The 70,679-nt window shown below is 44.5% G+C and overlaps 4 protein-coding genes and 1 pseudogene across 4 annotated transcripts; 3 read left to right on the top strand and 2 right to left on the bottom strand.

The window, feature by feature from the left end:
* Nucleotides 1-22,904: 22,904 nt before the first annotated feature.
* Nucleotides 22,905-25,000, bottom strand: LOC133897768 (nuclear pore complex protein NUP62-like). Its single transcript, XM_062338589.1, has one exon. The coding sequence runs from the start codon at nucleotides 24,505-24,507 to the stop codon at nucleotides 23,227-23,229; it is 1,281 nt and encodes a 426-aa protein (XP_062194573.1). The 5' UTR covers nucleotides 24,508-25,000; the 3' UTR covers nucleotides 22,905-23,226.
* A 3,019-nt stretch (nucleotides 25,001-28,019) lies between these two features.
* LOC133896930 (succinate dehydrogenase [ubiquinone] iron-sulfur subunit 2, mitochondrial-like) lies at nucleotides 28,020-37,401 on the top strand (annotated as a pseudogene).
* A 7,417-nt stretch (nucleotides 37,402-44,818) lies between these two features.
* On the top strand, nucleotides 44,819-46,253 carry LOC133897591 (uncharacterized). The gene has a single exon (XM_062338379.1). It carries the CDS (start codon nucleotides 44,995-44,997, stop codon nucleotides 46,066-46,068), a length of 1,074 nt encoding a protein of 357 aa, XP_062194363.1. The 5' UTR covers nucleotides 44,819-44,994; the 3' UTR covers nucleotides 46,069-46,253.
* A 1,175-nt stretch (nucleotides 46,254-47,428) lies between these two features.
* On the bottom strand, nucleotides 47,429-52,258 carry LOC133897800 (protein SCO1 homolog 2, mitochondrial-like). Its single transcript, XM_062338629.1, has 8 exons — nucleotides 52,050-52,258; nucleotides 50,979-51,108; nucleotides 50,651-50,726; nucleotides 49,953-50,165; nucleotides 49,344-49,433; nucleotides 49,124-49,256; nucleotides 48,922-49,047; nucleotides 47,429-47,650 (listed from the first exon to the last, which is right to left on the bottom strand). Exons 1-7 carry the CDS (start codon nucleotides 52,130-52,132, stop codon nucleotides 48,927-48,929), a joined length of 846 nt encoding a protein of 281 aa, XP_062194613.1. The 5' UTR covers nucleotides 52,133-52,258; the 3' UTR covers nucleotides 47,429-47,650; nucleotides 48,922-48,926.
* Nucleotides 52,259-67,917: 15,659 nt separating this feature from the next.
* On the top strand, nucleotides 67,918-69,083 carry LOC133896929 (uncharacterized). The gene is made up of 2 exons (XM_062337560.1): nucleotides 67,918-68,374; nucleotides 68,482-69,083. The coding sequence occupies exons 1-2, from the start codon at nucleotides 67,933-67,935 to the stop codon at nucleotides 69,081-69,083; spliced, it is 1,044 nt and encodes a 347-aa protein (XP_062193544.1). The 5' UTR covers nucleotides 67,918-67,932.
* Nucleotides 69,084-70,679: the final 1,596 nt, after the last annotated feature.

Genomic DNA, 70,679 nt, shown 5'->3' with positions numbered 1-70,679 from the left:
GTAGCAACGCCAGGTCAGGGCGCCAGGCATGTTTGCGTCCCATGCAAGTCACGTCGAGTCACATCGGTGTAGTAACATGAACGCGCCGCGACGGTAAAATTCCAGCTTATTTGCCCACGTGCGCTGCAGAGACGATGAGCTTTGAGCTCTCGTGCACTCGCAGACTTTTGAAACCCCAGCGTCTGCCACAGCGAGACGTGGAGGTGTAATCAGCCCTCTGTCTGCTCGTACCCGATTGCCACCCTCTAGCACTGTACGCACCCCTGCAGCCCTGCGATGCAATTGCAAGCATTGTTCGCACTACGTCTGACTAACTTGAGCCCGTACTGCTCGTCGATCCTTTTCATGCAAATCCCATCTTTGACTAGACGAGACGAGAGAGTGTGTGTTGTGTGCGTGGAGCGGCTTCTGTTAGTCTGTAATGTTACGTTAGGCGTTGGCGTTTGCTGCTCGATCTCTCCTCTCGCGTTAGCTCAGCCCCTCTCTCTCTCTCTCTGTGTGTCTTAGCGTGTGTGTCACTAATTTTTTTTCTATGCGTGATTTGATAACTGGACGATAGGACTAGCACTGGCACTGTGCTACGGTGCGCCAAAGATGGCATATCGCTAGCTGCCACAAGGAGAGCCTCAACAAATGGAAACGGCAAAAGAAAAAGGTGGCGCAAGTAGTTAAGCCATCTCGTGTATTCGACATGCATGACATCGTCATGCTTTCTTTTTCTCTCGTTTGACTAGAAACAGTAGCAAAAGGTCCTTCACGCATCAGTCAATGCTCATGAAGTCTGCCAGACCGATGGAGAGAGAGGGAGAGGGAGAGAGAAGGGGGGAGAGGAGGGGATCGATTTGGTGAGGCTGTTGAGGAAGAGATAAGACTCGTTCTATGGATGTAACTGTGAGGAAATAGACAAGACTTCTGGATGTGAGAATCGAGTCGACAGAGCCAAAATTGGATTGGAGACCAAATTCGAGTTCGCATACATTTGTGTTGATTGGTGGCTCAGTGCTGGTTCTAGTCACGAACCGACACTGATGATCATTTTTACTGCCAGTTCTTAGTGGCTGGGACGTGGAGTTCGGGTCGTGCCGGTGCTTGGCGTGACCTAAAGGGACTCGGCGTGCCATTGGGCCGTGCCTAGGCCTCACGGGAGACGGGTCATGCTAGCCCGACACGACACTACATGCTGATCGTGCTAGGGAAGCGCAGCCCGACATGGCCCGAGACATGACCAGGCCAGCTTGGCCCGGCCTAGCCTAAGTCCCACCTCTAGTCGGCACCAGCCATCCAGATGCCGGACGAAGATCCCCTGACATCGCTGACGCGTGGAGCCAGACCCACGCGTCAGAGATGAAGTCACCGTGTCGTCGACGTCAGGGGATCCAGCCCCACGCATTAGCAATAAAGTCACCGTGACGTCAACGTCAGGGGATCAGATGCCATGCAAGGACCCATGATGTGAGGTCACAATGTAGGCTACTTCGCAAGTGCAACTCGGCACAACGTTTTAGGCTGATTATCCAAGCCCACTATGGTAATCTGCTGCCACATCAGCCCGCGTAGGCTTGACCTTTTATTTTTATTATTTTTAAATCCAAAAAAATGTAAATATATGTGGTTTCCAAATTTTGTAATTCTATACTCCTTACCGCATATTGCATGTTAAAAGAGCGACAAGTAGCTTGTCAGGCTACAGGCTATCTCTGGAGGGTGACAAGGGCGGATCCAGCATGAAATCTGAGTGGGGGCACTGCACATACCACTAGTTTCATATAAGTGACGGTGCTCATGCGTACACACACTGCTACACATACACTCCATACTCACACACGTATCTCGAAACTCACATAAAATGGGCCACACGTTTTACCTCCGCAAGTGCTCGCGCGGTAAAAAAAAAAAAGCTGACCATTAATAACCCATTTATCATCATTCTAGATAAATAGGAAGTTACAATTTTACAAGCTCGGAATGCTGGATCAAACATTAGTCAAAGCGTGTTTTTAAGTTCACAACCATAATAATTAGCAAAAAACTTCTCGTCATTCTATAGGGAATTCACACCCGCACGCGTGTCTAGAAACTCACATAAAATGGCCCACAAGTTTTACCACCAAAAGTGCATGCGTGGTAAAAAAAAAAAAAGGTTAACTATTAGGACGTTACAATTGTGCAAGTTTGGAATGCTCAATTAAACATTAGTCAAAGCGTGTTTTTAACTTCATAATCATAATAATTAGCCAAAACTTTCTTGTCATTCTATAGGAAATTTACATTGTAGATATAGTTGAATAAAAAATATGCTTAGAACATCTTTTTTTTGGCAAAATTGGAAATTTAGATAACATACTGTGGCGTATTTGCATAATTAGTAACTTTAGCTCAACAGGATATCATAAAATTTTATATTTTATCAGGGCATGGTCTATGGACGAAAGGTACATGATACGTCTTAAAAGCAAAGAAGAATTATATTCAAAAGAATTGATATGACATTATGCATGTCCCATCGCAAACAACTGCAGTTCATGAACAATTAGAAATTTGAATTTACTTGTTTCAAAAAAAGATTTTTGAATTTACAAAAGGAAAGCTAATGCTAGAACATTATTGCTGGGCTCTTCTGTGAGTAAATGATGTTCTTTGCAAACAAATTACACTACTTTAGGCCGACATGCTTATTCTACTACTACCTTGGTTTTCAAATAATTGATACCGTTGATCATATTATTGCAACTTTGACCAATAATAACTTTAAAATATTGAAGTAAGGTGAAAATAACATTGTTAGATTTGCCATCAAAAGTAATTTAAAGATGTCGTATACTTAGAATGTTTTGCGTGTGTATTTGCACAAATTTAATGATCAAATATTGATGCTTGAAGTCAACTATGAAAGATATTTTAAAACAGAGAGTACCTAGTTTAGGATGCCAAGTCACACACCTATCTAGGCATGTCTTTGGTTTTCATCGGTACTGACATGCATTTGGTCTCAATGAGGGGGGGGGGGGGCACTTAAAGAAAAGAGCTTCACCAAACCAATTCGCCAACACAAAGAAGGGGTTTTAAAAATCCGATCTTCTTATTCGGGTCTATATTAGAGATTAAATCAGGGGTATACGACACCCAGAAATCAAACTCGGGTGAGCACAGTCCCACCGTTTTACCGTCGCTCTACGCAGCACCTAATTTTTTTGACTGGCCAGGGAAACTAACGGTGGTTACTTGCCTTAATAGGCTGACCGCTGGACATGAGCGAGGGCCCGGCCCCTACTCACCTTTCACAAACTGTATTTTTTATACCGTCCATACGAACTAAAGTAAAATACCATATAAATTCTCAGAGTACATTATTCACTCACGCGTGGGCGGTAGGCGGTAGGCGGAGGAGACATGGAGTGGGGCATTTGCACTGATTGACCGGAGGCCAACTGACAAACACTAAGGTGCAATAACTGAAAAAAAGAATTGACCGGAGCACAACGTGCATCCGCCCTGCAACTGACAGTCTATCGGTCGCTCTTCTAACCAGCGACAAGAGTATAAAATTATAAATTTTAAAAATAAATATATGTATTTGTATTTTTTTAATTTAAAAAATATAAAAAGTATAAAATTTTTTGGCGTCACTCACTCTCCAGACCCACTCAGGCGTAGGCCCAGACCACGAAGCCTTTTAATCGAGCACTTCGGTTTTTTTCTGCTGAAATTTAAGATAGCACTTCAATAAGCAACCTTGTGGATAAGGCAAGGTGCCATGAGCCCATGACTCATCATGGAACATCCGGTCTGCACCCAGGGCCCCACGGCGTTTGGTGCGCTGGCGGGCCAGTAGGGCAGAGTAGGGCCGGCAGGGCCCGGTCCAAGGCTTTGGATCTTCCTAGGCCACTGCAAGGGTAGGATAGAACTGTCGTGTGCTTTTGGACCTCGAGGGGCCCAAAGCCCCAACGAGAATCGTTTTCGGATCGTGGACTCCAAAGCTTTTTGCGAGCCGAGAAAAAGTGCTAATTGATAGGTCCGAGGAAAGATCCGCCACAACGCGAGAAAAGCTCCCCGCGAAATTGCAGAAAATCCCAAGATTGGTAAGGACTTGACATGTAATGTAAGAATTTTGAATTTTACAGCAAGCAAACCAACTCACGTCCCGCATCTGAAAACGGGTCTAGAATTTGGATGAGTTTATCAAAAAAATTATGAGACCCGTTTATTATATATTTAATTTTTTTAAAAAAAATAATCATGCTAGATCTTATTTTTTTTAATTTAATTATAATAAATATAATAGTACAATAGGATTGCAAATTAGATAAATGATTTATAAGATAATATTATTTAAAACCTGCTAACAATAAAATATATTTACTCTAAACAACAGGATATGTCACATCAGTAAGAATAAAGCTAATTCAAAATACGAATGGCTCTATCCAGCAATTTTAGCAAATATGCTCATTCAACATCCGAGAAAATTATTCTCTTTAGATGATCATCCCTTCCCGTTTACTTCCAATCAAATATCTAAAAAAAACTGGATGGGTACCCATATGAAATATCAAATTTTTAATTGGATGCATGGGAGTTGTTATTCTGCATTGACGATATATTTGTAGCAAAGTAATTTCATAAAAAAGTACTAGAACATAAAGAATATACTAGTTAAATACTTGTACGTTGCAATGGGAGATGACAATTTTTACGAGGTAATATAATTGATTAAGTGCCACATGATAAGGTGCAATGGAAGTCTACCTTGCATAACTCAAGACAAGTTGTCATAAGCTTGTGACACAAATAGATTGTGCCATCTCCCGTCGAGCTGCCTACAATTGTTGTTGGTTGTCCAATCCATACGATACCAGTAGGCACATCGCATCAAACAGCTTGGAGACAGTAGGCAATAGCATCATCTTGCACTCGCTGGCCATTGCGGCGCTGCGTTCACACCTGCATTAATGCTTTGCCGTTGTCGCTCCACTTAGCCATTTCATCGAATAGGTGACACGCGCTAGTGCTTGGGAGCAAGTCATGGAGCTTGGTGGCATCCAACCGTCTATGGCTCTCACCCACCTCTCTGATGATCCAATGGTTTGGTTGGCGCAGACAAACTAATATGCGCACAACTAAACTAAGATTGAATCCTTGCATCAATTCGGGGGGAGAAATAGAGGACTACGAACCAGTTTAGAGTAGAGAACGTAGAGCAGAATGATAGTCACTGCAGCTCAAGACGAAAGTGGTGGTGCACGGGAGGCGGGCACATACCGGTTGTGACGTCGGCACGGTGGTGGTGGATTGGGGTGGCGGCGGACTGGGTTTGGTGCACGGAGACTGAGGTTTTGGTGCATGGGCGGTAGGCGCATATCGATCTCCTGGCTATAGTTGGAGCTGGTGACAATCTGCTCCCACAACTTGCACCTCCTGGATTGACTTGGGAGCATGGACATGGCGCAGAAGGCAAGGCAAGTGAGGCGATTAATGCAAGGTGAGGGGAGGGCGGCAGCGCAGACGAAGAGTAAAGGGAGGGAACGGGATCAGGAATGACGATTGGAACGGTTGTGTTTGCGTGTCGTGGGGAAGCAGGGAGGAGCAACGAAGGAGGGAGGAGCAGCGGTTTTGCGCGATGGGGGACAGGAGGGCGACATCGGGGAGGGAGAGACGGAGTTTATATTAGTAGAGGTTTCTGGCTACGTGCATGTCTTCTTGGAATCATGCTTTACGGCTGCCTAAAATATTGCATTTTTAGCACGTGCTAGTGCATTTCATCACCACTAGCATAGCACCCAATCTAAAGAACAATTCGCCCATGATGCTGGGCCTATGGTAGCCAGGTCAAGGTTCGTGGTAAGGACGGTGGGCGGGACAACCAGTAATGCGCCGTGCGCCGGCCAACCTCCTCCAGTCCCTCCCAGCCAGTCTCCTGACTCCTCTGACCGCTGCTAGCTAGAGTCGCCTTTTTTTTTTCTTTCTTTTCTCTTTTGTGTTCCCTCCGTTCCTCAGCCTACATCACATCTCTACGGGAGTAGAGTCATTGTGGTCACATCCAACTTGGAATAGGGAAACTGATGGGGCTCAGCTTAGGGTGGTGACCACAGAGCGTGGCATGCTCCTTTCCATCGTAATCCTCGCCGCTGCCCAGGGGAACCAGCCCGGCAAAGGGGAGGAAGAAGAAGAACACCGGATGAAGCGCAAGTGGCCAAGTCCACATGTCTGGAGCCGTGGCAGTCGCCACCGGTTTTTATATTCATTCCTCCTCACTGTTGGGTTAGGTTTCAGCTTCACTCGTCACACTCACACCACCTTGATGCCAACCATCAGCAGCTAGGTGCAGTCGTATGCTCATGTATCCATTCCACAAGTTTGTGTCCTCGACGCAGTTAACCGTGGTCCATATCATGCCGAACTGAACATTCGCAATAAGCATATGGCCAACCACTCTACGGCATTCTAAAAAAACGGTATACTTTATATATTTGGAAGCTGACAGCGAGAGATATAAGTGAGTATCTAATGTTAGTTTTTTTAATAATGGAAAAGAGTAGTTTTTTAATAATGGAAAAGAGTTTCCTGCCTCTGCACTATTTGATACATACAACCTAGTTCTTTATTACAAAAGTATTGCAAACTTCGAGCATTCCGAATGGGACCAAAATATAGTTCACAAACTCTATAAAAACCAATCAACTACCAGCATGTCTATTACTAAAGCGCAACCCATTCTTGGCGAAGATATCTATTGTCACGATCTCTAAAGCTTGACACACCTTGTAGACGACACCCTTGTCCTCCTTCTGCAACAGATTCTAGTGTCTTAGCCAATATGTGTTTCTAAAAAGTGCATGCATGAAAGTTGTGGTTGGTTTTTTCTCAAAAGTAATCTCATTACAACATACCCAAATAACCCAACATAAGGATGCTACACCGACAAAGATCTTGTTGTTATTAATTTGCCCAACACCTCTAACCCATCCATCTAGCATATGACTGATGTTTCTTGATGTGTCACTCCCAAGGGCAATTTTAATAACACGCCAAATTGATTTAGCAAAATGACAACCAAAGAATAAATACTTGTATTTTGATTACAAAAGCTACACTTAAAATCCCATTCTAGTTGTGTTTTGCTAATTTATTTTGTGTCAATATGACCCCTCGCCCTACATACCACATGAAGATCTTTATCTTCAAATGGAGTTTTAAACACCACAAAAAATTATTGGAGAAGAAAAGGTTTCTGTTTGCCATATGCCTGTACATGGACTGGACAGTAAATTATCCGTTTTTATCAAGGTTTCATGTAAAAGTATCTCTTTCCCGTGTCAATTGTATGTTAACTAGTTTGAGCCCTAAATTATGCCAAACTGTTAATCTGTCTCCAATAATTGGTATGCGGAATGATATATTGAGCGGTATATGAAAGTGCATCTAGGCCCCTAAGTGGGTTTTGGTGATAATGACAAAACAATTAAAGAACTAATGAGTTTTATGAGTTATGGACATGTGTTAATTCCATCAAGTAAGAAATGTGACGCATTGTGAACCCCCCAAAAATTGATAAAGGAAAGCGACTTGGCTCCTATGCTTTTTAAATTCTTTATGCTTTATAATTGAGTTTAGGATGCTGTACTATAAAGGGGACATGAAATCTACTTGGTTGTATAGAAACAATGCTCAAAAGTTCAAACAAACCCATAAGAATCATAGAAAGTTAACCCTAAAACTTTTGTTTCAGAAAAATGCGGAAGGTCCGCACTTTTCTGCGGAGTATCCGCACTTGTGCGGAAGGTCCGCACTTTTGTGCGGAGGGTCCGCACTTTAGTGAGTTCTCGGCTAACTGCGGATGGTCCGCACTTTTCTGCGAAGGGTCCGCACAAGTGCGGAGGGTCCGCATATTTTCAGAACATAACGGCTAGTTTTTGAGTGTGGAGTATAAATACCCCACACCCTTCAATGCAACAGTCTCTGACCTCTTTAATTCCGACCAGCTTTGAGACAAAAGGCTTCTAGCACATTAAAAGTTCATTTCCACTCCCCTTTTGTGATTCTTGTTGAGATCTTTGCTAGGGTTGAGTGAATTTAAGCAAGAGTGCTAGTGAAGTACAAAGCCATCTTTGAACACTCGTTTCTTTGTCAAAGCCGGTGGTTTCAAGTTCTTTACTCTTGGTGGTTTGTCCACTTAGATAGTAAGGCGTTGCCCGCTGAGCTCCCAAGTTTGTGGTGAGTCTCGAGAAGTTTGTATCACCATGACAAGTTGAGTAAGAAACCCGAAGCTCGATCTTTGTGGTCGTTTTGGTGAGGATAGGGTTGGAAAAGACCCGGCTCTTTGTGAGCACCTCAACGGAGACGTAGGCACTTCTTTGTGGAGTGGCCGAACTCCGGTAAACAAATTCTTGTGTCAGCTTTGTTCAATTTCTAGCATTTGTTTATAATCTTTCGTTTGAATAGAATTCTAGGGTTTATACCCGATCTCTCTTGTTGCAAAGTTTGAGCTGCAGGTATTTGGTCTTATAAGTTGTTATACATCTACTGATGCTTGGTAACCCATAAACTTGTCACTCATTATCTCAGATTTAGCTCCAGTTCAAACTTCCTCAAAAGTCCAGAGTATCCGTACTTTTCTTCGGAACCTCCGGACAAGTGTGGAGGTTCCGAACAGAAGTGCGGAAGGTCCGAACTTTTTTAACCCATTGTTTTAAGTTTGCAGAATTTTTAGATTTCGCCTATTCACCCCCCTCTAGGCGACATTTCAGTATAGTACTCATCACCTCCTCCGCTGTAGCATTTCTATGCCTCATGATACTAAAGAGCGACGGATGTTGTTCACTAAGAAATGTCTTACCTAGCCACCTATCTTTCCAAAATCTTACCTAGGTATCGCCCTGTATATTGAATGTGTCCCATTTGAGAAATTCCTATTTGACTTTCATTAGTCCATTCCAAAAATGTGAATCCCCAGGTTTTCTACAACCTGTGTGAGTGCTTTACTCCCAAAGTATTCATTTTTGAGCAACTATTGCCATACTCCATCCTCACTCAAAAGCTTAAATAACCATTTACTGAGGAGGCATTTATTTTGGATTGAAAGGCTCAAAATCTCTAACCCTCCTTGATCTCTAGGTTGACACAAGATTTTTCACTTGGCAAGTTTATATTTTCTTTTGTTACTATCATATTGCCAAAAGAATTTGGATCATAAATAATCCAGTCTTTTGAGTACGAGTACACCTCATGGAATTTTAAAGGAAGACATCATGAACATTAACAGACTAGAGAGAACCGAATTAATCAATATTAATCGGGCTCCCACTGACAAGTGTTTGCCCTTCCAACTACTAAGTCGTCGCTCAAATCTGTCCTCAACCTTTCTCCAATCACTATTGCAAAGCTTTCGATGATGCATGGGAGTGCCAAGATATCTAAAAGAATATGATCCAATATAACATCCAAATAGTTGTGTATACTGATCTTCCATCTCCATTGCCCTCCCATAACAAAATATTTCACTTTTATGAAAGTTGATCTTAAGTCCAGATAGTTGTTCAAAAATGCATAACAAAAGCTTCGTATTGCGGGCTTGCTCCAAATTGTGTTCCATGAAGATGATGGTGTCATCCGCATATTGAAGTACTGACAACCCGTCATCCATCAAATGTGGTACAACTCCTAAGATCTATCCATCCTCTTTGGCTCTTGCTATCATAATTACAAGCATATCTGACACAATATTAAAGAGGATGAGAGAAAGGGGGTCTCCTTGTTGTAAACATTTGTGGGTTTGAGAGTAAGGTCCAATTTCATCATTGACATTGATACCTACACTCCTTCCAGATACAAGATTTTGGATCTATTGGCACCACTTATCTGAAAATCCTTTCATTCTTAGAGTCTGTTGCAGAAATGGTCATTTGACTTTGTCATAGGTCTTCTCAAAGTCAATCTTCAATATTACTCTGTTTAGATGTTTCTTATGTAACTCATGGATGGTCTCGTGTAGGATTATAACTCCTTCCATAATATATCGACCAGACGTGAATGCATTCTGTGTTGGATGGATCACATGCTTTACTACCCCACTTATCTTGTTAGTGCCAACTTTAGTAAATAATTTAAAGCTAACATTAAGCAAACATATTGGACGATATTCTTGTATTTTTGAGGTGGTGCCCGACTTTGAAAGTAATGTAATTACTCCAAAGTTAAGACTGAATAGCGGTACAGAGACATGATGGAAATCAGCAAACAAAGCCATTAAATCGACCTTGATCACCTCCCAAAATACTTGATAAAATTCAGTGGGAAAACCATCTGGCCCAGAGGCTTTGTTATGTTCCATTTGGAAAATAGTCCGTCAGACTTCATCCTCTGAAAAAGGAGTTATCAATAATTCATTTTCTTGTGTGTTCACTTGAGGAATGTCATCACGTCGTGCCGCAACCATTGAGAAGTTGTTTTTCTCAAGAGGTCCAAAGAACATTTTTGTAGTATTTGGTGATATACTTCTTGAGTTAAGTCTCCCCAAATATCGTACCATCTTCTTGTTCTAGCTTGTATATTCGTTTTTTTCCCTATGTCTCACATTAGCTACTAGTTGAAAATATTTAGTATTATTATCTACTTCTAGTAAATCCTTTACTTTAGCTCTTTGGAACCATTTGAGTTCTTCCTCTCTTAAGAGATGGTCCAACCTCTCATTAAGGTAATGCTTGAACCCAATTTCATATGCTGATAAATGTGTGTGTTCAGCTTTTTTGTCCATGGTATCAATTTTGAATATTAGCATCTTCGTTTTCTTTCTCGCATTCTGCTAACATGCTTGGCCCAGCCCCTTAAATATTGTCGCAAGGCACATATTTTATTCTGCCATTTTTGCAAGGCATTAGTGCCTTGCTGCTCCTTTTGCCATATGTCAGCAACCAATTCATAGAAACCATCGCGGATAAGCCAACCTAATTTGAATTTGAATAAAGGTTGTTTAATAAAAAGAGGAAGATGAGCTAGTGTCAAATAAGAGATGGGTGTGGTCAGATCTTGACCTATCCAAATCCTGAACTGATGCCTTAGGGTATTTTAACTCCTACTCTGTACTTATCAAAACTCTATCTAGTTTTTCAAACGTTGGTGGATCTCTTTCATTTGCCTAGGTATATTGACGTCTAGATAACTCTAGTTCTTAAAAGCCTAATGTTTCGATAACAGTATTGAACAATCAAGACCATCTGTAATCAAAGGACCCACTACTTTATCCTCAGATTTTCTCATAATATTGAAGTCTCCCCCCATTAGTATCGGGTTCTCTTCTTTGCTACACACATTGGCCATTTCAATCAAGAAAGCTGCTTTATATTCATCTTGGGTAGGCCCATAAACAGCATATAATGCCCACATAAAGCTATCTTATTTATTCTTAAGAAGGAATTTTATATAATAATCCCCTTCTAAAATTGATCCAATATGGAAAACTGTCATATTCACACCAAGGATAATTCCTCCAGACCTACCATGGGGCAGCATAATGTGCCACATGAAATTTAAGCCATTGCATAGGTGTCTTAGAAGCGAATCAGGACATGTGCTTCTTCTTGTTTCAATGAGGGCTATAAAATCCAACTGTCTTTCCTTCATTAGATCCGAAATATAGTTGTGTTTAGCCAAGTCCCCCAGACCTTTGCTATTCCAAAAGATCCCTTTCATTAGAGAATAATTTTGGATGGTGTATTTGATTTCTTAGGTGGGTGTTTATCCCTACCTCTAAAACTGGACTTTTTCCTTCTCGGGACAGCATTAAGATCACAACATATTTGATCAAAATCCTCATCTTCATTGAGGATCTCAGTTAAATCATGACATATGTGACTGAGGTGCTTGTTAATCCCATCCATATCTTCCTCATCTTCATGCATATTTGACTCAGAAGATCTGTTACTAAGTTTCTTGCTAATATTATTATTAAGAGACTTAGGGGTAATGGTTAACCTATCAATATCAATATTCTTAATAGAAATAATAGAATTATTTATATCTCTATCATCTCTACTCACAACAACACCTAAGCTCTTGATATTAGAAGAAACTTCCATGTTGGAAAAAGAAATAAATGATGCATTATTCATGCCTTGTTCCAAGTTGTTCTTTGCTGCCATACGCTTCACCTTCGTCATCGTATCCTCGTCGGAGCATGCAGAAAGCTTGTTACTTGTGCGCTGAACTCCCGCCACACCCCTAGGCACAGTGAAGATTTCATCTATGGGTAACTGTTGCGGAACATCATCCAAGCCAATAATTGTTTCATAGGACGATAGTAATTCTAGCATGGCCGCATTTGATATATTTTCTTTGAAGCCATTCCTTCTGCACAACATCTGTAGCTCCCGCCTATGAAGTGTGTGCAACCGTTGGTTCTGAGCATCGGCCACAACATCTTGTATCTTCACCACGGGCACAACAATCGGACTCACCATGGGCAGAGCAGCGAAGTAATGGGCATCAGTTCCCTGCCCAAAGTCCATGACATCGTCAGGCGGCAGAACATTATTAGGTCTGGTCCCCTCCGCCGACACATCGATGACCTCGTCAGCATCGGGGTTAGCAGCAACACCGCCTCGGGTCTGGCCCCCTCTGCCGGCATGCCGACGACCATGTAAGAATCGGGAATAGGAGCAACTGCAAGACCATATTGGTTGTTGTCAGGCGAGTGAGTTTTTGCTAACTCCGGATCATCCCTCATTCACAGCTCATCTTCAAATACCACATTAGTTGTGCCACGCACAACAGCATGCTTTCCACCCACATCCGGCTCAGCAACTAGACCAACCATGGCCTCTGAATAGTTGTTGAGGTTGTAGACGACATCACTAGCATCAAGTATAACAACCATGGTACAAGCAGCATTGACAGACATCACCGCGGAAGCTGAACTATGAGGCCTGCACAGCAGCGTCGCAAGGAGGAAACACGCCACAACAACCTGAAAAAGACTTGTAAGCAGCACACCTGTCACACCCATAGCATCGGCTAGCATACGTCCAGCTTCTTTTAGAGAGGCACACCTCCTTGAAAAGGAAGGATGCCGCAAAGTTGATATCAAACCCACTGGAGTACCTACAGTCAACTCGAGCATTGTGTCTAGCACCATCCCATTGACCTCCCTTGCGAGCAAGTCCAGAGGCAAAGCAGCATCTTCATCCTCGCCTGCCTAGACAATTTCATTTCTTCCAACATCATCTTCCCGTGCAACCTTGTCAGCAATTTCAGAGAGCAACTGATCAACTGCCATGTCAATAGCCTGATCTACCACTACATGTTGGTGCTCCCATCCCAAACTTAGATTTGTAAGTCCCTTGTTCACAGCATCAACTTCCCCATTCATTTGAGGCTACTCAACCTCCTCCTGCATCTCATCTGCACCACCCGTATTCTCATTAGACATGTCTGGCTACTATTTGGATGGTTCTCCTTTTCCTCTCCTAGTCTCATAATAATTTAAATCTTCATCACCCTCCCTCTTGTGATGGTCTGCATCTTAATCAGTCCCCACATTGGTGGCTTTGCTTGAAGAAACGGAATCACCAAGAACTTTGAAAAATATTTCATAAATCCCATCGCCCACTACTATATCCATAGCATTCGTAATTCTCTTGACATCCGTGACACCAACATGGAGCCGAACTACACTCGAGTTCCTTGTCGTAACCATATCCACCTTTTGTGTAGGGTCAAGGATGGAGCTAACAGCCCACAAAGGTAAATAAGATTGAATTTCATAAGGAACGCCATATACATCCACCCATATATTCTGAAGGTATTCCTTTGGTTTAATATGTTGATCCCACTCCTCGAACACCATCACACCCTCTCCCTTGTCGGTCTTGATATCCTTTATAGCGATCATCCGTTGGAGCTGCACCTTGCACGGAAACGGAACAATGAATTTATTGGTTACTTGATCCTGAACTTGCCACTGCCACTTGACTGGGATTAACCTCACAAGATCCGATTTAATTAGTTCTGAACAATGAATTTATTGGTTCCTTGATCCTGAACTTGCCACTGCCACTTGACTGGGATTAACCTCACAAGATCCGATTTAATTAGTTCTGCTGATACATGACCCTTCGTGATACTAATCAAAGCTATTGCAACCTCCTGCTTCGGAGCCTTGGCAGTACGAGAGAAGGAATATAAAAAACCTCAGTTTTTCACTAGCAAAACCACAAAAGATAGCAGTTGGTTTGGGCCTCTCAGAAGTGGACATGCAGGAGTAAGATGATCCTCCTCGCAGATCTCACAACACAAACCCGTTGTCTTCCGCTTCTTTCCGTGGCAAATCCCACAACATCCTAGTTTTTTTCATCAACAAAAACACCAGAGGACTCACCATTCACCTGCGCGGCATTTGGGTATTGTTGGCCTTTATCTTGATTAGCTATTGTGTTCGCAAGTGTGCTGTCCTAAGATGTGCCCTGTTGATTACCTTGACTGACGCCATGTGTTTTGCTATCATTATGGACATGATCCCCATGGCCCCTCCCACGGCCATGGCCGCCATAGCCACCAACGTGAGAAAGCCTGTAGTCCCATCGCGGAGGGTTGAACTGATCCCTGCCTCCACCGCGACCACCATCAAAGTGGTGGTGATATCCTAGATAGTTGTTGAACCACGGATGCCGGTGACTCGTGACCTTCCGATCTGAGCTCCTACCGACACCATCACCTATGACATTGCCTGCTCCCCCACTGCCATCGCCCTTTCTACCCACACTATCCCTAATCCCGTCGCTCGCCATTAGGACCGCAGTGAAAGAACGCTGATCTCTAGAGACAGTGCCATGCCAGCTTGGGCTCCAGTGACGTGAGATAAGCCAGCCGATCTCAGGATTTCACCTTCGCCACGCAGACTTCATGTCCAACTCCTCGGGTCTAGGGCCCATCGAGCCTAGCCTAGATGAGGATTTTGAATTTTGAACGAGCGTGGTTTTTGGATCAGCATTCAATGCTCTCGAAATGCCCTCACCGGAATCTCGATGCCAGTGTGGTGAACCAAGGTGCTGGAACTTGTCACCCAGAACATGCTCAAGGGTGATCCTTGGCGAGGTGCGTGGCATCAGGAGAGGACCCTGCCACGGCTTGTCAGCCGAACACCAAGGGCATTTGCGCCAAGCCGCTGCCTCCTCGATTATACGAGTCACCGTCGATGAGCCTTTGCCTGCAGACGCAGCCTTTCTGTGGGCAGGATCAGTCGTAGGGACAAGCTCCACATCCGCGAACGAATGTATCCCAGGAGACCTCTCCGAGTATCCCGCCATTAGTGCAACACCGCTCGGCAGGGAAACAGACAGCCTCTTAGAGTTGGAGCCGGAAGGCGTAGCTATCTCCGGCCAAATCTGAGTAGCTCCCGACACCTCCGAAGGCCGGAAGTCGACCATCCATGCCTCGACCACTCGAGAAAGAGCTGCCCGGCCCCTCGTCATCACAAACGCATCACCATTCCTCCCCGCCGACTAGGTGACGGATTGCCTTCGACGAGTCACGCGAATCGCCTCCGACCACACGAACCTCAGCCTCATGATCATCTTCTTGATGTGTTATGGACACATGCAATTAAGAAGCCTGAGTAGGGATATATGTAGTTGATGGCTGTTTCTGAAAACACCTTCCTCGAAGATTCTGCGTGTTTTCAAAGTTGTTATTTATTTTATTTTTTTCTTACCTTAGTTAAGTGAAAGTGAATATTTAGTTTATTTTTTTTAGTTTTAAGTTGACTTAATCATTTAAAAAATACAAAACATGCATGCATACAAATATGCTAATGGTGCTTGATAGGTTGCACAAGCAGTTTGCACTTTTAGAGAACAAAATAACAGAAGAAAAGCTAGGCTTCCACAACCTCATAACAGAAGAAAATGTATCCGTTTCCCAGGTCGATCGCCCTCGTTGCTCAAGAGCCTTTCAGAAAGTAACAAAAGCTGCTTTCTTTTCACCCCCTTTTTTCTCTTATGATGTCAGCTCGTGTGCGTTCCTCCTCTCTCTCTTTCCTTTCCCAGACAAAACGTCTTTCAGGATCACATCGCGAACCCCTCTTTTCACTATCGCGTGATAGCCTTCTTGCCGGGCGAAAGAAACGCGGCCTGATGATGGCCGCAATATGGGCTGGTGTGATTGGGCATCATCGAAAGGGTAAGAGTGCCCGTCTGCTGGCCGGCCTCTTCGTGTGCAAAGGAGATCGATCGCGTCGCATCCTTGTCTGGTGTTGGTGTGTCTTTCTGGTTCCTCGAATACGGATGTAAGTAAGTGCTCAACATCATGCCCCCTTGTTTTGAGAAGGAAAAATAGTTGATCTGCAGCAGTATAACGATCCGTGTATGATGCATCGGTGCCTTTTCCTTTGGAAATTTTAGCATTTATGAACTTGTATTGTGGCATAATTTCTTTTTGTCAGATCTAGCAAAAGATATCTGCTCCCCAACCTCTTGGCAGGACTACTGCTCCCACACGCTTAGCAGCAACATACCGCTCCTACCAGAAATGACAGGGGCAGGCTTTGGCGCTGCACGCGCATCTCAGCTGGCGATCTACCCAGCCGTCCGCCCACCTGCGGGCAGCGAGACGGGAGGGTTTCTTTCTCTTGTGCTGGTGCTGTCACCCGCAACCGTGCCCTGCGTCTAAGACCAATCTCTAATCATATTTTTTTCATTTTATTTCTTTTTTAATTTTATTCTTTTTATTTTCTCTCATCTCCAACAACTTTCATTCGAGGAAAATCGTGAAAGAAAATGAGAGAAAATCCCGTTCTGAGAGGAATGACTTGAGAATCCTTTCGTGACAAAAATCGTGAAAGGAAACTATTAGAACGCTAAAGTGAACGAAAATTCCTTCACGATGAAATTTTCACCCCCAATGGAAATCACTTGGCATAGTCTTACAAGCATTAGACCATCTCCAACGGTTTCCCTTCAGGGGTCAAAATCCCTTCACGACGGGATTTTCGTTCCCTTCAGCGCTCCAACGGTTTCCCTTCACGGTTCCCGTCACGACGGGATTCTCAGGGTCATTCCCTTCAGAACGGGATTCTCTCTCCATTCCCTTCGCGATTCCCCTCGAGGGGAAGCTGTTGGAGATGAGAGGAAATAAAGGGAATGAGAACGAGGAAGAGAATCGGAAAGGGAACGAAATGAAGGGAATATGATTGGAGATGGTCTTACGCACGGGCGGATCTACAGGATCCTACCGGCTGAAACTTGATTGAAGATTAGACAAGGAGGGAGTAGAAAAAAAGATAAAGATAAGGTGAAGGTAGAGGGGAAAAAAAGAGCAGTTTTACCCACTGGTCTGCATCTGCCACTGACCGTACTTACATGTAAGTCTTGGTGGTCACTTTGAGGTGAACCAACACCGTTCGTCCGTTCCTTTGTTTCAAAAAAGAAGAAAAAAAGACACCGTGCCGGTATGAATTCGTTCGAGCTGAGAGATTTGGGTCACGAGTTCAAGTTAGAAGCGGTTCTGCCTCTACTTCGGACCGGCTGTGAACGACCATGCTTCGGGTTGCAGTGGCCACTGGGCGTACTAACCCAGATCGATCTCCCATCTACGGTGACGTCGCGCCTATATCATGGTTCGCGGTCTTCGAGGCAGTGGCTGGAGCTAAAAGATGGCAGGCAGGGATAGCATTCCTGCACCGGTCACTTGCACTGAATCTGCGATGGATGATGGGCGGCGCGTCAATCCGACGGTGAACCGCGGACGGGACGAGCGCGCGGCTTAGACCGGGCCAAGCGCGCAAACGACGGGTCCGGGCGACCACCACAGACGAGAGAATGTTAGATTAAAACTAACCTGAATAGTATAGATCTTATCTAATCTCATGAACACAATGCTTAATTAGTGCGGAATTAGAATTTAGAACCTGAATTTGGAGACATCATCCTTCAATTTGATGGAAATCCCCTCTGATCAGCACCTCAAAATCCCCTCTAGTCACCCTTCTCCTTTGATCAGCCTTCAGATTAGTTAAAAGTGCTCTCTAGATTGGTTTTAGAGAGGAGGTTGTTAGGGTTTGCTTACCTCTTAATGACGTGAATTAGCATTTAGCAGGTCCATTTTAATGCGCGCACGCGCGCTAAGACGGAAACTCACGGCTCCTTCGGACTGAGCCAAACAATTTTATTTTTGAAAAATTTAGCTCGCAACTTTGTCTAGAAAAGTTAGACAGATTTTTTTTTTACTAGTTTTCCAAAAATGAAAAAGTTATGGGGGGATTTTTTTTAAAAATGGAAAAGTGGCATGAGGGAGGGCGCACACGACCTCTAATTAGGATTGGTGCATTTAGCAGGGCAACCCTCTCTCTTTATATAGCGCTAATATGATCTGGGCGCTAACCAATTAACGTTTGCCCCATCAAGCGTAATTCCTAATTAGCATTTAATTACAATTTAAATTACGTGATTAACTCATACTGCCTAGTAACACCGGTGGGCATCTACAACTAGGATCGCTACCGCCTGTCGCCGGTCGGTCAGGCAGCTCTGGGGCGGCAGAGGGCATCATGCCGAGCGTGACCCTGGCTCGTGTGGCCAGCTTCTGGTTGCATGTGCTACTGGCACGTCGCATCATTTTCTGTGCACGCTCGCTGGCTCGTACGGCGGTCCTGCCGGCTGGTTGGCAATGGTTGAATGCTCTGTTCTTGCTGGCCAGGGGGTTTATATATTTTTTGTTTTCTTCCTGAATTTTTTTTTTCTCGTTTTCATTTTTTATTTTTTCTATCTTTAAGAGAATCGTAAAGAGGAATGAGAAAATTTCGTTATGAAAAGAATAAACTTGAGAATCTCTTCATGATAGTAATCATAAAAGAAAAATATTATAGCGCTGAAGTGAACGAAAATTCCTTTACAATGATAATCTGAGCCTGAAGGATAATGCCACTGCACCTGGGTGCTGGGGAAGCATGCATTCGGCCGGGGAGCACGCGAGCAGCCCCTGCGATGGCTGCCCCGTCGCAGCGTTTGGTGGCAGGCTGGCAGCGGTTGCCCAATTGATCGCCTGCAGCGATACAATGCCCGGCGCCTTTCCCCCTGTTTGTCCCCTGGCACGGACCTGGGCAGGTGCATGCGCCACCCAGCGACCGTGGCTGACGCGGAGGATCTTCAAAAGCTCGCGAGAATGGTAGCTGCCGGACGGCTTGAATAGTTCACCGCCGTGCACGTACGTCCTCCCCGTCGATTCTGGCGTCGTACATGGCACGGTGTCTGCCCATCTACTATCAGTCGGATCATTTGTGCGCGTCCAGGCTACAGATGGAGTGAACCTGCACCATTCTGCCAGAAGCCATCATCGCCGTCAGTCGTCACGTAAATAGCAGACCCAATAAAGAGAACTGCCACTGCCATCGTTCTCCCCTCCACCGCTGGCCTGGCGGCTGGCACGGCAAATTTAGTGGTGACCCGGCCGGCATTTACTAGGCACGGAAACTATGACGGCCCGGCGTCCGTCCGGCGAGGCAGCCAGCTAGAAGAGCAGGAGCAGTGGTGTGGTGTGCTGCCGGCCAGACTTTCGGGCTCTGAAAAGCCCCTTAACTTTGGGTTTGGCTCGAAATCTTATGCGGCAAGGATCAGTGTCCTGTGCAAGAGATCATCATCATCACCGGGCCAGTGATAGCACCAATAGCAAGAGGGAGAGAGTGATATTATTGCAGCAGAACAGAGTTATTCCCTGCCATGGGCGACCATGATTCCAGCAAGGGGTTCACATGTCACCACTAGCCCATCTACAGGGATGTAGATCAGGGATTAAGTTTAGCCAAAATTTTGGTGAATTTTACGAATTTAGGTAGAGAACGAAATATCTATTTTTGAGATTTTTTTTTCACCAACATATAGGACCCACAGAGCATATGACAAAAATTGATCAAAATTTTGATAAAATTTTATAAAATAGGTCTTTTCATCGGTGAGATTGTAAAATGAAATTGAAATGGTGCAGAAGAACCGGGATGGAGAGGAGATCGATCTCCGAGCTAATCATGCCGTCTTTCGTTGCATCAATCAGATTTTGTGCTTTACATCTGGCTGCGGTTAGGATTAGGCCCCCGTTTTTTTCTCAGGTAATCACTACCATTGACGTAACCAATGCCTAATCATCTCGAGGAATCGAGGGTTATTCGTCCTTCTCAAAAGCTGCACCCTTAATGATAGATTTTGTTATAAAAGAAATAATTGTGTCACTTTCATGACAGGTAACGGTAAAACTTTCACTAGAATATTACACCAACACGTTACTATTTGTAGTGTATGCATGTACAACAATGTGAAACCAGATGATTCCATCAGACGGTGGTAGTGCCAGGATGGTGTTTCCTCTACTGAATTCTTCGGGGCTACGGTGGTGATACTCGCTCTTAGAGGTAGATGTGACCGGTTGTGGTTTGCGGCTTTGGCTTTTGCGACAATATAAGGTTTGGGTCCTTCGTAGAAGTCGTAGGAGGTTTGAGCTTCGGCTTTGGCGGTTAGTTTCAGCCTGCTTTGGCGCGGTGAGGTGATATCCATCGAAAGAGATAGGAGGGGTGGAAGATGGAGTTAAGGATCTGGGTGTCTTGTTTGTTATTTTCTTATGTTTTAGGAACTTTATTGTAAAATAGAGATGTAATGTTCTTAAATAAGTATAATTCTCCTGTAGCAAATTTTTTTTTTTGGGAAAGATCTGGCAAGCCAGTTTATATTAATAAGAAGGAGCAGAAGTTAGTATAAGAACAAGTGCGTAAGCAGCGAGAAAAAAAACACACGCACAAAGAAAAACAAGAAGAAACAAAAAGGTGCACTGTACAAAGTGACATACATGTCTTGCGAAACTGAGAAAATGAAGTGTGAATGGAGGTGGCCCACTTGGCAAATACGTAGAGAACGAAGCCTTTGTACACACACAAGTATCTGAATCCAAACCAAACATTGTCCCAATCAAGCCATCAAGTGCAGGGATCAAATCCAATCCCCTCTTCAATGTAGTAAATCCTACACAGCCCCAAGGATATCCACGAGGAAGTGTAGGGAAGGGGAGACACCTGCAACAACTGGCCACCCCCAGCCACTCCCTCTCTCTCTCACACACAATCCTCCTATGATCCTATGGCCGGGCCAATGGCCGGACTAACCTTGGCACCAATTGAAAAAGAAGATGTCGCTTACCTCTCTCATCAATGACGAAGAAGATCGTGGGTTGATTAAGACCGTGACGGCCCATCACATGTCGTGATCTTTCTTTAATGACGAGGCTAAGACGGCTCAGGGAGGTACGGTTGTTGGTCTCCTCTCACACCCCCTCCCAATCCATCTTAGATGGTGTTTGGCTCATAAATTTGTGGCATAATCTAATTAGGGATGGTAAGCCATTCTATTACGCATGTTTGGTTCACTTGGGTCGTTATCGCTTACCAAGGAATCGGATACCGGAGCAATACAGATCTGATCCCCTTCCAAATCAATTGTTATTCCATTACAATACCGTTCACCTCGTCGCTACATCGGACGGATATTTCCACCACAGACTCGTCCCTCCTTGCCCCCACGACACTCACCCTTGAGCTTTGCCGCATGAGTTGGTTCGCCGTGGGCTGCTTGAGCTCCATCACTACTGGGGGTCCAGGTCCTTCATGACGATCTTGCGGTTGTCAGCGGCAGCTGTAGCAACAACCCCCAATTTTCTCTATCTTTTTGCTTATCTGCTTGGATCTTGAGAATTAAGCTTAGAGCTAACTTTGGTGGCGCGGTGGAGTTCATGTGACGGTGCTGCCCAGAGCGTGTGCATCGATGCCAGTAGCAGTCGATTCCTCTCCATCGCAGTAGTTTGAACCAAACATCCTAATAGGTTTTCATACCGCTACTTACACAAACCAAACAAATCAGGTTATCACTCATTCCCTTCCCATTTACAGTGTACTGTCATACAGTCACTGTTTACAATTGCAGAGTGCCAACTAAACACTATATTAAAAAAGAAGATAACTATATTATCCTTCAATTAGTGATATGCACAGTGGAGAATTAATGATAGTTATTTTAATGCAAGTCATGTACACTTTCTTTCCTCATTAACTAGAGGATTAAGTAAGGTAAAACAAGATGAATATATCTCTAAGGTACAAAACGAGTCATATTTTAAGAAGTCTAAAAACATAAATAGATAGGATGGGAGGAAGAATTTCCCTCCATCCCTCCGTCGCCTTCGGACTTCATGTCTAAAGCCAGTATAGACTACTACTACCACTGATCACTTTCTACTTTTCTAGCATTGGATGTTTCTTTCCTTGTCTTGGTCCTTTCTGGAGGCTTTGTGGAAGCAGCAGAGCAGTTTGCATACGACTACACGAGAAACCTTGGAAGTAGTTTGGTGAGTGACGGTTGGGACCGGTGGAGCAACTAATTCGGGGGGAGCTTGGCGTCAGAAATCTCGCCGCCAATCGCTGCCGGCCCGTCGCCGGTGGGGACTATTTGCGTTCGTGTTGCCCATGTCGGGCACCAAGATTAACCAGCAAGAACGGAGTCAGTAAGACAGCAACTACTGCTACTTGGACTCGTAAACAGTATCGACGATCTGGCAATAGGGAGCTCTAAGGGTTGATTGATTGCTGACATGTTCTGTTGTTTGTATAGATTCTATTTCTAGGTTGAGTGGATGTAAAAGTTTCGAAGAGAAGAGTATTTAATTAATTATATTTTGTTTAGATAGATTGAGTTGGATTTATATTTGGTTGATTGAATTTGAGACTACATGAGTGGATACAAAGCTAAAATTTTAATTAGTTTCTTATGAAGGTGTTTTTTACACTAGTAAATAAGTCTTTTATGCAAATAAATAAATACACTTTTCTCTGAAATTATAAACATCAGCAAAATCAGAATCTATTGGTACAGACAACGAATCACCCCTAAAGAACAAGAAGCAAGTTTGCCTTGGGATTGGAATTGCAGCATCTCTCTGTATCTATGTGACATTTCATTGCACGTCTAAATCGTGTATGATTAACTGAAAAATGCCACTGAGATCGAGGAGAAGCAAGATGAAGTTTTTAATGTACAAAGGGCTAACGATATCTGCCTCAAGAAAGAAGAGATTAATCAAATAGCGAAAGGTGTAGGCTAAAAGGCTAATCAGACTTTGTTTGTGGATTCGGTTCGGTTCGTCTCCGCAGCAGTAGCTCACAGGACGAAACCGAGAACGCAGCATGCATCGCTAGCTTTTTTCTCTTCCCTACTCCGATGTGCAAATCCAAGGGTCTAGGCCCTCGCCTCGTCCAGGCCGGGCGGGCGCGCCGGCACCGCCGTCGGGTGGCTTGTCGACGCTGGCTGCGGCCGATGACGAGGTGGCCGCGCCGGCGTGGGAGTAGTTCAGCTTGCAGCTGCCGCCGCCCGCGACCACGCCCGACAGCTCGTCGCCGCCGTGGTGGACGTCGCTTCTTTGGTGTAAGTGCAGCCCCTCGGAGCCCATGAGTCCACCGTGGGTGACACCGAGGCTGCCGCTTCCCATGCCGGTCAGGAACTCCGAAGGCGACGACGGTGACGGCTCGTGCAACCGCGGCGCCTGCGCGAACCCGCCCGCCGCGCCGAACATGGACTGTGACGAGGGCTGTGAGTCGAGGAGGTTCTGGAAGGAGAGGTAGCTGTTGGGGTCCTGCAGCCGGAGAAGCGCGGAGGACGTCAGCTGGAAGGTGTCGTCCACTCCGGCCGCCGTCGCCGACTGGGCGGTCAGGTTGGAGGACCCTGCTGCGGTGGTGGCCGTGCCCGTCGCGGCATTGGCATTGGCGACGCCGATGTTGGACGAGGACGGTGTGGACGATGACGACGACGTGAATGGCGGGAAAGTGGAAGGCGCCGTCGGGAGCTTCTGCGCGAACGGGCGGAGGAGGTACGGCGGCAGCGAGGCGGTGTCAACGGCTGCGCCAGCGGCGGAGCGAAGGGAGGACGGTGAGGGGAAGATGTGGTCGAAGCGGGTGCGGAGCGACGCGGCGGGGGCACCGACCCCCGCGGCGAAGGGCGGGGACGGGATGCCGGTGAATTCCTGCACCATGGCGCGGAAGTTGGAGGTGTCGGTGGTCAGCACCGTCGTCGGTGCCCGCCGCGACGCTCGCGTCCGCTTCCGCGACCCTCTCGGCGGCGGCGCCGCAGTCGCCGCCCCCTGCCCCGTCGCGGACGTGTCAACCTGCTGGCTGCGCCCGCCCGCCCCTGCGTCCGCGTGCCCGATGCGCGGCGACGACGAGGATGCCCCCGCGGCGCCGGTGAACTGGCCTGACCAGGGCGCCGCCTGCTGTTGCTGCTGCGGCGGAGGAGGAGGAGCGGACGTGAATTCTTGGAGGCCGTAGAGGGAGCCGTGGAGCGAGAACGCGGCGGCCGAAGGCGAGGGCGACGGCCGGAGCAGCGCGGAGAGCGGGGAGGAGTCGACGCCCCCTCCTCCGCCTCCCCCGGCCCGCGAGTCGAACTCGTCTTCGCCGCCGCTGGACGACTGGAGGCTCCCGCTGTTGCCGGAGTCCATCATACCAGCACCACAAACCCACCTACCCCCCTCTGCTCCTGCCCTTCCCGGTGGTGCAACTACCACGGCCGGCCGATGACTCCACTGACTGACCAGAGGCGGCTAAAAAGGCTGGATCTTTCACTCTGCAAGTGATCCAGGAGGGACGAGTAGCAGACGCTGAGGACGCAGAAAGAGGAGAAGCTTTGGGACGGACCGGCGAATCGGCGATGCGGTAGAAAAGGGAAGAGTAGAGAGGAGGCGACGGGAGGAGAGGGCAGGGCGGCTGCTTCGGCGCACGTTCCCGTACCAGAAGGAACGGGGACCGACTGACTGCTGGGGGAGGAAGCTAGCGTTGGTTTGGTTTGTTGCTGTGCTCGAGTGCGACTTGGCTGCCTGCGTGCGATGCGTGGTGTTCTGGTTTGGTGAGCAGCATCGTTCCGTGTCCGTAACCAGTCGCCAGGGAAAAGGGAAAGCCGACGATGGACCCGGTGGCAGCGATCCACAGGTTTGTTCCGTCTGCGCCATCCGCACTTTGTCCCCGGGGCTCCATCGGCTGGCCGCTACTGTATCATGTTTGTACACGGTACAGTGGTGTAAAGTGCAATATATCGGTGCCCATCGTCAACATTAGTCCAAAGATTCAGACGTTTCATTATAAAGCACTAAATCAACTCATTAAGCAACCTGTGTCTATGAGTTGTCTATTTTCGAGCAGCTTTAGGCAATCTGGTGTCTTTGTTTTTCTCAAAGAGTTGAACTCTGAGAACTAATTATTTACAATATCCATCTATCCAAAACGCTGTCACCCAATATGTCAGGATGTTGTAACTACAAGGAATGAACTTATTGGAGGACCACGCCGACCTCTATCGAGCTCCTCCTGTGAGTTATAGTCTCTTTTGAAGTTTTCTCCTTTGTTACACTACCAGTTACATCATAATCGTCAGTACATCATAGTTTTGATATGTTCTTCATCTCTAATTGTCACCTCTCGCCTCTATCTCTACCATATAATTACCGAGATACCTTTTAAAATTTTTCCTGTTACCTTATCGAAGATACCTTTTAAAATTCTTCCTGTTACCTTATCGAAGCTCCACCATCTATTATCATCATACGAACTATCATACCTTGATACTCTATCAGCCACCAACTTAACTTCTAAGGACACGGTGAACGTGAAGCTGTAACCCTACGAGCTACCCATTCTAAAAGGCAGCTTTAGTGTCCGTAGCCGAAGGCTCAAGATCAAAATTAAAATAAATCCCTTTAATTTCCTTAAAAAATTCGTTGTATAGTAACTCACTTGGTTTTTTTTATGAGAAACATCGGATCTAGTTAGCATAGACATAGGAAAACCGCTAGGTATTATAGCTACCGCGTGCCTCCGATAATCTGTACCCTAAAATCTAGCATGCGTGCCCTGCCATGGGATCCAGATACCGCGGTTCAGCCTCGACCCGTGGTTTGAGGCCACGCGCGGCCCGGAAAATTTTAAGGCTCCGATTGACGAGTTCTCTCTCATGCTCATGCATGCATGCGGCGCACGCTCGCTCGCCTACGTGATGACCGGATTTTGCAGCGTGGCCGGGGAGACGCGCGCGCGCGCATCCATGGGAGCTCCTGCGCACGAGATGCGTCGGCCGCGCCTACGCGCGAGTAGATCGCACCTCCGGGGCTCCAGATGCATATGCTCTAGCTAGGATACGAACGCGCGGTACTCGTACGCGGAACGAAACGTGCGAGGCGGCGTGGCCTCACGACCACGCGATCGAGTCCGCCTGCCTCGTACGTCTGGCGACGTCGCGCTGGCCCGCCCCCCAGGGTGATCACAAGCCTAGGAGATCGGTGTCTGCAGAACGCCATGGCTTTTCTCTTGTCACGAATTCTTGCCGCCGTGATTCGGCCAAAAAACGGTGCTAGATGGTACCCAAACATGGATTGGGTAGAGATCTTCGTGTACGGGTGGAGATTTAGATCATGTTTGCTAGACATCTAGCTTCAAGATCTATATAAGATTGAAAGCATGTAGAATAAAATTTTAAATATATGTTTTTAATCTAAGATATGAACAAAATATTTAAATCAAAGATTTTCAATCTGCTCACAGTTCTAGCTCTGTAAATCGTAGTCTCGACCTTATGTTTTTTCGGTTATTGGCAGTGGAATTTATTTCCGTTTCGATTACCTCTGTAAATCGTAGTCTCGACCTCATAGATTCACAGTAACATTACTCTTAATTATAAAAGTATTCATTTATAGCTAATTGTTGGTCAAAGACCATAAAGTTTTAATCTGAAATGCTCACGCCATATTAAATAAGGAGCCGAGGAATTACTTCACGTTTAATTGTTTGAAAGGACGAGGCTCCTAGCTTGTGGCTGGCTTTTGACAAGACCCGGTCAAAAAAGCAGTAGTTGAAATCAAGATGGTTTCAGATACTGTTCATGCAGGCTCATGTATGTGTGCGTACATATATGTGTATGCGTATGTATACATAATTTTTTTTCAAAAATCTAGAAAATAGCGAAAGTAATAATAGTTATATTGATAAATCAGTTGAAATAATCTCAAATGCATAGGAAAATATCTAGAACTCAAAAAAAGAAACAAATTTATAAATAAAAATTGAGATGCTCAAACTTGGTGAACCTAAATTTTTAATCTTCTTTTGTCATGCTCAGTCCAACAAAAAAAATGGACGTGATGTAGACGTGCCAATCCACCTAGTTAACCTAGTACCGGCATAGCCACTAATTCCGAGCGTCGTGTCACGGTTCGAAAATACTACTCGCTTCACTAATAAATAAATATCGTTTTGAAAAATATTTGATCAAACTTTTAAAATTTTGACTAACAATAGTTTACAAAAAAATTAGTTTAAAATTTTTGAAATCATAAGTGTAGATTTATCTTAAAAAATATTTTTATAATATTACAAACTCAATGAATTTTATAAATATATTTTAATAAAAAATAATAATCAAAGCTATATATCTCTATACTCTAATCCTGGATGGAAAACTCAAACCTCGTCGCATAACGTCAGCAAATTTATTTTCCACCGTCCGAGAGAAAAAGGACTGTAGAAACCGAATGGACCATGATAATCGCATACCCACCCTCGGTCTCATTCGATCCTTCCGGACCTTCTTCCCGCAGGCGTCACACACATTCACCCTATAAAAGCCGCTTGCCTTCCCCACAGGCAATGGTGCTCTTCGCCTCCACCCGTCGCGCACACCCTCCTTCGGCTTCAGCGCTGGGCGCACGACGTGAGTGTTCTTCATCAAGGCATGCCCGTGTGAAGCGAAGCAAGGGTAAGTGATAACCCAATCGGCGCACGTGTCGATCAAGCAATCCCAAACCGACATAGCTACTTGCTTTTCTGTTCGGCTCTGAGAGTTAGCATGTTGTGGTCGCAGGCAGCGATGGGGAGGCGACGATGAAGGTGAACGTAACAATGCGGGTGGTGTGACACAGTGGCGCGGTGTGACTGGTGCTCGTGTGTCGTGTCGGCCATCGGCTGGGCAATGCTCATTCTTCTCGCCCTCGCTTTCTACCTCTGGTCCTGCAGCTCCTCCGTCGAATTCTTCTCAGGTCAGTCGGGCCGCTTGGCCTCCTTCGCTACACTGAAATCCATTGAGCTATCCATCACAATGCCACTCTGTGCGCACGTAGCAGAGTGCTATTGTTGTCCCGCATCTTGCTTGCAATGCCTTGTGAACCATTTGAATTTGATTACACCAGTATAACATTGTATCATACCTATCGTTATGTGTGCTTCCAATGTCGTATGATCACCTGGACTTGACAATGCATATGTATAGCATTGATATATCTATGCATTGGTTTCAGGGGTCTGATGTGGTTGTTTACCATAATCCTGCCTCATGTAGAATTAGAAAAGAACATGGTATTATCAACTACGGCAATACAAGATCTCCTTCACATGCACAATTGCATATTGGTGGCCTTGGATACTTCCTACTTGCAAGTCTCGGCTTATGTGCACTGCCCTGACACTTGCCTGTGAACATGGTAGCCATACAAGTACATTGAGCCTCCGATATACTGTGTTGGATCTTCTTTCGTATATTTCAGTATTCAGATAACATTCCATAGTTACATACCTTGGTCTTTCCATCAAGACTCTCTATTGCAATCATTTCTTATGCTGACACAATTTGTTCTGTTTTTCATTGTGCAACTCAGACAACAAGAATACTCTACGTGTTAGACTCAATGGGTCTCTCGTCGAAACCACTTCACCGTAAGATTCATCTCTTAACATTTTATCTGATGATAAACTACGATAAGGCTGCCAACTACCTGTTGCAGATGATCCAAATGTTGTTATCATTCCAAAGAGGACTCCCAACATAATCGTAAAGAAGTTATCATATATAACCACTGACAGACAAGATAAAGATCCTTCACAACTGTTTGGAGGACGTCAGGATTAAAAACAGAGGGTGGAGAGCTTTAAATTGAATGCTACCATGAAGGTAACTACTCGCCTTTATCGTGTGGGTATGCTGTATAAGCTTCCTTATACTAAAGGTGCATAATTTCTAAGCTATAATGGCTTAGTGAATTAGCTGGAAGAGAGGTAAAGGTATAATTATAGAAAGATTAGGTATATTTTCTTTTGACTCAGTATATTTGGCACTAAACCATGTGTACATTTTGTTGACTACTAAATGAATGGAGCACTATACATTTTGTAAGGTGGCACTGAACGATGTGGTACAAGGAATGCACAAAGTGACATGACAAGCTGGCCCTGATCATCATATTAGCAAAGCACGGTGAGCTTCTTCTCCTTTTATCTTCATGCCCCTGAACTATTTTATGAAATATGAAGGTATCATAAGCCATCTTTTATATTCAGTTTCAGTTGTAATTGTTGCCTAACATTACTCCTCTATTTATATTGAAATAACTGAAAATTAACAAATGAAGCACCAACTGTCATTTATCATTTATTAGTTTTCATCCATATGTTCAATTTCCTGCGGACAAGCTTGCGAATCACTATTATATATCCATGCAGAACATTTGTAAATATCAAACATTTTATTTGTGATATAGGATAGAACTAATATCTTTTGATAAAAGTTACAAAGTTGCTTTTAGGCTTAAATCTAACCAAAGCAGTAAAAAGATGATAAAATACGAGTCAAATTTATGGTGATATAGATTACTAAATACCAATACGCTAAGTTATTTAAGGAACCATTATTTGCTTTTCGGTCAAATTGCTATAAACATCTGGGTAGCACAAAAAGAAAACAAAGCTAACTAATCTCCTAGGTTACTTTGCACAGCATCAAACCGACTATACATGTTTTTAAATTCGTCGGTCCTATTATTTAACTTAAACCTTGAATAATTAGTGAGTTCTTTGCATTTAGCTACGTTTTGTTTGCAAGGATAGGAGTGATGGGTACAATTCATGCTCACTGTTCTTTACTTCAGTTGCTATGCAAAGCTAGCTTGTCGTTAATTCTCATTTCATTGATTTATGTAGTTCATTTGTTAGGCGCACTAAACATGTTCAATGGAATGCTCTTTAGAGAATATCGAGTCAAATTTCTGGTGATATAGATTACCGAATGCCAATACACTAAGTTATTTAAGAAACCATTATTTGCTTTCAAGTCAAATTGCTACAAACATCTGGGTAGTGCAAGAAGGAAAGGAAAGAAAAGAAAGAAAGCTAACTAACCTCCTAGGTTACTTTGAACAGCATCAAACCCGACTATCCATGTTTTTAAATTTGCCGGTCCTATTACTTAACTTAAACCTTGAATAATTAGTGAGTTCTTTTCATTTAGCTATGGTTTGTTTGCAAGGAGAGGAGTGATAGGTACAATTCATATTCTCAATTCTTTACTTCAGTTGCTATGCAAAGCTAGCTTGCCTTTAATTCTCATTTTATTGATTTATGTAGTTCATTTGTTAGGAGCACTAAACATGTTCAATGGAATGCTCTTTAGAGAATATATTGTGGAAATATTTAGATTTTGATTTGTTTGCTTCCTGCAATTGCCATGGTTTCAGTTGGTACTAGAATTGCTATGCAAAATTGTATAATTTAAGTTACAGCTCATTGCGTGTGTATTATTCCATGTGTTACAACTTATTTCCCTAGCATATCTCTTTCAGTTATATAGCTCAATCTTTTGTATAAAACTACATGAGCCAAATTTCCTTCTGCCTATAGGTGAGATCTGAATTCCTTGAAGTCAAATGTAGATGGTAAGATATATTACTTTTATCGGCTCCTAGAATATACATCCTTATATACTTTTGAACTCCAATGCCACTTTGTTTTCATCAAAACTATCTATTTATGTAGTGAAATTTTAGCACAACACTCTAGAGTCTTCTTTGAAACTTCTTAGTACTAATAAAAAAGCTTATCCAAACCATTGAGTGTAGATGCCAAATTCAGACTAAAATTCCTGAAATGCTATCACACATATGGTAGTTTCAATCATAATGTAGGGAAATATTGACTATATAATATCTTGCACAATGACTTCATCCTTTTGGGAAGTCGGTCAAACTTAAATGTCTTTTCTACCAAACTTGGCTGAAGTTCAATAAGGAAACATACATGAAATATCAAAATATAAAGCCAGAGAACAAAAAGATGGAGCTGGCAAATGAGCTGCTAGAGCTAGATAGTTGCTAGGGAAGTTGGGGTCCACATCTAAAGCTTCTTCTTCTTCTTCTTAGAACGAACAATTCTGGACTACAGAATGGCTCTCGTCGTGCTCATGAATATTACTCCAACCAGCTAAAACCTCTTCCTGAATGATGCCTTTTCACTCTCATCTTTGCATTTACATCTTCTTGGGCGGACATGTGTTCAGACTTCACACAACAAAGTAATGCAGAAAAAAGATGTAAAACTTTACATGTTGTAATTATGAGCATTTTCATGTAAGCTTGATCAATGATAATTTAGATGTCCTTCCTGCAACATCGTTTGGTTTGAGAAAAATAGCACTTCTCTAATTTAATAATTCTGACATGCAACTAATTCTAAAATATTGAATCAAGAAATTTCTACAGTTCTGTAATATGGTTTGACAATAGGACCTTAGTTTGTACCTGTAACTTAAAAATCTACATCTATGCATGGTGATCTTAACAAATATGATTATAGGTTCATAAGATTTGAGTCAAATTTTGTAATTGTTTACATAATTCAAAGCTGTAACATTTCATTTCCTGTAACTTATTGTAGTACTTGAACATAATCTCTATTACAAATTCTTGATGTTTACAAATGTTACGGATGCCTACCGTCTCAACTACAGGAAAATTCCCCTATGTCATTCCCTTTGTTTCTCCCAACTCTACAGAAAAATGAAATATGACGAACTAGCAGGTAACATTTCTATATGTTGTGTTTATTGAATTTGCATGATTAAGGTTGCTTTATACATAGATACCTCCTCATTTCTCTATGAGTAATAGTCTAATTTTCAGTTTGGTATTAGGTTTAGTATTTGTTGCAAAACTAAACATAATGGTTGTTGTGTTTTTGTATAAAAAATATGCATTGTGACCACATTCACAATGTAAATGCCATACTCAAATGTGACATAGTTACTGCATTTGACAAATCCATACTTACAATCACTGCAATAGCACAATGACGACAACGGTTCTCGATATAAAAGTTCCACTTCCGTTTCAATCTAGACATACACTAATCACAGATAGAGCGTATACTTAATATGTGATTCTATTTGTGGAAATTCAGATAACGAGAACAGAGATAGTTTATGCATTTCTATATTCTTTATTCCAAACATCTTACATTTCAATATTGTCTATAGATCTAGACTCATTTCAATATTGTTTTGTTAACTATAGGATTGAAAATATGCATCATATTTGTATATTGCAACTGATCCTACCGAGCCTATTTTTGGACCCATATGAATGTAAATATATCCTAAAACTTTACATGTATCCAAAGTATATTTAATATCGCAAAATATATTTGTATACCTGGGTCATGCAAAACATGGTCTTGAAGGCTGCAAGACATTATCATAGATAAAGAGACAAATGAACTGCGAGATAGAATAAATTATAGGCAAAGTAATGATTTATAAATTCAGGTGTAGTATAAGATGTCAGAAAGGCATTCCCAAAAATTCCCATCTTTATGAAATTATCTAATGTTTGATAGTTCGACATTTATACTTGCAGATCATTTGGATCGATTTCATTCATATATTTGTGTGTCTGCTTTAGGCTTCAACATCTATTCAAGTGTCAGCTAAGTGTAGAAGTTACATGCTTAATTTATATCAAGCAAAGTGCTCCTGCCATGGTTTGTTAAAAAAAAAATCTAAATAAGTGGATATATGTTGTAAGTGAATCAATAATTAATATATAATAGTAACATAATTTGATCATTGAGATCAGACACGCGGGCACCAGATGAGTGTGGTTGGCACGCCAAATTTTCTAGTTCAAAACTAAAGGTATGTTTAGTTCACTACCATCGATTACTACATCTTTAGCAAAATCGTGTTTAAATATAACGAACAAATTACTCACCACACCTTAGATAAGTTTAATAAAAAAAATTAGTCTAGGACAGATGAGATCAAAAAATAAAAAACTATAATACACTAAAAATATGACAGCGAATCAAACAACTATAAAATAAAGTCTAATAAAATATGATAAAATACTATAGCGAACTAAAGATACTAGCTCTTATGTAAAACGCCGTATATTTATGATGTGAGGCAGTACTGGCAAGTCTCGCCATCGCAACAACGTCGGTGTGCGTGCGACGACTGACCAGACGTACCGTCAGAATCGCTGGGGATAGAATATGCTCCTCAAGCTACGGGACGTCCTGGTCAGTCAGCCCAGCCCGTTGTGGACGCGCGAAATGCTTCTAGGACCTTTTGAATCTGTGGCGGGAACCGAGCGGTGGTCAATGGTCGCAGGGGGGAGCTCCTTCCCTCTCCCTTTCGGAGTGAGTCGTTCGTCAGCCAGCCGTGGGATCTGTACCTGCCTAGAACCTGGCTTTCACCGGTGCCTTTTTCACATCTGATGGGAATCTGTCTCCACTTGGAGGTTAAATGACAAAATCAATTGCTAGAATTTGTATAATTTGGTTTACAATAAGAGTAACCTGTGGAGTGAGGTATCTACCGCCTTCTCTAGTGAATGTTGGAAAGTTTAGCCAGTCGTGAGATGTTGTCACAGCCAAGATTCTCTGGGAAGGTCGGTGAAGAAGAGCCTCAATTTTGAACCAGTGACCTTCAAAGCTGAAGCTAGAATATGCGCAAATAGAGCTTCATTGGTACAGCGAGCCATACTCTATTTGTCACCGAATACAAGCTAGTCATAGTACACTTTATAGCTTCATTGGTACATCAAGATGGCCTAAACTCAGGACTCAGTATAAAGTCCGAATGGTTTAAAGTTTACTATGACTAGCTTGTCGTACTGATACCGAACTAAACGTTTCGAAGAAATGTTCAACCACCTCACGGACCTTTTCCCATACCATTTCACCAACAAAAGAACAAACGAGAACGAAGGAAAAAACAGAGCAGCCAATGAAACTTCCATTCTCAATTTTGACTAGCAATCGGCCCAGGACTTCATGGGCCGGGCTGACGGCCACACGTGTCGACAGAGCTGGCACGTGCCGCCGCGCGGGCCATCCTTATACTCGTCCTCCCTCGACACACTCTGAACTGAGCTTTTTTATTTTTATATTTTCTAACTTAAATTTTTTTTATATTTTATGTTCTCATCTTCTCTGTTTAAAATAGTAGTTTTCTGTTGCTCCAAAAATCTTAAAAATTTTGTACATATTTCATAATCCATGTGTAACCCGTTTTAATTAGATTCATTTAAAAATCACGTGTATAATTTAAACTAAATATTAAAAAAATAGACGTTTATTTCTGTAAATTTTCATCCGGAATTATTTATTTAATTTTTTAAGTTAGAAAATATAAAAATAAAAATAAAACTCCTCTGAACTCAGTGAAGGCCCGGCAGGCCGCCAAGAGAGACACGCACTTCCCGTCGCTGCGTGGCCTACCGGCCGCGCGCGTCAACGCCCGTGAGGCCGCTCGCCGCGGCGGATGGGGAGCATGAGCGCGGCGCCAAACCGGAGGCGACCACGGTGAAGAAGTTCCAGGTGTACCGGTGGAACCCGGACGCGCCCGGCCGGCCGTTCCTCCAGTCCTACTTCGTCGACCTCGCCACCTGCGGCCCCATGGTGCTGGACGTGCTGTAGAAGATCAAGTCGGAGCACGACTCGACGCTGGCGTTCCGGCGGTCGTGCCGGGAGGGCATCTGCGGGTCGTGCTCGATGAGCATCGACGGCGTGAACACGGTGGCGTGCCTGAAGCTCGTGGGCACGGACACGTGGCGGGCGACGATGATCACGCCACTGCCGCCCATGTTCGTGGTCAAAGACCTGGTGGTGGACCTCACCAACTTCTACCAGCGGTACAAGACCATCGAGCCGTGGCACAAGACCAAGAAGCCGCCGCCAAAGGAAGGGCGGGAGCACGCGCAGTCGCCGGCGCAGAGGAAGAAGCTGGACGGACAGTACGCGTGCATCCTGCGCGCGTGCTGCAGCACGGCGTGCCTGTCCTGCTGGTGGAACTCGGAGGCGTTCCTGGGCCCCGCCGCGCTGCTGCACGCCTACCGATGGGTCCCGGACAGCCGTGATGACTACGTGGAGGAGACGATACGGTGGAGGAGAGGATACGGTAGGGATGGTAACAAGTAATATCAGGGTCGGGTAGAGTAAAATTACTCCTGACAAAACTCATTAGTCTTAACCCGAACCAAGCTCAAAATAACAAATGGGCTAAAATTGATATTGAATTCGGATCCACCGGGTACCTGTCAGGTTTGGGATTCCATCTTTGACCAGCCATGTGGAGCGTGCGGATGATGTCCATCTTTGGCGTCCTCTCGCCGAGGACCACGCGCACCATGACTATTGCTCCTTCTGCTCCCGCTCCTTCCCCATCTCTCCCAGCGAGGGCAGTCTGTCTCAGTGGCGGTGGTGCTCTCTCCGCTCTCAAGGTCGGAGGGGGGAGGCGACGTGTAGGGGCTAGCGCGAAGGAGGGGGCCTGACACGTAGTGGTGGAGGGGGTTGAAGGAGCGGGCGAGCGGCGTGGTCGTCGGTCGCGTGGAGGCAAGGATAAGGTGGGCGAGTCGAAGAGTGACTGACGGGTTGGTGGGTGAATGGATAAGGTGGACGAGTCCAGGATCGGTCCTGAGATTTTGGTGGCTCGGGACGAAACTAAAAATAGATGCCCTATTGAACATAAATATTAAAAATTGAGAACATTTACAGTACACCATGATACTAGATGATGGAGAGTATCATTGTTGTGATCCAACCATCCATTTTAGTAGGTATTATTGTAATTATCTTGATACCCTTAGGGGTAATTACGTCATTGACTGACCGGACTTTGGACCTTCGTCATCCATCATCGACCGACCGACGGAGGGTGGAAACCCTAATAAATGAAATGAACAGAATAAGTGAAAGCTTATTCGAAGAATAAACTAACATTTTGACCTTCCCTAATTAAACATATAATTTACAAGTTTATCATATTTTTTTTCCAATCCTACCCTTATAATACCCATGATACTCTTTAATGATACCCATGATACTGATGGACGATAGAGTATCATTGGGCTAATCTAAATCATCGGATGAAAAAAATAGACGGCATGCACTCATTTAGGTGTACTATAAAAGTCCTCTAAAAATTAGAGTAATTTGCCAGGTACCATCGCAAAAGTTATAAAACATCATCGGTGTGAGGATGACATATGGGTCTTAGACCCATATGTAGACCCATATGTCATCCTCACAACCGATGATAGTTTTCAATATGAGTACTTTTGCGATGGTATTCACTTAATTTTGCCTAAAAAATTTGTTATCACTAACGGTGATACATTAATAAGTCAAAATTATAGCTACAGTCCTAAAAATTGAAATAAAAAGGATACCAATAGTTAACAACTAGTGCAAAACTATAAAGAATCGAATCAAATTAACAAAATCTTACCAATTATCACGAATGATATGTAAGAATTTGCATACCTAATCCCCTTCTCTGAATGGATTGGGGTTGAGGATTATGCCTTTATTTAGTTGAGAATTAGTCATTGATTCGATTGAGCATAGGACCCTGTTAGAAAGGAGGATCGGGCGAGTGATCAAGAGGAGGGGAACAGGCAAACAATGCTTATCGTGATTGCTTTTGAGATCGTATCTAATCGATGATGGCTAGTTTGGAAGGCAGCGCCTAATGCCTAAGTACATGCAGGTAAGGAACCAGTCAATATTTGGCTTGGCTATATTTAGCTCAGGGTCCTAGCTACTTAATACGTTGGGCACTTGCCACTGCCCACTTGGGCTAGTTGGAGTATTGGAGAGTTGGGCTTGACACTTGGTTGTTAGTAGCTTCCGGGCCTCATTCATACGCATATGCACATAGTTAGGAGCCTCTGAATTTCAAGCGGCCCGAGGTGGTCGCTCCGTCCACCCTACCCTAGGGTTAGTTTTGGGTGAGTCAAATGCTTACGGATAATTCATGGGGAAATACAAACCCACGTTCGCACCCGTACAAATTAGGTATCCCACACACTTAGACCTGTGAGTGGGATTTAAAACCCGCACCGTGTCGGAACGAACCAACGGATATGACTGTCATCTCTAAGATACAATCTCTCATCCGTGTCGGAAGGGCGGGACAAGGTGTATAGGCGCAGGATGATCAGTAGCTGCACGGCGACGTGCCCATGAGCCTCGACCCGGCCGCGGCAATCTCCGCCATGAAGACACTGCACCAGCTCCGCAAGGCCTGACGAGAGACAGAGTGCAGGGTCTGCATGACATGCCAATGCAACTATGCAAGTATCTAGCTTGCTTGCGAAGTGACGATCGAGAGCGTGCTACTCAAGTGTGTGCTGATCTGGAAATAAGAAGGCTTTACAGGATTAACTACCATTTCGTTTGTCGCTGATCATGAGTCTGTAAGTCTGTATATTCCGTAATGACGCCAGTTATGTAATAGTCTGTACTCCGTAATGCAGTCAACAATTAGCATCATCATAGGCCATAAGTTCTTCTGGAAAATTGGGCATCACTGCACCTGATATGTAGTCCCACAAGAAAGAGCAGGTTATATTGTTCTAATGTGACGCCAATTAAGTTTCTTGCTTCGGTACACAGTTTCATTTTGCGGTTACTTAGCTATGCAGAATTGCAGATGCGTAGGAACGAGAATGACGATTAGAGTGAGGTGAATAGGCGCCTCAACAAATTTCTTTCGAAATAGATGATCTTTTTCTATTTCTCACCCAACGTACCTCAAAACGCTCAAGCAGAAGCAAAAGAATTAGAGATACAAAATAAGAAGACTAGTTCCATGACAACATGACTCCACGGATGGAATATGAACCATAGGTTCCATTCAAAACCATTTCATGTGTCTTTGTGCATAAAAATTAGCAACTTTCAAAAAAAAACTAGAGAAGATAGACACCGGACAAGATTATCCTCCAAGATGATAGTCTAGTGGCAAGGGGACTCAAGACCCGCTCAAATACATGAGTATGTGAGTGTTTAAGCCACTAGCATCAAGAAAAACAACCCTATAAAGATGAAAAACTGCAGCTCAAAGAAAAGATCACCGAGTAAAGAATCTTTCCAAATTGATGATCTAGAGGCAAGGGTACTTAAGACCCATGAGCATACACTCGTATGTGAGTTTTTATGCCTCTAGCAACAATAAGAATGATCTCACAAGGTGCTAAAATTTTAGCCAAAAACCAAAACCAAAATCAAAACTGAAAACCGAAAAACTTGCAAACTTGTAAGGGAATCAATAGAGGGAAACTAGAAGGAGGGGAATTCAAGTATATGCAAAAAATATAAACTTCATTACTCAAATAGTTCAGCCTTATTTTAGGCGGATTACAAAGATTTATCTCTCAAAACTCTCACCTATTACCTAGGCTAAGTATTCATCCTTCTCTCATTTAAAATCCTAACTCTAAGACTCTCAAATAGGTGGCATAAGGAGGCTCAAGTGGCTAGTTCAAAGCTCTCTCTAGTCTTACCCCTCTATTTATAGAGTTTGGAAACTTGGCCCTTAAGTTCCCTAGTTTTTCCTCAAAATATCTCTTCTCTTGTAATGCACTACTACCTACGACCGAGAGTATTTTGGTCCATTTTTTTCTCCATTCATCGGACGATCGTGGCGCTTTCACGACTTAGCTTCGCCTCAACGCAAGCTTCGCGATGGTACCACATACTCCTCCAATCCTCCTACGGTTTTGAGGCCAAACCGCGAAACCGCCTGCACGCTTCTCAGAGTGTGACTCACCGCCTTGCTTAAATCTTAAGCAAACGCTTCGATGTCGACGCGTATACTCCATCATGCGATCCTGACCGCCGATAAGTCTCTCCTACTCCTGATCCCTCGGGTTGCCTTGTCACTTGCACCGGCATCCCCTTCACTTGACTTTGTCAACACGCCATCTCCATCCGCCTTCAATGCTTTGCTTGACCTCCACGTGTTTAGCTAGGATCACCTTTGACTCCGCCCGGCCTCCTTGATGTTTGACACCAAACACTCCACTTGGCCCCGATCATCCTGTCGTCGACCTAGAGAGATATGATGCATATTTATGACATATCAACCTCCCACTTAAAGTATTGCTAGCCCACAAGTAAGAGCAATGGTCACAAAAGAAAGGAATTTAAAGATGTATTAAATTGCGAGTCTAGAGCAAAAAATAGTTCATTTAGAGGGGTTTCAATTGTAGCAAAAATGATCCTATTAGATTATGATTGTGATTTTGGTGATTAATGATAACATAGTTAATGGGACTAACATGTTTGTCAAGAATATATGTTAGTAGGTCTCATGGATACAATACATCAAGAAGCTATTGCAGTCGGGATAAAGTTTGATTGAATTAGAAAAAGTCCTAGAGAAATTGTTCTCACCGGAAGGTCCGGCGCTGGAAGAATTGCACTCATCGGAGCATTATGTCCAGAGGCAGTTTGCCTCACCAGATGATCCGATGATGAGAAATATACATGCCGGAGCAATTCTATCAAAAGGGATCAGAATGGATTGCACTCACTGGAAGGTCCGACGATCAGAAGAGATGTACACTGGACTATTTAACAGAAGCTTGGTATTTTCAGAGGAAATAGATTATAACTCACAGGATAGTCCGGTGATGAAGAAAGTGCACACCGGAGACTTCACCAGAGCATTTAACAGAGTGTGTGAAAAACCCCAAAAAGAAGAAGTTCTACACACCGTAAGGTCCGATGATGAAGACAGTGCACACCAGAGTATTTTGTGCAGAGAAGAAGTTTAGCGTGGTCTGGCTCAGGATAACTCACTGGATAGTCCGGTGATGAAGGAGGAGTATACACCGGACAATATGGTCAGAAGAACTCCGAGTAAGTTCCAACAACTAGTTTTTGAGAATATACACACCGGATGGTCCAGTACTTGTACCTTTGTTAACGTCGGATCATCCGGTGTTCATAGAATCTGTGAGCTGTTGGGATAACGGCTAGTCTATGAGGTTGAGGCTATAAATACCCCTCCACTCATTCATTTGGAGTTACTGGAGTCTATAGAAACCCTTGTACATCTAAGAAGACATCCAAACCATCCAAGAGCATAAAGTGTTCATCTAAACCGATTAAGCACACCATTAGTGAGTGATTAGTGTTTATAGGCCTAGAGAAAATAGTTGCTAGGTGCTGCAACCTAGAATATGGATCAAAGAGTGATCCAAAAGTGTATCCAGAGGTACTCCGGCGCCTTGGAGTTTTTGTGACTCGCCGGTAACTTGTTGACCCTCCGACTTGGTGTGGAGCGGCGATAAGAGGTTTGTGCGGGGACACGGAGTCATTTGTCTTTGTGACTAAAGCTCTGAAGTGAAGACGATGCTCAAGTGATCGGAAGAGAGATTAGTGGTGAGATCTCGCCTTGGTGGCTTGATGACTTATCGTGCTTGAGGTCTTATCTTGGTGACTTGGTATCTCAAGAGCCGTGATCTGAAGAGACTTAGCGATCGAGAGTATATCCTTTGTGGAGCTCCAACGTGGACTAGAGGTGGCTTGTGTGCCATCGATGCTACGGGATAAAAATCCCTTGTGCCGAGTTTGTCTTTTTACCTTATTTACGTTTTCACATTAAGATAGAATTATCTTATAAAAATTTTAGAGCCAATAATTTTAAGTGTCATAATTCACTCCCCTCTTAGACGTCCTCAATTCCCTACATCAATACTTCTTAATCAATCAATATCATATAAACATTGAAGAAGAAAAACTCTACTTAAAAAAATCATGCTTGTCGAATTATATAGATTTTTTATCTTCCATATCACTAAAGCTCCGGTCCCAGGGATATCCTGTTGTTGCGTCATGAATCTGACTAATATGTGATTAACCTTAGTGTTTTCCATCAAACATCGTCAAAGAAAGATATAGAAAATAAAAGATAGATATGTTGTCCCAGGCCTATCGTTCGGACCTTGGAGGTCCCCAAGACGTTGGCGGTTGTGCTCATGGTTATTATGGATTTCGATGATGGTACATCATACTATCGAATAGAGGAACATTGTCAGGGTTAATTAGTAGAAATATGAAAATAAAGTTAGGGATTGGCTTTTTATCATGTTAGTGCCAATGTAGTGTCATCATTGGAACAACCGTGAATGACTAGAGTAGTGTTTCCTTTCCCTTTTAGCAAGTTTTTTGTGGCAATTCTACTTGTTATCATTTTATACTTATGCATTTTTTTATTTGGTTTTCAGGAGAAACAGGATAGTGGATATAGATATTTACTAAATGAAGCTCACGTGCTAGCAAAACCAATCAAGAGCACCAGTTTAATATCAACTTTAGCAATGCAGGGCCTCATAGGACAAGTATTTCTTCTCCAAACATCATTTAACCTCTGCAACAATTTACCAAGACGATCAAGAAAGAGAGAGTATATAGACTAAATCTCATGACACGAAAACCTTCGCTTTTCACGCTCGTTTTTTGTTTTTCTTTCAAGTTCACTCCTTTTCTTCTTAGTTCGGTCATCCCGTTCTCTTACTATAAAAAGAATATATGCAACAATATAGGCAAATATTCCACATGCATAATCTAAACTGCATGCAATATTTTTGGTTTTTTTTAAAGAAAGGAAAATAAAAATAAAAATATGCCATGGAACTGCTTGTGCAAAATAAAATAAAAAAGTACGGTGTTGGGACAAAGCTAACACAAGTATATCAAACGCTCTTACGAGAGGAGTACATATTCAACCAAGTGAAAATGAAATATTAGCCAAATAAAAATAGATAATGGGAGAAGGAACCTCCCAAGCTTAAGCTTCTTGTGTGCAGCAGGGCTCATGGCTAATGCTGTGAGTGGCTTCCTTGAGAGAAGCCGAAGGACCAACGGAAGAATCTCACACACATAGATTGTTATTCACTTTGTGCTTGTGGTAGAGGTGATGTCGTCCACCATTACTCGGAGTTGATTCACCATGTCGTATCGTACGAAATCACTTGTTTCACCTTCCTCTTCATTATTGGAGGACGCATTGTCCTCCTTCTCTTCTTCTTTCTGTTTTTAGGAGGAAATTTTATTGCTAATTTATCAGGCTATGTCGAGTATAATGTAGTAGTTGGAGTAGACTACACTAGAATTATGAATTATTATGATGCACTTGTGTTATGGTAGTGAGTTTCCAAATATTCTCCAAGAGCCAACTAGTGCCTACATTAGTGCGTGCTTTATATATGCTACCATTATACTTAACAATTGTGCAAGAGCAAGTGGCAACCAAAAAGGTTGCTACCTGCCTAACCACTAACAAACCAGTAAACCAGTAGTTACATCAGCAATCCTGACTGCTGTTGCAAGTCTGTCATAACATATCAGGCCGCCCACCAAAGTACTACCACTATAATCTTCATGCGCCGTGCATTTAAAAAAAGACATGGTGATCTCTGAGAGTATATTAAGGAAAAAATATCCAAATTACTTTCCTAAACTATTTCTAGTGTCCAAATAACCCTCTGAACTTTAAAACCGTGTATTTAATCCTCAAAACTTTAAATACCGAATCATATAATCCCTAGAATGATTTGCAACAACGAGTTTGATGACGTAGTGGAGGTTTCACTGACATGATGGCCCATGATGTTGGACATGGCGGCGAGGCCGTCACCTCTGGCCTCCTGCTCCCTCCCATCGTCCTCTCTCTCTCAGGCTGTCCAATCCGCCGTCGCTATGCATTGCTCTCCTCGCCATGTGTGTCGTCTCCTTGCGCACCCCTCCCGTGCCACGCATCAGCCATGCTATTTCTTTTTTCCTTTCTTCTTCCCACCCGTAGTAGAGAAAGGGGGCTCGACTGGGCGGCAACCGGCGACGCGCAAGGGGGAGGGGATACCTGGGGCAGGCTCCCCGGAGCATGAGAACAGAGGGGCGCTTGGCGGCAAGGCCATACTCACGCGTGTGTGAGCTCATGGTTTGCGCAGTAGAGTGGAGCTTTGGGCTGTCGGTGCTTCCCCGGCCAGGGTGGCGTGTGCACGGACACCGCCTCGGTGAGGGGAAGCGATCCCCTCACCAAGGGGTCTTGGAGGGAGCCTGAGGAGGGTTGCCCTTGGTGGGAGGTGGCGAAGCAGCAAGGGGAAGGGGCCACAATGGCGGTCCGGGCGGGAGAGAGAGGAGAAAGAGAGGAGGGGGTGCAGGAGGCATGAGGGGCTCACTGGAGGAGGTTGCGGTTGAAGGTGGCGCCGGTCGGCGTCGGGGCGGAGAGGAAGCAGAGGAGGCGTAGGCTTGTCGTGGCGTGGTGTGGTGCGGGATGAGGCGCGCGTGAGAGGCCCCGGTGTGGTTCAGGGTCGGCCGAGCGGGGGGGGGGGGGGGGAGGGGAAGAGGAGGGGCTAAGGAAGGGGAGGAGTGCTCGGGCAAGAAGGGGGAGGGGAGGAGAGTGGGGTGGGGCGGCGGTCTAGGCGAGGGGGTGGACACTATACTTGCACAGCAGCAGTCACGCGGCGGTGATGGAGTGGTGGCTAGGGGCATGTTCTCGTCGCGTCACGCCACTCCTCCATGCCGTCGCTTGCCCGCGCACCACAAACCACTCTAAAGGTTATGTAATCAGGTATTTAAAGTTTGAGAGGTTATATAAACACTTTTAAAGTTTGGAGGTTATCCGAACGCTAGAAGTAGTTCAGGTAAATAATTTAGATTTTTTACATAAGGAAAACTGTAGGCGTTTGTGATGATTTTAAAGAAAATATAGATGTAACACTCAATATCTAAACCGTAGTATATTTTTGAACGGAGGGAGTAGCAGTTCTTCAAGAATTTAACCAGAAGATAACTAGGCAATCTAGAGTAGATTACTTATAAAACTACTGCTTCTCTTCCACACCTCTGCGTTGAAAAAGGTTCGACACAGATCAATTAAGCTTAAAGGTGTAATCGATAAAGGCAGAACTAGCCTATGCTAGAAATATTTATTTCATCACCAGATCCACCACCTATCGGCGGATTAGGTGATCAGTTAGGTAATGCATGAAGCTAACCGTACTGCAAATTGTAGTGGTGCAAGTACAGCATGTCATCTTACAAGGCAAGTAAAGCACGATTAAAAAAAGAGAGAGAAGTAAACACAGTCATAGGCTAGACATAAAGGTAAAAATGAGGCCAGTCCCCGTTTGAAACATCTGGATTTTCCTCCATTTCTGCAGGGATTGGATCGTTTTCTATAAAATGCATTGAACCTGCCTTGGATACTAACACATCACATTTTGGCTCATGTGCAAGGGGAAAATTTCAATCATAGGATGTCTCTGGATTTGAACTAATCTTAAGGTTTTTGTATCTGAATTGTCCTGTCCAAATATATCATGCAGTCAGTGTATCATTGTACCAAAAGTAGCGTGTAATTGACTAGATTTATGATGTAAAAAAAAATCCAAGCCGACATGGATCAACCCTCCTAAGACCAACTAGGATATTTTTTTCCCTTAACAATATTTGAACTGGCCCAACTTGCATACCCATAAAAACTCTGCATGAGAGACAGAAACTGCATGTTTCAGTATATATTCTCTGCTTTTCCTGTCGCTCTCTCGAGGAAACGAAGGCGGTCCTAAATGCAGCAGGCAGAGAGCTGAAGGCACGTCAAGGCAAGAAAGGAGAAAACGAAAACGAGACATCGATGCAAAAAGGGGAGCATCACTGAGCTGACAGGGTGGCGGCAATACGAGCAAGAGCAAGCACCCAACAAAAGCGAGCGCAAAGCTGCCCGTCCGCGCGCTTTCTTTTAAAGCGAGCGCCTCATCCCTTTGCCTGAAGCCACCGCTCCTACTCCTCTAGCTCCAGCGAGAGTGCTGGCAAGAAAGGCAGAGAACTGAATGCATTGTGCTGCCGTCGCCGCCTGCAGAGCCGAGGCCATGAAGAAGGCGGTGGCAATGGGAGGAGGGGGAGGTGGCGGTGGCAAGGGAGGCACGGCCCCGACGGACCTGCTGGTCTGCTTCCCCGCGCGGCAGCACCTGGCGCTGATGCCCAAGCCCATCTGCAGCCCGTCCCGGACCACCATGAACAAGGCGGCCGCCGCGCGCCGGCGCCAGGTGCCGGGCGCGAGCGTCGCTGGTGGCGTGAGAGCGCGCGGTAGTAGCCCGATGTTCCGGGGCTCCAATGCGAAGCAGACGGCGGAGGATGACGACGAGCCGCAGTCGCCCAAGGTCACGTGCGCCGGGCAGATCAAGGTCGGACGGCCTAAGAAGCCGCGCACGGCGGCGGCGGCGGCGGGTAAGAACGGGAAGGAGGGAGGCGGCGGAGGCAGGAGCTGGCTCACCGTGGTGGAGGAGATCGAGCAACTGCACGGCCGGAGGAAGAAGATGGGTTGGCTAGAGACCGTCGGGATCAGGAGGGACGCGCTGCCGTTCCTCGGCGGCGCGCTCCGGAGCCTGCTGCTCAAGGCGCGCTGCTTCGGGTCCCTCCACGGTGCGGTGGAGTCCTCCACGGACGACGACGACGGTGCGGTGGCGAACGAAGGCGAACACGGCGCCGGCGGGAGCGCGGCGGCGAGCGTGTTCTCCAAGTGGCTCATGGTGCTGGAAGGTGGGCAGGAGGCCCTGGAGCAAGACTCCGGAGAAGACGACGAGCGGCAGAGCAAGGAGACGGACGAGTGCTCGTCCGCGCCGCCCCCGAACGCGCTGCTGCTCATGCGGTGCCGATCGGCGCCGGCGAAGGGGCTGTCCAGGAGAGGGACAGGGGAGCCGCCGGCCGGTGAGGTCGAGCAAGAGAAGGGGAGCGCGGACGCCGTGCCGGGAGACGGTCACGATAGCACAGAGGAGGACAGGGGCGAGCTGGTGTTCGTGAGCACAGCGCCGGGCTTCCTGAAGCTGTCAATAGACATCGCCCAGGAGACGTGGGTCGTCGGCGGCATGGACCCCCTCGTGAGGAGCCGGAGCTGGAAGAGATGAACCCGGCGAGGAGTATGCTGTGGCCGGCGGTGGAACTTGTTGTACAGATCACCTCACCGGTGTATGTTTTCATTCGGATGAAAAATATAAACCGAAGCTACAAAAATGCCGAGTTTGTCTTGGAAACAGAGGTTTTCCGTACAAGTTTCGCAAGAACCTGTATAATTTTCGCAGAATCCCATGAAATGCACACCATCTAAAGAGAAGATGAGTCGTGCCGCAATTGCTAGGTTGCGTCAAGATAAAAAAGACGCCACAGTATGTTTAAGCGAAATCCTGTGTGCACTGCTCTCAAAAAAGAAAAAAAATCACGTGTACACTTGACAGCAATTTTCCCAATGCTCAGCGTGGCATTGATGCCAGCCAGACTACCTGGCACTTCCAAGCAGCACTACAAAATGTAGGCTCTTAAAAGAAGAATAAATTGTTCTATGCTGCAGACTTGCAGAGCGGCAGGGCCAGACCGTATGCTGCGCCAAGAATTACAGCTTCCGAGGCAATGCGATACTTTTGGCCCCAGCGTTTCGTTTGGTACGCTAATGACCTGCTTGATCGCAAGCACAAGATCACCAATTATTAACAAGCATTAGTACAGGATATCGCTCTCAAACTCAACTGCACTGCAAACGTCAGTTTGCACCAAACGCACGAGAAAACCGAGGACTTAAATAGCGCTACACTAAAGGCCTTTTACCATTTGCATCTGCTTTGTTTCGGGAGTCCTGTTCTTTTTACGAAGAGATTTTTTTTTTCTTTTAACGTTTTAACAACTTTTTTCATGAAAAGATCCTCTCACACATTTCCTCTGCCTCAAAATCCTCTCTTATTTTTTTTTAATAAATCCTTTCGAAGAGAAGCTATTGAAAATAAGAAAAAAATAAAAGATTTGAGAATGAAAAAAGAATCAAGAAAGAAATAAAATGAAAAAAATATGATTAAAAATTATCTAATTCTACTCCAGTGTTTAAAGACGAAAAAAGGTCGTCACAGTATGTCAACACCTAGCACAGGCAGCGAATACGAAATGAGTGTGGCGACTCCCCCGGAGCAGGCATAATGGCAGCAGGTGGCCTCTGTCCTGCCGGGGGCAGACACAATGCACATATCGAGTACCTGCAGAAGGGTAAGGGGAAAGGGGGAACGAGAGGTAGCATTCCGTCCCTTGGAAAGCCAATTGTGCACGAACCAAAAGCGTGCGTTACAGTTGTCCTCTACACATACCACAGCATTGACAGTGCTGTAAAGCTTCCCGTTTACTACTACTACCTGTTTATCCAAAAGGTGTACATGAACCTATGCTACACCCAGCAGATTAACTTTGCAGTATGTAAAAATCATCCACTGATCGCGAAATTGTAAGTGATTTGTAACTCTGAAGCTACTTCGTCGCGTGAAATGCCATTTTGTACAGTTATGCTCGAATCTTACACAGCAAGAGGGAGAATAGGAGCTTGATTCGGTTCACTGAAGGCAGAGCTAAATGGAAGGTCCACCGTGACACCCTTTTGTGAGCACTATACAGGGGCGAGGAGGTGCTTCACAGAAAAAGATTGGAGAACTGCTTATACTGCCATATTAGACCCTGGAAAATTGTTGTAGCAAAAATGTGTTAGCAAGTTGACTGTAAATTATGCGCTGAAGTATGACATGACTTCCTCACAAAATTTTATTTTTGCTATGTGTGAGCATGGAAATCCACACCACGTATGATCAGGATTAAGTCATTAATCAAAAAATGTGAGATGAGTCGATGAGAGGAGAAAGAGCTTGTTAAGAGGGATTTTATGGTTGAAATATAAACAAAATAAAGGTGCCAAATAAAAAAAAATGCTTCCAATGGAACATAGAGAATAAGGGTCTGTTTGACAGAGCTCCCAGAGCAGCTTCACGGGTAGAATCAGGGGGAGCTCTGCCAAATAACAGCTTTCAGTTTTTAGCTCTTTGAGTGGAATCCGTGAGAGCGATTATCTGAAATAAACTAGAAGCTGGAGGGCTGAAAAAAACAGCTTCCCCTAATTCACTTCCGCACAGAATCACTTCCTCCATATAGTTTATTCTAGAGAATCACTATAGACTCACTTTAAGCCACATAATTACTTTTCCAGAGAATCACTCTCCGCAGAGAATTTGAATCAGAGACAGCTCTACCAAACAGGCCTAAGTATCGATCACACTTCTTAGTTGTTGGTCCACGTCTATAGAAACGGTAGGCAAGAAAAGTGGTGATTATAACGATAACAAGCATGTTGCCAATGATAGGAGGGTCTCGTGATAGTATTACCATTCAGCATAAAATGAAAACACATTTTTACTTAGAAAATTACAAAGAAAATAAAGGTTGGAAAAGTTGTTCTGATCCACATCAAGTATCACTGACTTGGGCCCAGGCAGGCGGTAGCAGGCGTGCCAACAACGCCAGGAGCCGGCAGTCTAAGGGCCCAAGATAAGAGGTTTCAACTCCAAGTTAGCTAGTTTAGTTTAGAACTTCAGATAAGATTTGGTAGTTAGATTCGATTGTTATTCAAGATTAGACCTATTGTATATAAGGAGTTTGGCACCCATTTATTTGATCATTCAATAAATAAGCCTCTAATTCCCCAGGCTACCTTCTCCCAGCCACGGTCCACCAGGTAGCCGATCAAGGCACCTTGGCGCAGAGGATACCACCCTCGCCCACCTGTGAGCCATAATTACTTCCTCTGAAACCTAGGCTCCACCAAAGGTACTATTAAAAATGCAGCTAATTATTTACTTTCAGAAAGAAAAAGTTTAACAAATATAAAACAAGCCTCGTTTTACTTTAATATCACACAAGTGCAATGAATCAAACAAATCGATGTCAAGCGGTATTACCTCGACTAATTCGTTGATGAAGCAGATGCCTTCTGGATCTCCGTTGTTATCGCCTCAGCAAGATCTGATGCCTCATACTCAGCTCCAAAGCACCTTACTGTGTCCAAGCATGGATCTAACAAGTACCTGTAACAAACAGATGGTCATGTTCTGGAAGCATTAACAAAATGGCAAGGGACACAAGTGGTCTGTGTGCTCTTACATATTATGAGAGCTTTCTACAAGATAGTCCTGACCAACTTCCTCTACTCTTTTAAAGAAAACACGGTATTCCTGTGCAATCTGTCTTACTGCACTGATGGAGCCCGTTAGTCCTACTATTCTTGGGTCAAATTCTGCAGTTAAAATGAGGCAAAATCATCACTTGCAGACATGGTTCAAAATTTGAATGTTAGAAATCCTAATAGTATAGAATAACTTACCACTAAGGTATGCCTTAAGCTGAGCAGGTGAATCACGTTGAGGATCAATTGTGATAAAGAGTGGTGCAATCTTGATATCATACTTTAACTCTAGTAAACAACAATTAAGCACCATAAGAAATTATGAAGATCGCAAATCAATAATGGCCATAGCTGAGCCAACAAAACTTATTCATTGCAAGCAAATTATAGATTACCGCAAAAGTTTCAAACCAACTGGCACAGAGTAAGAAACTTGACCATAACTAACGGAAGCCAAGACTGAGTAAGCATAGTATTGAAGACATAACTATGACTTACTTTTTAGCAAAAGATCATAGATCATTGGTAACAGCTAAGAAAGGTCATCAAGAAACTATATAAACTGAGGACGTAGCCAAATTGGATAAATTGAGTTTTTAACTTTAACCTAAATATGATAAACTAAACATGCACATACACCCTCGCAGAGCGCATACAGAAGATTTTATGCGGGTAACTATATAAGCTGCTAATCACTGAATGTATAAAAGAAAAATACAGAACAAACTGAACAAAATTCAATAGATGATGTGCCACCAACTATGTATTCCCGAGAAAGTAGGATGTGGACTGTACATAGCAACACACCTAACAGCTTAATAACATCAGCCATCTTCTGAACTTCATCTGGCCCCACATCTGGGCATGATGTATAGCCAAAGTACATCAGAGTCCAATTTCCTCGAAGCTTTGATTCAGTCACCACATTGTTTTCTGTATCATATAGCTTAAATGGCCCTCCTATTGCAGGCCTATTGGTAGTACACCTTTTGGGAACACTGGTCTGTCCTGCTCCTTTAGCTGAAATACCATGATACAAAATGCAAAACAGCAATAGAGAGCAGAATTACTACACTACTAAAGAATTTATGTAAATCACTTGTTTAAGCTAAGCTACTGCACCAAAAAAAACATAAATTAAAACTGGATGTTATGCAGTTCCATTCTTTTTCTCCAACAAAGATCATCTCAGCAATAGTAACCCCAAGATGATATATGTACAATAGAGGTAACAGTGTCCATAATAGACTAAATGAGAACACATAAATTCATCATTAAGAAGTTCCATCAGATGTCAGAGTATACAGAAATTTTATCTTTGAAGCACAACAGAGCATTTCATCAGGCAGAACTATTACCATCATCTAGTCTAATATCGAGTGGAGTTGCATCAACCTATTACAAGTTAACATAGTTGATATGAAACATAAAAAGTGAATACCATCGAAATGTGTAACATAAACAAACAACATAAAGCTGAAGTGCTCAAATTTTCTTTTGAGTACCTAAGGGAACCGCACGCCTCTCATCATTGTAATGAACAAAAGCAGCTAGTCCAGCAAAAACTAGTAGAGCAGATGGCTGCAAAACCAACAACATTTAGATAAGAATAATGCTGACGTAGAATGCTGCTAAAGTTTCAGTTAGAAAAGTGTGGATGTAGAATACTGCTAAAGATTCAGTTTGGTCAAATTACAGTACACGTGTCCAAAGACATATCTATCAAAGAATAAATTGGTAATGATTTGACATTAAACAAGACTGTGTCTAATACCATAGTTAAATACAATATGGAAAAATAAGAAGATGAGGCAGTCCAAAGAAACAATATACGGCAATGTAGTATATCAATGGCTGAGGATTTGACTCATTCTTTTCAGAAAATTGTATCATTGGCCTGTCATACTTGGAGCTTCCACCATTAGAATAACCTCTAGAATGATGATTCCGCATAGGGAACACCCTGCAGAAGTAAATTCCCAAAATTATCTGTACAACTCAATCAGACAAGTAAAAGCAAAAAATCTACGTGCACACACATGTTAGCAGTAGTGACCACACAAAGATAGCATTCAATCCATGCAAGCATTTATCTGATGTTTTGAGTACCAACTCTCCAAGGTCAACAATACCACCTATCTATAAGGGGCAGTAAGACAACTATCATTTATCAAATCAAACTACAAGAGGAAGTGGCACAATTGCCATTCAAATGCATGGTACAGCTTCGTAGTCATACCATGATATAGCCACTAGCGGTAATCTGAGTCCTCAACAAAAATATATGTATCACATTTACAACAAGAAATGCCAAACACAAACAGCATGTGAGTCAGATCCTTGACAGCCAAATTACAACCAAATTTATGGACTAAACCATGGTCACAAAGAGACCCAGCAATCAAACACTAGTTATAAAATTTACAAGCAGATCCCAGAGTAATGTGTAGTTGCAGTCGGCACAGCACAACATGGGGCGTATGACGGTATGAGAATGCAGGATGGTAGCACATCCCGCGGTATGAGAATGCAGGATGGTAGCACATCCCGCAGAATTCGCCAAAAAAAAAAAGTGCGCAGGGTGCATATACTGCGGTTACTCCAATCAACCGAGAACTCAACATCCATTCCGTGCTACCTGTTGCCCTAATTTACTCTTATGAAACACTAAACCACGTTTCTCCCCCGAATCCTCCCCGCTCCGTTCCACAATGCAAACTCAAAGGAAGACAAGTCCCATATCCCACTCTTCAACCACCTCACGCCACCAATCCCATCTACACCTGCAACAACCGAGGACGCCATCGCGGGCGCGCCACCCGCTGCGGCATTAGCGCGAACACCCGACGAGCGCAGGCACAGCGACACCACGCTCGCGAGAACCGAGAAACGAGAGGGACGTACCGAGGCCGCCACAGCGGAGGAAGCTCGGCGGCCGAGCGGAGGCGGCGGAGCAGCGAGAGTTTGAGGACGCGCGGGGTCAGCATGGCCGGGGCCCGGGAGCGAGGCGGTGGAGAGAAGGGGAAGGGGGAGGTTGGAGAAGAGGAAAAAATACGCCGAAATGGAAATTCTTTGGGCGGTCTTGGGGGTGTCGGGTGGCGTGAGGGCGTGCGCAACTTCTGGTCCAAGAAAGGGAGCTTGATCTTCTTGTGGCCCAAAAAAGTTCGTTATATGGGCTGACGATGGTTTGGTGGCCCAGCAAGTTTATAAATCCTCCTTTCTTGCGATTTTTTTATTTCTATAATTTTCAAATCTGGATTTTGCGAATATATGAAGCCCGTTTTGAGAAATTGCAAATCTATACTCCTATCGGGCAGCTAAGCCACGATGGTATCCATGCTGGATGCCACCAACTGAAAAGTTATCGCTCTTTCAATGTGCGACATTTTTTTCCTGTAAAGGTCATATCTAGTCTCCCCATGTATCAATGTGCTCATTTGGTTCCTTTCCCACCAATGCATAGAGAGAGGAAAAGAGAGGAGAAGAGAGGAGAGGGGAAAGGAGAGAAGAGCGGCAAAGCCCTACCAAAACATATATCTATTTATTATTTTTTATAATCCAGTTAGGTTAGTCATCAGATCTAGTGTTAGATATAAGTTAGAGCAATGTTAGTAGATCTAATTTAAAGATATTTGTACTATTATTAGATATAGAATTTTATAGCAATGTAGAGTAGCTATTAGACCTAGGGTTTATAGTTACGTTTAGTTGGTTGAGTATTTAGAGAGTACAACATTTAACGTATGTTATGTTATTGTAGATATAGCGTATATGGTTGTTATGACATGAAATAATAGTTTTTTTTTGTCGGTCGTGTATAGGTATGTCGGATAAGTCATATTTCAAGTTTTTTTTTAGAAGAGGAGATTTTTTATGGTCCGCAATGGGTATATCTGTTAGGGTTTAACTTAGTAGACAAAGGTATAGCTAGACCAATAGAAAAGAGTTTTTGGGCATTGTACAATTGGTCAATGTAGGGTTTCATACTAGATCATGAGGAACAAGAGCTGACCATAATTATTATATGAATTTACATGTATGGCTATCGAGCACCCATAGTTGCTTTACTCATGCGTGGATGTCAAGAATTACTCCTATCTGACCGCTGTTAAGGCAGTTGAGCTCTCTGTACTTCGACCACAAGTTCCTTGTGGACAAATTCATGAGGTTGAATCAGAGTTGGATCCCTAGGTTTACAACATATTTCCTTCATGTGCTTATGTTGTTAGTGAAGTCTCGTACTTAAATATATTTGGTTGTAGGTTGCGCGGGGCAGGGCTTCTCTTGCTCTGTAGACTAGTGGAGGTGGACATGGGGGTCGAGCGAGTAGAGTCCACGACAGTTCAGTTTCAACCGAGCCCTGCTCATAGCGCTTATGGACCAATGGAGGTCTGAGACACATACGACCTACACTTTAGGGCGTCTCGCTCTTACTTGGCCTACCTCTTACACGGGGCAAGCGATAGGTGTGAGGGACATAGGTCCCACCTAGCGTGATGACATCCTGGCACGATTCGGTGCCGTTATGCGAAGGGATGGCACCCCCTCATATAGGCTATTCTTTGGGTCCGAGACGTATGCACTTACGAAGAGGCGGATACTCTAGGTCATGTATGCTACTTAACGGATGTTCCTTCACGTGCTTAATGTTCTCCCTTTATATGGTTAATGTTGTTTATTTCTAACTGATTGGTGGATTACACCCACCCCGCATCAGACGCCACCGCCGTTTCTAGGCACTTGGAGGCCTACATGTTGTGATTGTTTGAGTGGATCATGTTCATAGGTAGTTGTCACACTTCAGATTGTGCATATTCATATTTGCATACATTTTAGAAGTATTCATAAGCATTTGGATGGATTTTATGCAAGCTTGAATTAGTTTGAATTTAATTTGAATTAAAAAGAGAATATCACATGAAATGATAAAAATACATTTAAATAGAGATTTACAAGTCGCACGCAATTACGTACGCACATTACATATATGTTCACACATCAATATAGATGTGTTCTAGCACACATCTAAACAAGATTAAAGGTATAACCTCACGTAGCATGGGCATGTGCTTTGACTACTGAATGCACCCACGTGTGCAAATATTATTCCTCTCGGGATTTAATCTGAGTCTAGGACTTGAACCATGGTGGGCAAGTTCTAACACAAGAATCATAACCAACTGAGCATAAGTTCGCAGTTTCATTCACTACAACAGAAACAGTCATCCGTACCGGGTTTTCGGTGCCGTTTCATAACAAAAATAGGCAAGCACTCGTCCACTCAGGTAAAAATTGGCACTGATAAGTATTATCAGTGTCTGTTTATAATAAAAACTAGCACTGATATTTTACAAACCGGCATTGAAGCGGAGAGCCAGACCAGAAATTTTTGTTGCCTTTGTTTAATATTTCACTGCTCACATCCGTGGCTCCATCTCCATCCCTCTTTCTCACATTCCAAACCCCGGCGCTCTCTCTCGCACGGCTCTCTCTCACAACACTCATCTCTCACACTCACTCTCCCTCTCTCGCCGAGCTCGTTGGCCTCCCCCTCTCCTCCACCTCGGTCGAGCTCGCCGGCCTTCCGTTCTCCACCTCCCATGACTGCGCTCTCCGACCTCCCTCTCTCCTCCACCCTCGGCCTCCCTTTCTTCTCCCCCTTCACCGTCCTCCTCGCTAGCCTCCTCGTCCCCTCCCCTCGACCAAGCTCACCGATCTCCAGGTCTCCACTTCTCACGGTAGCTCTCTCTGTCCTCCCCCTATCCTCCCTCCTCGACCTCCCCACCTCCTCCCCCTTGGCCTCCTCACCAGCCTCCTCGCGTGGGGTGGCAGGATCCGTGGCCCGAGGGCGGCGGAATCCACGGAAACACAGGGACGACGAGATCGCCATCCTCGTCGTCCCCCATCGACCTGCTCGACGACATCCCGCCCTCCTTGCTCTACTCACCGGCCTCCTCGTGTGGGGGCGGTGGGATCCAGCGTGGGTGCAATGGGATTTGGTGCAGACGGCCTCTCCGACGAAGGCGCCGTGGTGGTGGCCACCACGTCGCCCTCCGACCGCCTCGACCAGCGGCAACGGCAGATTTGTTGCCAGCGGTGAGAGCCTGAGCACGATGGCGGTGACAACATCGGTGAGACGGCGAGCTCTGATGTGGGGCCATTGGTGGGCTACGATGTGGGGCCGACAGCGAGCTCTAGCTCGATGGATCGAGTCGACTCATTTGTTGACCTTTTCTTTTTTTTGTTTTCTGGAAAGCTTAACAGTGCCAGTTGTTAAGCCAGCACTGATAGTTGGAGACTATCAGTGCCCCTTATGGAGTGCTAGTTCCAAAACCGACACTGATGGGGTTTTGGAACCGGCACTCTTGGCCTATTTTGGTGTAGTGATTTATCTTTGATAAATTAGGTTTGTAAGTCTATGCAACTATTCTGTTATAAAATATTTACATGCACGCATCACAAGAGAACACTCTGGTGGTGATATGCCCTAGAGGCAATCATAAAGATAATTATATCATGTCTATGTTCATGAACTTTTGAATAATGTGCTATTCGGTTCCTTAGATAATGATTATTTATATTGATTATCAAGTATGTGATTTGTTTGTGAAACTCTTTATTTTATTGTGATATTATTGTAAATGATCTCTAGTCTTATATCATTATGTGGGACAATAATGATTCACAGACTAGCATATGTATTATGGATCATAGTTATATAGATATTAAATTAATAATGTGGACATATGCTACAGAACATGATGTTAGATATATCTACTTTGAGATACTGGTGGGATTATTATAAGATGTGTCATCAACTGTAAATCTCAAATAGTGTACCCGCATGATCCTTAGACTTGAGATTGTCATTGATTTCTATAATGTGTAATGGCACACTTTGGGTCTATCAAACGCTATTTCATAACTAGATAGTCATATATATATATATATATATATATATATATATTTATTTTACCATAAAACATGTTGTGGGGTGTGAGCGATCAAGATATAATTTACCTCATCCTATATAATGAGAGAGACATCTATGAGCCCCTCAATATGGTTGGATTAGAAAGTGCATGGTCGTGCCAATATGATTAAAGAGTTAATTACAAGTTTATTAATTCACTACAAAATTGAGTAAATGGTTGAGTTATCATAAGGATGACACGTGTCTCGTCTTGAGCTTGACTGATATCACAAGGCAAATGGATTGATGTGTCTGTATATCAAGGTCCAACCGATATGATATTAGTATACTCAGGCGTTAATACGTCCTACTATTAATTTTAGTTGTGCTGTTTATACATGAATCTAACATGCCACATACTTAATGGGTTAGAACATGTACGGATTGGATCCGTTAGTGAGTTTGGTTGAATTGTGATCTATGATAGATTAGAGTCCTAATGGACCACCAACGTGGAAGATCATTGGTGGGCTCTATATAAGGGGATGCATGGGATGTGAACACGCATGATTCAACCACTCCAAACTCTAGCCGCGTCTCTTTACCTAACCTCCCAAAACCTAAGTTAAGCGTGGTGCTAGAACACTGGCGCATGATGTTCCACCTTGGAACATGTGGATACTGTAGAAACGTTGCTACACATTGTGGCATTGATCGACTTGACAACCAAAACTCGAAGCTACATCTGATTCGACTCCCGACCGTATTCAACTTGGAAGTTAGATCTCTCCCGATTAGGAAGTCAGAATGTGTTTGACTAGAAAAATGATCGCCTACATCTACTCGAGGAGGAGATTGCGTGGAAGGGATGGCCACCCTGCTGAGTTCGACTGCTTCCTTTATATCGACACGCATGACGTTGAACTGATCAGTTTCAACTCTTTTTCCACTACGCTGCATGTCTAGTGTTAACAATCTATAATCCTCTACTCATATGTTTTTCTTGTTGAAAGTGATAGAAAATTTTATTTTGTGCTATGGTAGCTTATTCGTTTCCCAACACCAACTTCCTTGAGACAAATGTACCACGATGGGCACAAGCTTATAAAATTGAACGCACTAATATTTAAGTAAATATATGCGCACCAAAACTTGGTCGGTGGAACCGTATTCCACGACTCGTCACCTGACCACGAGATGGCTCCCTCTGTACAAGTGAATATACGTGACCTATCTGTTTGCGCTTTCGAAAGCGGGATCATGGTTTCGGCCTTTTGGAAACAAGAATTGCGCGCGATATATATGGCCGTGCAAGTGGGGGACAAGGAGGAACCGAGGTAAGCCCACTGACATGTGGGACAACAACTCTTGACAGTGGGTCCAGTCAACTGAAGAGGCTAACGTCTTACGTAGGTGAGTGCATGTGCTGGTCGTGCTTCGAGCGAGGGGCCACACGTCAGACAGCGGTGATCCAAACAACACTCACTGCCCGGTGGGTCCGGCGAGAAATATCTATGACCTAGCTAGCCGTTCGACAGTTGATCCCGGTGCAGTGGTCCCATGGCCCATGCCGGCGGCAACGGTGATCCCATCGAACCGCGCAGCGATTTCTTCAAGTTCCGAGGTGGAGACGATCCTCTGCCCGCTCGGAAAGCCGCCTCGACACGCGTCCCGCGCTCGCACCGCGTGTCGAGCACCCGCGCCCCCCACGCACGCGCGTGTGATGGGCATGCAGCGGCCGCCGCCGAGCGCGGGCGATCGGCGGCGGGTGTCGACGGGGGAGGCACCGGCGCCGTGTGCGTACGTGACATCACCGCCCGCCCGCCCGCCATGCAGATGCAGTTGCACCATGTCCACGCGCGCGCGCGTTTAGCTAGCTGCGGCCGCAGGGCATGGGTCGAACGCGGTGCAAGGCTAGTCGTACCCTGAGCAACTGGGGATGTCAGAGGTGAATCGAGGGTAGGAGTGTCTGTGTGGTATCGGGTACGGAATCTATGTTCGGCCGAACACGACGAAGCTGACTCGAGCAGCTTGCTTGCATGCATGCATTATGTAAACTATACAAGCTTGCACGAATTGAGACGCTCTCGTAACCAGAGTTCTACAAGCTCGATCGACATAAAAGTCCATAACTTGTTCAAGCCACATCTCGATCATATATTCGTATTGTTGCAGATTTAAACATGTAGTGCAAAAGTCTGAACAATCTTCAGACCGTAACTTGTTCAGAAATCTAGCAGGATGTCCGGATGTCGTTATTGTCAAGTTTTAATGTGCTATGGGCTCATGTCGTAAGGTGCTACTGTGTCTGTACGTTTACCTCGATCTCAGGCTCTAATTAAGTACAAAATCACGAGCCATACTGATCACTTTATGCGGGTTGTTTGGTTTAAGCCATAACCTGCCATACTAAATTTTTGGCATGATCAAAATATTGGTAATATGAAGATGTTTGGATGGTAGCTTTACTAATAGTCTTAAAGATTGTCAACTTTTCGTAGTTGTGAGTATAGCATGTGGGATCCATGTGCTATTTAATCTTTTTACATCAAAATATAGTGAATATAGATATATTTTGTGTATTAAATAACAATAAATATAATGGTGCAAATGGATCATGATTTACATCTTAGAGAATATATAGAATCAGTTGAAACTATGGGCAACAGCCGCACCAAATCATTGGCAAGCTTTTCGCACGCTCCTGTTGCGCCAACGATTTGGCCTGCTTGCAAGTGGAGGGTTCATTGGCGAGCCAACGTTTGGTAGCCACCCAGTGATGGCTGTGGAGACCTGACCAAACCGCACACTGTTCAATTGAATGGCTAATTATCCATTTAAGCCGGGGCGGCTGAAACGAGGCCGAGGTGTTGGGTCAAAAAGGAGAAAGACAGCTCGTGAGAGGTTTTAATCTTTTTCTTTTTCCTATGAATTCAAAATCCAAATTTAAATTCAAAAACCAGGCAAAAACTCTTCAAATAAATTCATCAAAATTTCAAATAAAATACCACTTGCCTAATTCAGCATAAATGCAAAATATTCACATATATCCTATGTCATTTTCTTTTTCTTTCATATAAAATAGGGTTTTCTCTCTTTTAAAATAAAATATTTAAATTCATTTGAACTTTAACAAATGTTGAGAAAAATTTGGAATTAGAAAAAAAAATTAGGGTGTTACAAACCTACCCCCTTGTAATGAATCTCGCCCTCGAGATTCACCTGGAACAGAGAAGAGATGAGGAAACTCTGCTTTCAGATCTTCTTCCCTTTCCCAAGTTGCTTCGTCTTCCGAGTGGTGACTCCATTGTACTTTGCACATTAGAATTACCTTGGTTCTGGTTACTCTTTCCGATCTTTCAAGAATCTTCTCAGGGTACTCTATATAGGAGAGATCTTCCTGAACGTCTAATTCTTCCATAGGTAATTGCTCTTCTGGTACTCGAAGACACTTCTTCAACTGGGAGACATGAAAAACATCATGCACATCTGACAGCTGAGGTGGTAATTCTAACTGATAAGCCACTTCTCCTCCTTTATCCAATATCTTGAAAGGTCCGATGAATCTTGGTGACAACTTTCCTTTAACCTTAAATCTACGGAGACCCCTCATTGGCGAGACCTTAAGATAGACGAAATCCCCAATTTCGAAAACCAATTCTCTTCGTCTATTATCTGCATAGCTTTTCTGTCTGGACTGTGCAATCCTCAGATTTTCCCGAATCACCTGAACTTGTTTTTCTGCATCTCGTAGAACTTCTGGTCCAAAAACCTGACTCTCTCCCGTCTCATTCCAAAACAGCGGTGTTCTACATTTCCTCCCATACAAGGCTTCAAAGGGAGACATTTGGAGGCTTGTCTGATAGCTGTTGTTATACGAGAACTCGGCATAAGGTAAACTTTTGTCCCAACTTTTTCCATACCTAAGAGCACATGCTCTCAGCATATCTTCCAATATTTGATTTACCCTTTCGGTTTGTCCATCTGTTTGAGGGTGATAAGCAGAACTAAAATTCAACTTCGTGTCCATAGACTTATGTAGCTTCTGCCAAAACTTAGAGGTAAACTGAGTTCCTCTATCCGAAACAATCTTCTTTGGTATTCCATGCAGACATACTATTCTTGACATATATAGCTCTGCTAGTTTAGCTCCACTATACGTGGTTTTTACTGGGATGAAATGGGCGACCTTTGTCAAGCAATCAATTACCACCCAAATAGAGTCATATCCACTCTGGGTACGGGGCAATCCAACGATAAAATCCATTCCGATTTCTTCCCACTTCCACTCAGGTATCTTCAAGGGTTGCAGTAAGCCTGCTGGTCTCTGATGCTCTGCTTTGACTTTTTGACAAGTATCACACAGAGCTACATATTCTGCAACTTCTCTTTTCATTCCATACCACCAATAACGATCCTTAAGATCATGATACATCTTGGTACTCCCAGGGTGAATGGAGTAAGCTGATTCATGAGCTTCTCTCAGAATCGTCTTTTTAATATCTTCCCGGTTAGGTACGCAAACTCTCTTTTTGAACCATATTGTACCTTGACTATCTTCCGTGAAACCTAGAGCTTTATCCTCCTTAATAAGCTGTCTAATTCCCTTGAGCTTCTCGTCCTCCAATTGACCTTTCCGAATTTCTTGTTCAAGGGTACAATCTAATTCCATGGTGGTTGTTTCCATGTCTGCCACAAATCCAAGGTTGAGCTTTTCGAACTCTTTCCATAACCCAGGTTGGTTATCTTGAACCATCATTGAATTGCAGTAACCTTTCCGACTCAAGGCGTCGGCCACAACATTTGCTTTTCCTGGGTGATAGTGAATTCCCACATCGTAATCTTTAATTAACTCCAACCATATGCGCTGACGAAAACTCCACAGGCACCGACTGGAAGATACGCTCCTTAGAACACCAGGTCGTCGTCTTGAAAATCCTCAAAGTCTTCCACTGAGCAGCATATATTTTTGGTAAGAGAAAGCAAGGGTGAGCACATAATGTACTCAGCAAGTGTGGGAAAATAATGACATGCAGGCTTATATCAAAAGTAGGCTGACACAAGGTATTATTTGCGTAAATGCGAGTAATAAAAACACATTTGGACTCAAAAGCATTAGACATGTATTAAATGAATGTAACCCAACAATCCATCAACTAGCATACAAGGTTCCCCACCCTGCATACCACAACCGTCTAGTACTCCCCGTACTACGACCAAACCACAACATCTAGTACTCCCTGTACCAGAATCAAAACCAAACCACCATCTAATCATGTGAGGATCCAAGTCTCTCATAACCGTGAGCACGGCTGTTATAACAGTTTTACACTTTGCAGAGGTTGTCCAGCTTTTCCCACGAGTCAGTGAATTCCATGTTGCCGTGTTCGCGAAACACTTAACACACGCCAGTGGTGTGCCACCAAGAATCACTGTATGACACTTTCCACTAACCAGAGACTAATCTAGTGTGTGTCTGCCCACTAGGTTTCACCGCCAGGTTTTACGCAAGCAAAGCTCCTACCCAGAAGCCCCCTTTTGTGCTGACCCAACACACACTGGACAGACTCTAATCAGTATATCACGCCTTACCCATATTAGCCTCGTGGTTGGTACGTTACTTCTTGGGTTATCGCTCCACGAACCGGTCCTTACTTAGGTTACTTGAGCAAACACTAAACCAATGTCATAACCATGACAACCATCACCAACATCCCTATGCTCAAGACCTAAGGTTCCATGTTTCTAAAACATTATCATATTAACCATCATTACTGCATATATTTATTAGTCAAAATTATGACACTTCCCAATATCCCAAAAGCAAGGCTAAGCAATCTACCCATAAAAGACTCCTAACCATAAACCATCTAGGTTCCAAGGATGATAAGGGAATATCTAGGGAAAACCCTAACATAGGTGACTACCCATTATATTGATAGACATTGCATGCAGTTTTGTAAAATAAAACATTTAAAAACATAGGTTCAATATGATCAAGGACACTTGCCTTCTCCTTGCTGCTGCTCAGTGTATTCTTGCTCCTGGTCTTGATGTTCTTCAAATTGATCCGGGACGTTATCGGCTAATCGCACAATTACCGGCAAACAAACAAGATACACTAAGAACAGAGCACAAAACAAAAGAACAACGAGATAAAAACTGGCTAAAAATAAAGAGCACTGAAAAACGAATCCATCGACGCAAGAATCGTTTAAATCGGAGTTACGATGGAAAAGTTAGGGCTAAAACAAGTCTAGGGTTAAATCTGGAAAAAGAAAATGACTTAAATTGAATTATCAGAAAGTCCAGGGACCTTTTTGTAAAAACAAAGGGACAAAAATGTAATTATGAAAAAGTATAGGGACCTAACTGTAAAAAGATAGGGCTCTTTTTGTTATTTCAGAAAAGTTCAGGGGCTAAATTGCAAAATTACCAATTAAAGGAATTATCAGATTTATTTTTATACTGGAAAATACCCTTTTCTTGCGTGGCAGCTGACTGGATCTGACTAGGCATGACACATGGGCTGAGCATTAGAGGTGTCGCACACGTGGAAGGGTGACGAGGCATGGGATGCTGACTGGTTTAAAGGTGACACATGGCGAACTGCTACTGGCCAACGAAGGGGTACGAATATATCTAATCTGGGCCGATGAGGATAGATCCAACGGCTGAGCTCAAAGGGGGCTGTTGGCGGAGGGTTTCTCGGCGGAGCCGAACTCGGCACGGCGGCGGCACGCCGGAGCAGGGGAAAAAGGTCGTCGTCGGCCTCGAGCTTCGACGACGAGCGGTGGAAAAGCATCAGGAGGGAGAGGGCATCCCGTTTGAGGGCTTACCGAGAGCAGATCGACTCTGGAGGAGCTTGGCGGCGACAAGGGGCGGCGGGAGGCTTGGGTCTTCGTCTGGGATGGCGCTCCGGCGACCAAACAGCGAAGGTAACGGCGGCTAGAGCTCCTGCGGACAGCGGTGTAGCTCGGGGGTAGCTAGGCTGGGGCTAATCGGCATGGGAGCGGCGTAGCGGCGAGGGCAGCCGAGCGGCGGCGCTAATGGCGGCGGCGGGGTTTGAAACCTGCAACCTTGGCTCTGGACTCGGCGGATTTGGGATGAGATGTGTTCGGGGAGGGGACGGACACATATATAGGCGGCTCGGAGGTCGCGGGGCGCTGCAGGACTCCAAGGCGGCGTCGATCTCCCGTTCGGACTCGGCGGCGTGGCAGAGTTTGATTCGGAGACGATGGACCTGACCGGCGGGTCCCACACGGCGGTGGCACAGGTGAAAGCGGCGCTGGCGGGGGCGGTCTTCGGCTGGCGCGCGGGAGTGGGCCGAGGCAGGGCACGGCCCAGGCGGGAAAGGAAAGCCGGGGCGGCTGGGCCGAGGCCGAGGTGTTGGGCCGAAAAGGAAAAAGATAGCCCGTGAGAGGTTTTAATCTTTTCCTTTTTCCTATGAATTCAAAATCCAAATTCAAATTCAAAAACCAGGCAAAAACTTTTCAAATAAATTCATCAAAATTTCAAATAAAATACTACTTGCCTAATTCAGCATAAATGCAAAATATTCACATATATCCTATGTCATTTTCTTTTTCTTTCATATAAAATAGGGTTTTCTCTCTTTTAAAATAAAATATTTAAATTCATTTGAACTTTAACAAATGTTGAGAAAAATTTGGAATTAGAAAAAAAAATTAGGGTGTTACAAGACCTGACCAAACCGCACTCTGTTCAATTGAATGGCTAATTATCCATTTAAGTTGAGAGCTAATATATGCTCACCAAAAGGTCCGGTTTATGTTAAACCTTAACTAATGTGACCACTTAATGCACTATTCAACTGAAATCAGGCAATTCCAACAGTCCCGTTATGTGTATTTGAATAATTCACAGGAGAATTATTATCCAACACATCAATATGTACATCATAACATCACGATTATACAAGAGTTCAAGTGATTACAAATTGATAAAATAACCATGTGACAAGGTATATCTAGCATAGTTATACGTACATAAATTGCAGCGAAAAAACATCTAAGAGAAAACGAAGACCGGTGGCACCATTTGTCCACAAGGCAACCGATTGGGGTTAGTAGTAGTATAGTAACTACTTGTCACCACACTATTCTCGGTGGGGCACAAGTAGCTGATACCTAAACTTCACCTGCCACATAATCAACAAAGCACGTCGAATATGAATGTACTCGCAAGATATACTCATATGGGTATATAAATTCCTGACTCTAAAGATAATGCATTTATATGAATTAGCAAGAAATAGTCCATAAGGTTAACTTGAATTATGCAAAAAACAATTTAATGACTTAAACACATAAGCACCTACATAACCTAACACTGAGCCTATCCTAGCATGATCATAAGAATATAAACTAATCAACATATGAATATGATTATCTTAATATAGAACATAACCGAAACATCTCACCTTCTCCCATATATAACCACCATATCACAAATACCAAGTGAAGCACTACAATGGTGTCTAATGAGCATTAAGTTTGCTTATAACTAAGGGCGTGGTAATTTAAATTGATTTTATACCTTGTAGGGGAGTACATCTTTACCAACAATGCACGAGACTACCTTCCATTCAACCCGTCAGTTGCAAGCAATGATTCACATGACAATCGTCCATGTACCCACTCGAACCTTTGATCTCATGCCGAGTCTGTGGCGGCCACCTAGTTCTACTCCCAGAGCAACCTCAGGTGCCTCTTACAAGCCCTCTCGCTCACATCACAGACGCATGAGTCTAATGAATGCAGCGACTTACAATACTTGACTCATCCTTTTTCTATTCGGATATGTGATAATACAGAGAAATGCTTAAGTCAATAACGCCAACGAACAATGCTTAAACAACACAAGCGGTCAATGGCATCTGGGTCCCTCTCCCGACCTACCCCTAATACCGTCCACATCTCGTCTCATTCTCACATCTCATTATCCCAACATTGTTTTTATTGTAAATAGTAATTAAGCTATATAGCTCGCAAACGATGGAACGTTCCACCGCTCGACTTCTACCAGTGACATATGCATTGCTAAATATTTTAGATAAATTTTAAGTTAGACATTATCATGGTTATACCCATATTACCAGGATGAAGATCAACAATATATCAAGGTAGGAACACATGAAAAAGATATGGTCTACCTGATTCCCAACATCAACTAGCTAAACATGCATATATGACACATAACAATACCTAGCAAATTGATCAATAATTTATCAAAATATTGGAGAAATATGCATAGATGCTTGCTTTGGTGCTCAATTTCACAATCAAGATCAGCCACAAAAATCTATTCATGAAAACCCATCACTCTCCAGATAATCAATCACTAAAAGAGGAAAAATACATCACAATAAGCATGATGAAATACAATAAAGTATGCTTTTATAATGCATGATCATGAACAAGATGCAACATGATATGTCATGATTTATTATTATTATTTTTTTGCAAAAGAAAGTTTGATTGATCGAGCTAGAAGAGATCTAAACATCACATGTGATAAACTAAGTTCACTGGGTTTTGGGTCTCTGACGGTCAGATGGGTGAGGGTGGTAGTCAAACCATGAGGGTCAAATAGAAGAAATGGTAGTTATGGCAGTTAGACCGGACCCATGGTGATTAGACTGCGGGGTGGTTGATTGGGTTTTAAGTGGGCATTCTAAGCCCTTTGATCAGACCGTGGGTAGACCCGGTCAGACCGTGGCACTACTACAAAATAGACCTTATATGCTAGCCTATCACTGCTAGTCCAACAAAATATGGCACTGATACAATTATCACTACTGATCCATAAAAAAATAACATCACTGTCGGTTCTTAAAATCAACAGGCACTGATTATTGATATTCACTGCCGGTTCATAGCATCAACCGACAGTGATAATATCACTGCCGGTTGTTAGGACCAACTAGCAGTAAACAAAGTTTTGGACCTGAATTTTCCACAATGTCCATTTAATCACATGTCACGTCTGCTCCTTTCGGCCAGCCAGCTTAAAAAATCTAAGTCTGTCCTCCTCCTCCGGCCTTATCTGCTCAATCCACCGGGGGGGGGGGGGGGAGAGAGAGAGAGAGAGAGAGAGAGAGAGAGAGAGGATTCTCTATTGGCGTTGCATGCCACCTCTAGCCGAGCATCACCTTTGACGGAGGCCCTCCCCCTCCAACGGCCTCCGTTTGAGTGTCGCCTCCGGCCAAGCTCCTCCTTCGGTCGTGTGCCTCCTCTAGTCATGCCCTCCTCCTCTGGCCGAGCGCCTCCTCCTCCAACGGCCTCTGGTTGAGTGTCGCCTCCAGCCGAGCTCCTCCTCTGGCCACGCGCCTTGTCCAGCCGAGTGCATTCCTCCTCCGATCATGCCCTCTTCCTCTGGCCCAGTGCCTCTGGCCGCACGCCTTGTCCGACCTAGCGCCTCCTCCTCCAACGGACGAGCCCTCCTCTCCGACCGAGTGCCTTTTCTAGTTGTGCCCTTATCCTCCAATTCGGCCATTACATGGAAGAGAAGCAGTGCAATCTTCTGATTTCAGCCGTCGTGGGGCTCGATCCGGTGACGAAGGCTCCGATTCGGTCGTGACTTTCATGCCCGAGGGATCAGCAGAAAAAATGTCTTAAGGGCGTAGGGCGTTAAAATGCTGGCTTCGTTTCTGAAGGTACACACCATGAGATTGATATAGGATGATAAAACGATCATAGATAGTTAACTGGCCGTCGGTTGGCGACCAGTTTCGCACTCATTGGAGGTGGCTTTACCACAAGTGCATACGGCCGCGTGCAGTGTCTCACTTTGCCTCGAGATATCCGCAATGAAAACTTGAAAAGTATGTCCTTTTCATGCACTCTCCGCACGAATCCGAATGTAAAATGAATGTAGGGAGATTGTGTATGCCGCCGCTGGTACAGGCAAAGAAATGAGCCCGCACCCGCATGCGCAGGCTGGTGCACCAGCGCACTGCATGCGAACTAGTTGCGCGGGAGAAGCGGTCGCGCGGGTGAGGGAGCGGCGGGCATGCAAAGGGGGCCAGCGCAGCCGGGCGCGTGGCTCCGACGCTCGCCACGTCGCGCAAGTGGGGCCACGTGCGCGGGCCCGGCCCCCGTACGATGCGGCGCTGGGCACGTGCAAGGTGTCCGCTGCGGCGTGCGTGGCGCGTGCATGGCCCGGCTCCCACGTACTGCGCACGCGGAGCGCAGGCTCTCTCCGGCCCTTGGCCTTCGCATGCATGCAACTTCTCCCTCTCCCTCCCCTACTCTGAACCAGAGCGTGACATCGCAGCCCAGTCTTATTTAAGAGTGGCCGCGACCATGACTTCTCCTCGTACATCCATCCATCAACGGTCTCTGTTCTCCTTCTCCTCTGATCTCTCCTTCTCTCTCTCTCTCTCTCTCTCTCTCGCAACATCTGTAGCTAGCTTTCTTCTGCATCGCGTTAGCTTCAGCGTTCAGCTACCTGCAGCTAGAAGGAGCTGCCTATCGCCTCGAAGAAAACCTTGTCAGACCGTGGGTAAGCACTAAGCACTTAAGCAGTGCACACTACTTCTGTAAATTAATCATATATTTAGCCGTAGTACGTAGCACAGGTCTGTAGTTTAACGTGCACAATTATTGTCAATTTACCATGCAAATATTGGTCCGGACATGCTCAAAAGTGTCTGCTATGGGGCAAAATATCTGAAAAACTAGATACTTGATCGCCAGCCAAACGAACTTGTAGGGAAGTGCATGCACATAACGATATGCATGCGTCGGGCGTAATTGGTCGTCCGTGCATAATTCTTCTTCGTGCATCTTAGAGTAGACTCTCGTTAAATAATGGCGACGTGTGTTTCCATCGAGCAGCATTGCCAACCGGATGGCATCCCGGGAGGGAGGAGCAGCCGGCCGGTCGGCGCTGTGGGTGGGGCGGACGCGGGAGTACCGCACGGGAATGGACACGGAGCTGGTCGCCATTGACGGCGCCGCGGGCCCGGCGGTGAGCCTGTTCGTGCTGTGCGGTGACCGGTTCGAGGGCTCGCAGCTGTTCCGGTCGGGCGGCCTGTCTGTGCACATGGTCCGCGTGGAGGGCCACCCTGTGTCCATGGCCTCCTGCACCGTCGGCGACCACCAGTGGATGCTGGCGCGCGACGCGCTCGTGGCGCGCCTCGACGCGCGCGCCTTCGTCTTCGAGCTCCCCGGCTTCTTCTACGCCGTAGTCGTGCCGCCCGACGCCGCCGGTGGGGTGGAGAGTAAGTGCGCCACGATGGCGGAGATCTTCTCCCGGTTCTGCGCGTACCACGATCTCACCACGGCAGATGGTACGCATGCATGCAAGTTTATGACACGATCCATGCATTTGCATGATGCACGCCGATTCTGCATTATGCCATCAGTCAAACTCAATTATGTTGAACGATTCATTCAGGTGCAGACGAAGCCGGCGATCTGAACCAACATACCAATCCATGGGTCCGTGCCCACTCCAAGATACAGCGCCTCAAGAGACACACCTCGCCGACCGGACAGGCCCCCGCCGACGCGCCGTTCGACCGCGCCAGGCAGATGGAGCGCGCGGTCCGCACGTCGGCGGTTGTCAAGCTGCTCACCCGCTCCCTCCTCACCGGCGTGCTGCAGCCCACTCGGCACCTGATCATCACCCTCGGCTGCGGCGCTAATGCCGGCACCAGCTCGAGCGCCTCCGCGGCGGCGCTGCCGAGCAAGTCGGTCGTGTCCGACCTCCTCGATGCCATCGAGACGAACAGGGCCAGGCCGCGCTGCGACGCCCGCCGCGGCGGCGGCTTGGGGTGGTGGGGCCTCAACGTGGAGGGCGTAATGCTGCTGCTCCGAGTCGTGAAGGCGGTCCGGGGGAAGAAGCAGGTGGCGGCGCCGGGGAACAAGAGGCCCCGCGACGAGGGGCCCGGGCGCGACGATCTGAGAAGAGGCGGTGTTGTCGGAGGCGGAAGCGCCGCGGCGTTCGGCGGCGGCGCTGCGCAGCGTTGGTGCGTCGGTGCCTGTGGGAGCTCTTGAGACGCTACGTGTCAGCTGTTCCCAAAGGGGAACTGACATTAATTAGTAAGAGATAGTAATTAAGGGCGTGATTTAGGTTAATTAGAGAAACGTTTGACTTGTTAATTTTTTCTCGTGGACGCTTCTAAGTAGAATTTTGATTATCGGCATGCACTAAGTATATTCATGAGTTTCTTTCTGCTTATCAGCTTTATATCTTCCAGGACACTTGGAATATATTGTAGTGATTTTCTTCTAAAAGAACCACATTGGCACGTACTGTGTTGTCTTGATAATCTCACATTAAGGAGAGGCGAGGAGCCCATCTAATGAAAGGCATCAGTTATGTTTCTGGCTCGGTGTATTTGTAGTTGTTGAGGAATCACGTACAACTGCTAATATATATTTGTAATGTAAATAAAGGGATACATACGTGGTCATCAAAGTATACCGCAAATCGAAGTATACCGTAAAGAGGTATATGATATTTATACAGGTTCGGATCTTCGAGTGAATAATAACCCTACGCATGTCTTGTCTTGATTAATCTTAAGAATAGATTTTACAATAGATGTGGGTGTATGGATTTAGTCCTAAGAAACTACGTAGATTTTTCCGTGTTTATGTCACTAAAGCCATACTCGAATGAGGGTTACTTGTACCGTGGATCTTCGATGGGTGCTGATGATTTTACCCGACTAGGATTGCTCTGGGTGCTAATGATTTTACACGACTAGGCTTGCTCTGGGTCTTGCGGCTCCATAGATCTGAAAGCGCAAGTTGCTATGAGATTTGTGCTCCTATCAATGGCTTTTGTGCTTGTCGAAAGTCTCTTTTTCTTGGATGTACCTCTTCCCTTCTTTTATAGTTGGGGGAAATCGAACTTATCTTACCCGGACTCTTCTAACTCTTTTAGATATAATCTTTATAATAAGTTTATCTCTCGTATATCTAGAAAACCCTTCTGAATAGATGATGGTTTCAATATTCAATATCCTTGTATTTTATCTCTATACCCTACTCTATGACGGTTACGATACACACCGAGTCGAGGAAGATATACAATATCATTATATACCCGTTATAGATATACAATATTTATAAAATATATAATAATAATTATATTATATATCCTCATAAATAATAAGCCAAGCTCATTATTTTATGGTGAGCTAAGCTCATGTTTTAACTCAGTTTAGTTAACGAGATCTGGCTTATGCTTTAACCGTCGTCTCTTCTCCGATCATGGTCTTATGCTTGACCCTCGGGTGGTAATAGAAAGACTGTGCTTTTTTTCTCTCACTATTTAGCAGGTTTGCAGGAACATTCTACAATTCGAATATCGATAGCTCAAAAACTATATAAATCTACACTCCTATATAATTCACTAGTGGTGGCATTTCTAAGCATCTAGGACTACTTTTAAGTTAGACAACGACATGTTATACACGGGTTACAAAGATAGGGATCATCAACAAAAGAAGGTAGAAATAATGCATCAATATAGGTTATACCCATAAAATCCGACACAGATTCGCTAAACATGTACAACATACATAGAGTGATAACTTACCAATTTAGATTCTACATTATCCAAATTATAAGGTGAAATATATT

The sequence above is a fragment of the Phragmites australis genome, chromosome 17 (genome assembly GCF_958298935.1).
Source record: "Phragmites australis chromosome 17, lpPhrAust1.1, whole genome shotgun sequence".
In the NCBI taxonomy this organism is placed as follows: domain Eukaryota; kingdom Viridiplantae; phylum Streptophyta; class Magnoliopsida; order Poales; family Poaceae; genus Phragmites; species Phragmites australis.
This window is presented reverse-complemented; position numbering and strand designations above follow the sequence as displayed.

Bases quoted from the DNA above. Each gene is read 5' to 3' on its own strand.
- LOC133897591 (XM_062338379.1), top strand. From the start codon at position 44,995: ATGCATTGTGCTGCCGTCGCCGCCTGCAGAGCCGAGGCCATGAAGAAG.
- LOC133896929 (XM_062337560.1), top strand. From the start codon at position 67,933: ATGGCATCCCGGGAGGGAGGAGCAGCCGGCCGGTCGGCGCTGTGGGTG. The intron at 68,375-68,481 runs GTACGCATGCAT...CGATTCATTCAG, and splicing joins CGATCTCACCACGGCAGATG to GTGCAGACGAAGCCGGCGAT.
- LOC133897768 (XM_062338589.1), bottom strand. From the start codon at position 24,507: ATGATGGACTCCGGCAACAGCGGGAGCCTCCAGTCGTCCAGCGGCGGC.
- LOC133897800 (XM_062338629.1), bottom strand. From the start codon at position 52,132: ATGCTGACCCCGCGCGTCCTCAAACTCTCGCTGCTCCGCCGCCTCCGC. The intron at 51,109-52,049 runs GTACGTCCCTCT...TTACTTCTGCAG, and splicing joins CCTCCGCTGTGGCGGCCTCG to GGTGTTCCCTATGCGGAATC. The intron at 49,257-49,343 runs GTAAGTTATTCT...TTTTAACTGCAG, and splicing joins GCTTAAGGCATACCTTAGTG to AATTTGACCCAAGAATAGTA.